The sequence below is a fragment of the Osmia lignaria genome, unplaced genomic scaffold (assembly GCF_051020975.1).
Source record: "Osmia lignaria lignaria isolate PbOS001 unplaced genomic scaffold, iyOsmLign1 scaffold0039, whole genome shotgun sequence".
In the NCBI taxonomy this organism is placed as follows: Eukaryota; Metazoa; Arthropoda; class Insecta; order Hymenoptera; family Megachilidae; genus Osmia; species Osmia lignaria.
Genome location: NW_027478180.1, coordinates 134,118 through 206,206, shown reverse-complemented (window position 1 = coordinate 206,206; position 72,089 = coordinate 134,118). Strand labels below are relative to the sequence as shown.

The window sequence follows — 72,089 nt, the reverse complement described above, 5'->3', positions numbered from 1 at the left end:
TGTTTTGCACGGTGCGTCTGGCGCTTACCAGACGCACCCCTACGTTTTACGAAGGAATAGGAGATCAATGGGATTCACGATTGTGCAGGTAAGCGTTCACCGTCTTGGACATCGTCGGCGTCGCAGATTTCTTCGAGAAGGCCGTCGAGACACAGTTCGTCGAGACGCTTAAGATCTCATTGGTCGTCACGTTATTCATCGCCTTGCAGTTCATACGAACACACGCAGTCTTACTCTGCGTCGAGGTTACGAAGCACGTCAAAACGACCAATATCCCGAAATGATGCATCGAGGCGCTCGCGATCGAGAGGTACGCTCGTACCGCGTCGCTCGCCAATGCGAGAATTATCAAGACGTCCTCCGTCTTCGTCAAGCCACTCTTCGAGGAGAGGAGAGACGCCTGAACGTGTGGACCGAGATCGTCCGAATCAGAACGAAGAGACTGGAAATCAGTCAAAAGCTCAGACAAATATCGAAAATATCACAGCCGATAAGCCGACCGATAAACCGATCGAGGAGAATACTCCGTCGGGATCGTCGGAAGAGGTGCCAAAACAAGTGCCTGAACACGAAATTGAGCTCGAAGAAGAGATTATTAATGTGTTAGGCGTGCGGCTCGAGACAGATAAGAAGCCCGCAGCAGCGGTTCACAAGGACGTAGCGTTACGCTGGTCCGAAATTTTGCGAAAAGGGTTACCGACAGAAGAAGTTAAGAAATTAGTAGAAAAATATCCGGCGCCGGAGAATTGCTCGTTCATTGTCGTTCCGAAGCTAAAGGCGGAAGTCAACGCTGCAATCCAGGAGAATGCAATAAAAAGAGATAAAAGGATTGTCGAGAAACAGGAACGTATCGCGGCCTGTTTGGCAGCAGTCGGCAAAGCAATTGCGATAACCCTCAAAATAGACGATCCAAAAAAGGTGGAATTGTTTGAAAAGTTGAGCGATGGAGGTAGACTGCTAGCATCGATACACAGAGAGGAGTCTCTAGCGCGAAAAGGTCTTATATTGGCTAATTTAAATTCTTCGTTCAAGGCAACCTTATCCAACACGTCGATAGACGAGTGGCTTTTCGGCGTCGATCTCGACGAAAAATTGAAGACAGCCAAAAACTTAGAAAAGGCGTCAAAGGAATTGAAGCCTCTAACAAAACCAATACATACAACAAATTAATGCGCAGAAGAACCCAAAAAACACGAGGGGCCCGCCCCGACAGTCGACGTACGGGAATCGTATGCCGATGTCGGGCGGGCGTCGACCGACATCGTCGAACATCCCCGAGACGAAGAAGAAGCCGTACCGGGAGCTAGCTCACCGGTCGCGGGATCCACTTCGATATCAATACAGGAGGCGTCGATAAATACACCAGGAAACGTAGGTAAACCGGCGGGGCGCTTAAGATTTTTTGTAGAAGCGTGGTCGAAGGTAACGGATGACCCAATGATTAGACAGTGGGTGCAGGGTTATAAAATCCCCTTCGATTCATATCCGACCCAAGAACGCATCCCGGTCGAACCTACGTGGACGAGGAAAGAGGAGTTCTTAATCGATAATCAGATTAAGAAATTATTGGAGAAAGGCGCGATTAAAAAAGTTAAGTCTTCGAAAAAACAGTTCGTGTCAAATATTTTCTTAACCCCAAAACCGGATGGGTCACATCGATTGATACTAAACTTAAAAAAACTCAACGAGTTTAGTACGGCAGCACATTTTAAGATCGAAGACTGGAAAGTTGCTAAAAAATTAATTAATTCGCATGATTTTATGGCCACTCTCGATTTAAAGGACGCATATTATCTGGTGCCTATCGATCAGAGCAGTAGAAAATTTTTGCGATTTCGTTTCCGAGGCGAAACATTCGAGTTTACGTGCTTGCCCTTCGGTTTAAACGTTGCGCCGCTCGTGTTTACAAAAATTTTAAAGCCGGTAGCTGCTTATTTGAGAAAACGGGGTTTCGCGTCAGTTATTTATCTTGACGATATCCTTATCCTCGATAGATCAAGAGAGAGTTGTATTGAAAACATCTAGGTAACAGCTACGCTTTTACAAGAGCTTGGGTTTATAATTAACGCAGAGAAGAGTCTCACAATCCCCACGCAACGCTGTAAATACCTAGGGTTGATTTTCGATTCGACGAGAATGACGATAGAATTACCAGAAGATAAAATTCAAAAAACCATAGAACTGCTCGAAAGGTTTAGTAAAATCTTACGTTGTACGGTGAGGGAATTTGCGGCTCTTGTCGGCACTTTGGTTTCACGGTGTCCAGCATTAAAATACGGGTTGATTCATGTAAGAGCTTTCGAAAAGGAAATATCTCGCGCACTCGAGGACAGTGGAGATAATTTCGATGCCAAAATGAGTATTTCAAAAAATTGGAGTCAGGAGGTCGCGTGGTGGAAGTAGAACATTCGGTTAGCTAGTGCACCCATAAACGAGCCGATATTCGAACTCGAGATTTATTCAGACGCGTCGCGCACAGGTTGGGGATGTTACTGCGAGGGACGACGAAGTCATGGTCATTGGAATGCTATTGACTTAGAGTTACACATAAACGAGTTAGAATTACGAGCAGCGTTCTTCGGGTTAAAATGCTTTGCAAAAGATAAAAGACAGAGTAATATTTTGCTTCGCATTGATAATACGACGGCTATTGCATATATTAATCGAATGCGAGAGTAGTAAGTTTGAGGGCTTAAGTTGCTTAACCAAAATAATCTGGGATTGGTGTGAACACAGAAATATCTGGATATCGGCTGCATATATACGTTCTAGCGAGAATACGGAAGCGGATCACTAATCACGCCGATTACAACCGGAAACGGAATTCGAGCTCTCCGATAGCGCCTTTCGGAAAATAGTAAAAAATTTCGGGCAGCCGCAAGTGGATCTATTTGCATCCCGAGCGAACGCAAAATGTAGACGCTACATTTCATGGCAAAGAGATCCGGACTCGATTGCAATCGACGCGTTCACAGTGGAGTGGAACCGATGGTTCTTTTACGCTTTTCCCCCTTTTTCCGTTATTTTAAGAATGTTGAGAAAAATTGAGAACGAAGGTTCGAGCGGGATAGTCGTCGTTCCATATTGGGAGGCACAACCATGGTTTCCCTTGTTCTTATCGCTGCTGGACGGCGAACCGTTGATTTTTCGACCAAATATTAATCTAATTCATTCCTCCGACAGGGAAGCGCACCCTTTGTGGCGACGCCTTACTCTAATTGCCGGCAGGTTATGCGGGAAGCATTTATCCGAAGAGACGTCCCGTCGGAATCCGTAGATATTCTCATAGCCTCGTTATCAAAGTCATCAATCCGGCAATACGATTCGGGATTAAAAAAACGGTGGACATTCTGCGCGAACAAGGAGATTGATCCGTTTATAGAATCCCCGAATAACGTGTTGGCTTTTCTCACGCAAGAGTTCAGAAAAGAAGCATCGTACGGAACGCTAAATTGCTATAGATCAGCGATTTCGCTGATTACGGGATCCGATCTGGGTCAGAAGGAAAAAATACAGCGGTTCTTTAAAGGGGTAGCAAAGCTGAGACCGACGACGCCCCGTTACGATTCAACTTGGGATCCTAAAGTCGTTCTCAATTTCTTATCCAAGTGGTATCCGAATGAGGATATTAGTTTAGAAAACCTTTCGTTAAAATTAGTGACCCTAATGGCACTAGTTACGGGTCATAGGATGCAGACGTTGACGTTAATTGATTTGCGAAACATTTGTCGCGTTAACGACAACGCGCTGGAAATAAAAATTCCCGACATTATAAAGACATCTGGGATAAATAGGAAACAACCGGTGCTTCGATTACCGTTTTTTGAAAGCGACAAATCTATTTGCGCGGCTTCAGCGTTATTAGCGTACATTGAAAAAACAAAAGGGTTGCGCGAATCGGAAGTAAAGTTATTTATTTCCTTCAAAAAACCGCATAAAGCAGTAACGACTCAAACTCTTAGCAGATGGATTAAGTCGACCTTGAAGGAAAGTGGTGTTGACGTTAACGTATTCTCAGCATATAGCACCCGTCATGCAGCGACGTCGGCCGCTAAACGCAAGGGCGTTAATATTGATGTAATCAGAAAAACGGCGGGATGGTCGGAAAATTCTGAAACCTTTGCGCGTTTTTATGATAGAGAAATCCCTGCGGAGTACAGGCAATTTGCAGAAGCGATATTACAATAGATACTCTAAAAACAGTTCCTGTAAGTGTTAGAATGTATGTATCGGAAGAAAACAGTTCCTATTAAGGCTATATGAGTATTTTATTTAAAAGTTAAAAAAAGAAAAATATAATAATAAGAAATAAAATACGGCTGTCGTAATTCTCACTTTAAACAGCTACAACTATGATCTAGAGAAAGAGGTGCTAAATACAATTAATGATTAAACGAACTTACCTAAGTGAAGTTCAATCATGATTGTATGATGCGCCTCTTCCGAATAGATCAGTCCCTCCCTCCCTGTTATCTCGAGAGAGATACCCGTAAATCGGAATTACGACAGTACGTTAAAAAATGAAGATGGTCGCGAGGGCACGCACGGGCATGGCCACCGCGAGGGCACGCACGGCCATGGCCACCCCGACGTAGCAAGCAATTTTTTTTTTCCTAGCTTTGAAAAATTGTGACGACACTGGGCGAGGGGAGGGGTACTACTACAACTATGATCTATTCGGAAGAGGCGCATCATACAATCATGATTGAACTTCACTTAGGTAAGTTCGTTTAATCATTAATTATATGCTTCATTATTCGCTAAACCAACCGATAATATTTGACATAAACTATAAAATCCACAAGTATTTGTTATTATTAGTCATTTTTCCATTTTTGACATTTTTACAATAATTTCCATTTGGTATTATAGGTAATGTTGTGTATTTATCGCTAGATGCGTCAAAATTTGGACATGCGTCGGCGTAACGATAAATAGTCTTCTTTATATTTTTATTGCACCAATTTTGTTCGGCTTGCAATTCTGTTTGTTCGGCTTGAATGATCATCTATAACATTACTATCGAGATTATCAGTATCGGTAATGTCGGTCGATGTAAATAAATTACTATTACTATTAATTTTGCTTTTGTCATCGACATTTATTGTACAATCATTTTCTAATTTTCTTGCTACTGCTAATTTTATCCTTCCGGCTAAAGAAAATATATGTTTGCTGACAAACTTATCAGCTCTCATAGTGTTAGAATAGGCGCGGTTTATGGCATGGCGAGTTTAGAAATAGGTATTTTTTGTATTAGATAGTTTTCCCTTGCCATATGCTTGCCAGAGGTTTAACAGTACCTGGCAGAGTTTAGAATATTTAAGAAGGCCACGCCATAAATCGCACAGACCCGAAGGGTAACTCTGCCGCGACGACAAAGGGGCACGTTGACTTAAAGGAACCACGTGCGATCTCTGGAAAACCCAGACCAACTTGTATTTTTCCTCCCCCGTACGAAGGGCACATTCCTCTTTCAGGATCTACCACGCCAAGGGCGTACTGGAAGGGAAGAATTGTGCCTATATAATCGACGTCAAGTCGCTCGAAGGCAGATTTTCTTAGATAGAGCACAGTACATACGGAACGTAGACATAGATACACAGAATTTCCTCAAGTGTAACAAATTTCAATCTACACATTGTAACACACACACACAAACACACACCACCATTAATTATGATTAAATAATTCAACATACTATCGACATAATTATTATCGGTCCCAAGCCGATTCAACTTGGGTGGTCCTTCCACAATCCATAGACGGCACTCCGTGCAAATACTCAGGACCTATCATCGTCCTAACACATAGGAAGAGATATGTCTCTCAATGTACGGTTCTTTAAATCGTTAAATTCAGATTCTACTGCCGCAGACGTCGCATTTGTAGAACCATAACCAAAAGTTGTAGGCATAATTTCGGTAAATAACAGAAAGTACTGTAATAAAGTTTTAAATTTGTTCGCAAAATCTATGCAGTAGAATCCATTAATGTCATAGGTTTCTTCCAATTTATTTGATTGAGAGACACAATTGTTATAAATTGAATCAACCCAACGATGTATATTTGTTTCGATACCGTCTGCATCGTTTAACATATCTTCATCATTTTCACATTCAGTAGATGACTGACTTTGATCATTCACTGATATGGATAATGTATCTGTATCTCCTTGATTAAGTAATGTCAAACTGTTTCGTGCTCTCATTGCCAAACTATTAAAATTTTGGTAAGTACTCATGGCGAGAATTAAAATACTACGCGTTACTTTTTCAAATTCATGGAACGATTTTTGTTTTCTTAAAATTGCTATTGAACGCATAAAAAATAATCGTACCAGAAAAACAATTCCACCTAGCAATCATATTCATAAAAAGACATATATCTAATCTTAAAAGACAAGGCGGTTTAAGTATATTTGCACCAATTATTAAAGCGAAACATGTGGATAAATAATCATGCAAAGTAACAGATCTTGTAAATGCTCTTGCAACAGCTCCAAGTAAAGCTTTGTCAAAGTCGGTGACTACATCTTTAGGAGAGGGTAATACCGAATTTTACATAGCACCGGTGCGTAAAAATTCTTGCAACCAAATTACTATAGTATTTGTGTTTTGTGATGTGGAAATTATTTGAAAAATGGGAGCTGTATTTTCAACAATTTGTGCTACTACTTGGTATAAAAATATGTGCAAACATAATTCGCCATTTGGCAATTTGATTTTTTTCATTAAAGGCCCAGTAGCATCAATATATAACGTCATGTGATATTTTTCATACAAGGTAAATTGTTCTCGACTCCAATAATGCACGATTAAAGGATCTAAGCCAATAAATCTAATCGCGCCTTCGTACCGCGGACAATATTTCATTAAGAAAAGATTTTCAAATATGTTAGTGGATGTTACACCTAATAATATATCTTGCCGTGTTTGTTTGGCTTTGCGAAGTATGTACGTCGCACGAATATAAATGTGCAGGCTCGTAATCTGCAACATCCATTAAAACATCAGCCTGTTGTCTTCTCCATATACAAGGAAGAGTTTTACCAACTATTAATTTTTGGGCAATTTTCTTGCGATTCAGACCTTTTAATTGACGTTTTTTCGTATGTTTTATGTTTAAATCGAAATCATGAATTGTACATTCCATTTTTTATATTATTATTCCTTTTTTGTGGTGCATTTATAATTTGTCCGAGAAAATTGCATTTACATTCCGGACATTTACCGGTAACGGTCAAAAAAATTCCATTTTCGGATAATTTGGCACATTTAAACGTAAGTGCGCATGGCAATTTTGTTTCATTATACAATTTCTCATATAGTATGCTTGTCCATGCGTAACGCCGTAACACATGTATATTACGTTTGTCACGACTTTTAAAATTATATTTGACTTCTTCGTCAGAAATTTACGACCATATATCGGTGACATCAATTGTAAAAGAAATCGCATGGCTGTTGTTTAAAGTATCAATCGCTGTTTATTATTTTCTTCAACTTTTGTGTCACGTGCTAAAAGTAAGTCCTTGTAAATATTGTAACGATTTAATTTTAAAATATTGTAAATATATTTAGGACTAATTGAATAATTCAATGCAACAGAAAGTTGTTTGTATAAATTAGAACTAGGAAAAACAATACGACCATCGTTTCCTATTACATCTTTGAAATCTTCCGATTGCAATAATGATACAGTAAAACCTGGATAAATGCAACCAAGATTGGGACCCAGTGGTTGCATTTATCCAAGCGAGGTGTCGAATCTCGGGTTACACGCGACGACCAGCCAAGCGTGAACGTAGGAAGGGATAGACAGTGGCGGAAAGAGAGAGGTCCGATGATGAAAGGAAAGAGCCGAAACGTATCGGCGTGACTAATACTAATTCAACTATAAAACTTTTTTATTTTTGACTTTTTTTTATTAAAACTTTTACTAACGCATTGGTGAAATTTTTCTGATTCAAATGGTACCAAACACGATATAGTTTCAATTATAATTACTTGCTAAAATTGATGTTAAAGGTTGGCGAAAAGCAACAGAGATCGAAATCAAAACCAGTCGCGGTGTCGGCTCTGGTTTCAAAGGTTTCATTTATTCAGGCAAGGTGTCGATTCTGGGCATTTAATGTTGCATTTATCCAAGCGAGGTGTCGATTCTGGGCATTTAATGTTGCATTTATCCAAGCGAGGTGTCGATTCTGGGCATTTAATGTTGCATTTATCCAAGCGAGGTGTCGATTCTGCGTCCGTACACATGTTTTGTATTCAGCCGACATGCCGATTCTGTGTCCGTACATATGTTTTGTATTCAGCCGACATCATTTATATTCAGTCGTGGTGTCAATTCTATGTTGTTTATTCTATTACTATTGTTTATAAATATAATTCAAACTATATCGTGTTTGGTGTCATTTTAATAAGAAAAATCTCACAAATGCATTAGTAAAAGTTTCATTAAGAAAAAGTTAAAAATAAAAAAGTTTGATCGTTCAATTAGTATTAGTCACACCGATATTACGGTCGGATCATATTACACGGTTTCCTCGTCGAGCGGCTCGGTTCGCCTAGGGGGATCCCCCCAAGTGGAAGGGATAGCGATGTTGCATTTATTCAAGCATTCTTTCGTTGCATTTATCCAGGTTTTACTGTATTAGGTTTGAAACAAAAGCCATGGCTGAAGTTTCGTTCATATGTTCGTATGCCCAAACAGGCGACAATGTGTAACACAGCTTGCAAGTCTCTGTTCCTCGGGACCGACGAAAACGCAGCTTATCAAGTGGAGGCACCGTCACCGTCAGCGTGGTTAACTTGCAGGCTGTTACACATAGCTTGCGGCACCCTCACCACTTCCCCCACCGCACTGTCAGCGCGCTTATCCGTACTCAAGTTGACCACCCACTATTTTTATACGTCTCGATGAGCACAAGTCAGTAAGTACTGTTCGTCCGCCAGAAGATGGCAAGTGAAAGGTATTTACGCTCTCACTCTTTACGCCACTATTGGTCGCCACATCGTGCACTCCATGGGGATAATGCACATACACGTGCCCGTTCATCGTGCACTCCATGGGGATAATGCACATACACACATGTGCCCGTTCACCGCACTCACATGACACCGTTCGAACCACTCGCGAGGCCTCGCACGTGGGTACCCCCTTTTTCCGCGCGCACGTGCAATGCGGCACGCCCGGACCGTTCTAAATCGCTTTTGCGAATGCTCGTTGGCGCCTCGCGGCGCCCCCCTCCCTTCTCTAAATTCGTTTAAACTAAACGCTGTCGCCCTCGAGCGACCTATTGTCAAAATAGTTCGCTAGGAGCAGTCAGCGCGATTCGCGCGAACAACCGACTTCGAAATGCACTAAAAAGTATGAAATAATTTCTATTTCATTTATACAAATACCTAATAGCTATTAATAAAACCTATTTACTCGTTAAATAGTATACTAAATACATTTCAACCTTTTCGGAGGAGGCGCAAAATTAAAAACTTTTCTACTCGGAAGATCCTAGTTCAGGGATTGGCAACCGAGATCACGTCGGTTACCGAATGACCCATTTGATTTCAAGTTAACAATGCGAATTAACTACGTGTACATCAAAAGTGCTGTCAACTTCTAATACAATCGTTACAGTTATAAATGTTTTAGCCGTACCTATAACATTCCGTTTCTTATGACATATTATTATTTGTCAAGTGTGCTATACCGCAATCAGATCGTTATTGGCAGGATTGTATATTCGGCTATTTTTAATTTTGCGCCGCCTCCGAAAGCATTGAAATGTATTTAGTATCCTATTTAACGATTAAGTAGATTTTATTAATAGCTGTAGAATACTGGTGTAAATAGAAATAGAAAATATTTTACACTGTTTAGTGCATTTCGAAGTCGGTTTTTTTTGTTAAAAATTATTTTATGTCCATTGCTTTCCTTTGAATTAAAACTCTCTCGCCTCTCCTGCTTCCGATATTCGCTTCCGCGCCATTAGATTGAACTGTTACCTGCCGAACCTCACCTCTATCGCGAAAAACGTGATCATACACGTTACAATTTTATATTTACGCAATCTCCTTGGGAACTAGTCATAGAAGAGACAAACAAGAATAGACTCAAAATGCAATCACAAGGAAACATATCGAGAATGAAACAATTCAAATCGATTAGAATGGACGAAATGGAAAAGTTGATGCGTCTTCCGTTTCATATGGGTCATATTAAACTTCCCAAACTAAATGACTATTGGAACTAGAATACTTTTTTCAAAAACTTTTTTATTTAGCAATATAATGTCCGAAAATCGTTTTCTTCAAATTTGAAGATTGTTTCATTGTAATTTCGAAGCTAATTACACAGTTGACAGATTAGGCAAGATAAGACCTCTTATATAATACATTTTCTTACTGAGAGAATGAAGTTCATTTACGCTCTAACAAAATACCTTTGCATTGATGAATCGATAGTACTTATTGTGGAGAGACCGATTAGTTTTTAGGCAATACATAAAAAATAAAAAACATAAATACCGGATAAAATTACGATTAATTGGGTTTTCATAAATGAAATATTTGGACGTACGAAACTTTAAATCACGATATCTCAAAAATGAAAGCCCATTCTGAATAAACCCACAAGGCCTTTCTAACACTGGCTACGCACTACAACCTCCGCATGGCGGTGTTGCAAAAGCAATTTTCACACCTTGGCACTCCCCTTGTTATTGAAGTATTAGTTCAATATAAAAGTAATTCAAGCTTAATAAAGCATATGTTCAGTATGAAGTGATATGTTCAGTATGATATATTGAAGTTGTGATATTGAATAGAGGATTCCCTCATCCCGAAATAAAACTTTATTGGCCTTCCATGTCCACGTAACTGGAAACTCGAAGTCGTGTCAATTCCGTTCGTCGATTCTGTGAGTGAGTAGAAGGAATGTTGGACTCTGACAATGAGACTTCATAAGAATACGTCTACATATAAAGATACGTCTAAAGAATTTCAAGCACGAATACTTCAAAAAGTAGGAAAAAACGAGAAAAGTCGGTATTGAATCAATTTTAATAACTTGCGTCCTTTAATCCATTTACATCGGGTAAGCGGAATAATACGCATACGCTAGTAGCGTATTCAGAATTGTGACGCAAATGGGTTAATTAAGTAAATTCCTTTTTAGGTATTTTCATTAAGAAATCAAATTATTGTAGCTAATATGGACGCATATTTAAAGGTAAATGTATAATTTTCTAAACGAAAGAGTTTCATACAATAGAACTAGTTTTTAGAAGGAATAGTATCAAATTTAGAAAATAAAATTAGGGCTGTCTCTATGGTCCGCCGACCAAGGGTTAATTGATAACTTAATAACTGAGGATTGCAAACTGTTAAATGGTATTCAGCTTGAAAATAAGCTAACGAGATGTTAGAGAGTACAGTATCTTCAAAATTTCAAGCGTGACTTACGAGAAGGAAGTCTCATTTGGTAAACGATCTGAGTCTGGCTACCTATTAATTCTAACATAATTACTTTTCTGATTGCTGATCGTTCTAATATAATTTCGTGGAACAAAAAGAAACACCGATGAGTAAGTTTGAGTCTATTTTAAAATTAGTTGTCACATTGACGGTGCTTTTAGTTTATAAAAAAGACTCTGAATAAAATATAAAGCCTGTTTCAAGTGAGTTTGGTAATGAAACAATTGGTTAATTATCACTTACATTTTTATAGATAAAAAAGCTGAACTAATTTAGGACATGTGAAGCTAAATTATCCATGACCGCCAGATTGGAAACTAAACCCAATTTAATTGGTAATATGTGTCTGGATGATATACGAACTTCCGCAAGAGTTTGTCATCGATTTTCTGAGTATATACAGATAAGAAAAAGAAAAGTGAATATCATGAAGATTGTCGTCCGAGACTTTCGATAAAGGGTATAGCCGGGTAAGATTGACAAAATGGCCCTTGAACCAAATTAAATTCAGAATGCGTCATTCGATAGCATATCAAAAGAAAATACTGTACACCAATTTTCAACCTTTATCTTAACGAGGGGGGCAGTGAGGGGGGGCAAAAGAAACGCCAAATCGTGCCCCATTTCTCCTATTTAATAACATCGGAAAATTCTGAAAAAATTCTGATACACTATAAACACGGTAGCACATATTAGGGAATTTTTTTAGATTTTTTCATTGCAAATCCTAGTTGTAAAAAATAAAAAACCGAACAAACAATTTGAAGAAACACGATTTGTTATTGAAAATGTAAGAACACTACTTTTATATTACTGTGGTAATAACATATTAGTATAACTATTACTCTTGAATTTTTTCAGATTTTTTGTTGTGGTGCAACGTAGTTAAAAAAATCAAAAACCAATTATTTCGCATTAAAAAGTAACTTCTACTTCGAATTTTTATTTAAGTTAATTCTATTTCGGCAACCTGTATACCAATTGTATGAATGTGAATCCATTTAAAAGTACTTAATATATATTCTGAAAAAACAATACAATCAGGAAATACAAATTCGAAGTAGAAGTTACTTTTTAATGCGAAATAATTGGTTTTTGATTTTTTTAACTACGTTGCACCACAACAAAAAATCTGATAAAATTCGAAAGTAATAGTTATATTAATATGTTATTACCACAGTAATATAAAAGTAGTGTTCTTACATTTTCAATAACAAATCGCGTTTCTTCAGATTGTTTGTTCAGTTTTTCATTTTTTACAACTAAGATTTGCAATGAAAGAATCTGAAAAAATTCCCTAATATGCTCTATCGTGTTTGTAGTGTATCTTAATATTTTCAGAATTTTCAAATGTTATTAAATAGGAGAAATGGGGCACGATCTGGCGTTTCTTTTGCCCCCACCACCACCACTGCCCTCCTCGTGAAGATAAAGGGTTGAAAATTGGTGTATAGTATTTTCTTCTGATATACTATCGAATGACGCATTCTGAATTTAATTTGATTCAAGGGCCATTTTGCCTACCTTATCCGGCTATACCCTTTATCAGTGACAGTCAAAATATCAAGTTCGAAGAGAATTTACTTAATTACCATCGTAATTAACAACATTACGTGTTAATTAACCAGAACATGCTCGAACGAAACTTCAAAGGCACGTCGAGGAAAATTAGAAATTAAGTGGATATGTAATTTCTAGATAAACTTCATTTTCTGAAACTTAGTTTAATGGATGGTCCAGCAGGCATAAATTGAGTTTTGATAACAGCACAATTTACGCACCTAAGCAACTGCCACATATTGGTAGTAAGTTAGTATTCATAGGACATGGCTGACTGTGGTTCGTCAAATTAATAGCTTTCTTTATTCTGAATAATTTTCTATTTGAGAATCCAGCTATTCTCTCTAGCACAAAGTCTATTACGAATTTTCAGCAATTTCCGGTCAGGAATTTGTACTCGGACAATTATGTAAAGATAAGCACCAGACCCTATTCAGATTATCCAAAGTGGTCAACCATCAAATCTTCAAGTAAAATATTTTCAAAATGTTCCACAACGAAGTGTCGTTGGTAAAAATATCGCGTACAAAAAATTGTCGCCAGAACATCGCCGGCGTAAAACAAATTTAGTCGCGACATCAAAATAATTCCGGTAAAATTGTTAGGTTAGGTTAAGTTAGATTATGACAACCGCCAAATAGACGAGTTTTTGCGAGGCATCGCGCATAACTTGGATCTGAAGGTTTAGCTTTTTCACAATGTTACGAAACTCTAGTGTCACCTTTACTACTATATTGTGATTACAGGGCAATTGTGTAATACGTTCTGGTGGTGATGTTTTGTCTGTTATGTTTTTACCGGCGATGTTTTGTCGTGAAACACTTCGTTTGCAAAGAAAAAATGATAAGCTGCATTAAAGTTCCGACTGAAAAGAGCTTTAGAAAAAAGAAAATTTTTACATCGAATGAAACACAGCGGGTGAGGAAACGTTCCCAGTTTGGCATAGTTGTAGTGTTTTAACTAAAAAATGATCGCACAATAGTGCAATACAAACCTACCATTGATTTATGCTTAAATAGTATACTAAATACGTTTCAACTTTTTCGGAGGCGGTACAAAATTAAAAATACCCGGATAAACGATGCTGCCAATAACGATTTGATAGGTTGCTGACGTCTGAACTAGGATCTTCCTAGTAGAAGAAAGTTTTTAATTTTGCGCCACTTCCGAAAAGGTTGGAATGTATTTAGTATACGATTTAACGAGTAAATAGGTTTTATTAATAGCTGTTGGGTATTTGTATAAATGAAGTATGATGATATGGTTTAATAAGGCGAACACAAGGAGTAACATAAAGAAACTGAACTTTATTTAATGGAGGACTCTGCTTCCGATCTCTGGTGATCTTTCCTCGAGAGTGACCATAAAAAAAAAGAACGCGCTAGGCGACGCGAGAAAAACGCGCGAACATAGAATACATATGTAAACAGAGAAAGGAAACTATCATGCATAAAATCAGTAAGCGCCATTATACATTGCCTCTATTCTAACAAAGTAGAAATTATTTCATACTTTTTAGTGCATTTCGAAGTCGGTTGTATTTTTTGTTAAAAATTATTTTTTGTCTAATTAAATTATCTTTTTCAGACGAGGAGAATGTTTTATCAAGAAACTCTACTTCTTCCTCTAAACTATTACTTCGCAAACGTTTCCTTCTCTTCTGACCAAACATTTTCTGACCAAATAACGAATGGATAAAATAAAAAATTGATCACAAAATGAAATAAATGAACACTTACATATGCAATAAAGAAACAGCACGAATCAATGAACGATGCGATTAGACGAAGGCGTACGTACGTGAGCAGTGGCAATAATATGAAGACAATTGATCGAACAATATTGAAATAATGCCGATATTCGGTAGCTATGTTACATAAAACGATAAGTTCCCTATTCTATCAATTGGTGGAACAGTAAAGATGTAGAAAAAAAAATGTGAAGGGCGTCTATAGACACCGTTCGTATTGTTATAGATAGTTTAAATAAACCGCGACTTGATAACACTAGCGACAATGAGCGCCATATATATATATAATGTTTACGCGAGTGCCCTCTCCACGAACGAGAGAATGCGAGAGTCTTCTTCTCGACCGGGCTACCGAATCGTGCGGACGTGTAATAAGCTTTGTGTTTAATAAAATAGTTATACCTCTTATGGTGTGAAGTTTCTCTCTATACACAACACGTATATTTTGATAGAATTGTGAGGACGTCTATACACGCCTTTCGTAATCAAAGGGTTAAGTGCGTCTTCGTTGGGATTGCCCCGTACCGAGGCAGCGCTTCTACGAGCCGATCCGCCGCAGCGAAAGGGTTAAATGGATTTAGTATACTATTTGGCTGAACTTCCGAAAAGCTCCCACACCCGATTTTCTTGATCTTGATATATACAGGGTGTCCCCGGATTAAACGATCAAACTGCACCAGCATGTTCTATGAGTAAAAATAAGAAATAAATATTATATAAACATAGGTCCGCAGATGCTTCATAAAATAGTTATAATAAAAAATCGTGTATCGTTCAGGCGTTAATTCGCGGCATGAACTAATAGAAAAGATTAATAGTGCATTCTCTGAATTAAAGCAAGATAAAGATGAAATTCGGAGAGTGATAAATTCAGTTTTCCTAAGATGTCAAGCTTGCATTCATAACGGTGGACAGCACTTTGAAATGGAAACATAAATTTCTCTTCAATATAATAAAGTATGATAAAAAAGCGTTTGCAGGCCTATGTTTATATAACATTTTTTTCATATTTTTACTCATCGAACATGCTGGTGCAGTTTGATCGTTTAATCCTGGGACACGCTGTATATTATCAAGGACACCCTCCTGAGTAACATTCAATAGGTTTCAGTCGCCGATTATTGTTTATTCAAAAGTTATTAACAAAGAAAGATCGATATCTGGGAAGGCATGCCGGGGAAAGCACGGTCTTTTGGTAAGTACTGTGACGAACCCCACGGCATTTACCCCTAGCACCGTCAGTGCGAACAGTTTAATTAAAAATTTCTAACATACGTCAGCGGTTGTGTGTGCGTCGACAAGCGACCTTCGCTTATCTACTGTTTCTGTCAACAGCACCACATGGCCCGACTACCGTCCATATAACGGGTCAGCTTAAAATCAAAGTTAACTACTATGTTTTGGCGTGAGCAACAATTTTAGTTTATTTTGAAAGTAAACTATCATAGCATGCTCAGCGTCACTGGCTGACTTGACTGCCAGTATTGACTGCTCAATAATTCATTTAACTGTTTATTAACAATGTGATGAACTTATACATATAATAATTGTATCTAATCGACCTAGCATGTCTATCTTGCTAGGTTTTGGAGCAGGGAGTGTCTTGTGCGGTGTTCCTGACGGGAGGTTATATTGAATCGGTAGCCTGTTGGGTGTGATTTTTACGCGAGCGCTAATTGATGGTTTGTTTTCATGTGACGACTGAGATTGACGACGTCTCGAGTCCACGCGGATGATTGGCTATTTCACGGAAGATCCTATTTCAATTTAAGAAAAAAAACTGTTATTCTATAATACATGTTTTTCTGACTTTTGACCCTTACGCCGTAACATAATAATTCCAATAATTTTGACATTGGACATGCGTGACTGGCTGTCTAAAGGCGGCCGGAATATTAATATAGCATAACCTGATCTAGATATATAAGTAACGAAAAATACTATATTCGGATAAAGTTCCGAATGTCCCCGGTGATGACTGTCTTGATCGATGGATCAAGATGAAATTTTGAGGGGGAGGGGGAAGGGGACCCCAAATATAAAGTGGTATCTTCGGTTTCCTATTAGTTTCCAAGATATTAATTAAAAACTTTGGGTACAATACATAGAATTTTTCCTATACATACGTAACTAACACAACCGTCTTCGCTGTAGTAGCTGTCATCAAGTGTCGAACAGCCGTTGATACAGCGGGGATTCCAACCAGACTATCTATAGGGTGTCCTATTCAAAACTTTGGAGATACGACGGCCGTTGTAGTGTTGCCGGCCGCCGGAAATTTATTTAGCCTAACCTAACCTAACGATTTTTGTTGTGTTGGTTGGTCGGTTAGCTTAGTCATCATACGACAAGGAAAGGAAAAAGTTATAAAAAGTTTTAAAAAAATGGATTTTACATGGGACACCCTATAGAAACGGAAGCCGATATTGTGACACCATAGGCTGGTGTTACGACCAGCCACCTAAATGTACGATAATTATAATCGAATTCTTCCCACGACCGGACAAACATCGTGTTACGACCACCCGCCTAAACGATCGATACTCGAACAATCGAATTCTTCATGACCGGACACCTAAACATCATGTTACAACCACCTACTTAAATATTCGATAAGACGCGTTCTCACGGACACCCCACTCTGTTAATCGTCAACCTCACCGGCCCCTTCTCTATCACCAACTACACTATAAAAGGACCTTACCGGACATAAGCAGTTAGTTAGTCGAAATCATATTGTAAAATAAAGTGCCTAACTCTTAAAAGTGCTATTCATTTATTTCTTAAAATCCTGTGAACTTTCTACGTGACATTTTAGCGATCCTGCCAGGATCCATTCAACATCACGAAGAAAAACTTCCAAAGGGGGCTTTCTACGGAACTCCGGACGAAGGGACTACGAGTGCCACTCTGTCGTGATACGTAAGGATCCAACGAACCTAAGACTCAGACTTATCCTCCTTATCCTCTGAGTCCTCAATATCTTCAACAATGACTGCCTCCGAACCTGCCGCACAAGAGAATCTTTTGCAGATGTAGACAGAATTTCAGTATCTTTACGTCAGAAAATTTATTTAAAACTGAAAAATATATTTTTTCTTTAAAATCAAATTTCTCTAAAACTGTATGTATAAGAGCAAAACGGTTTGCGGATTCGTAATCAGCATACAAAACACTACATATAAGGATCGCCTAGTGGAAATCGGAACGTCAAAAAAGAGGATCTCTTGTAGCTAGGACAAACGTGACGAATACACGATAGAGGCTAACCGGTTAACACGTTCGCTGCCACCGTCGAAGCCACCCGTGGGCACCGGCTCTGCTTTGACGTTGTCGCGGTGGTACCTAGACGAATTACCAGTACACACTCACAGCTGCCAAAAAAACATCTACCGATCTTCTCGTTATGCCTAGTGCCGCTGTCGAAGCATAGTCGACCTATAGGGTCTGATGACCTGTGCACCACTCGTCGACACCGTCAACAAAGCGCGGGTAAAACAAAAAGTTGAATCGAATTACTATTGAATTACACTCACTACCACACAAAATCAAAGATAAGTTTTTGACTTATTGTCGAACATTTATTGCAAATGTTTCTATAATCTACTGTTACTTTTTGTTATTGTTCTTTTGTGCTGATAAAAATGTTTTAACTGTAGCGGATTGTCGTACCGTTTTAGGTTCCGGGTCTTTGTGTTTCGAAAAGCTGTACCGTATACGACCGAACTCGAGAGCTGGCAATATAAAATAATTTTTAACAAAAAATACAACCGACTTCGAAATGCACTAAAAAGTATGAAATAATTTCTACTTCATTTTTACAAATACCCAACAGCTATTAATAAAACCTATTTACTCATTAAATAGTATACTAAATACATTTCAACCTTTTCGGAGGCGGCGAAACAACAAGATACAACTTTATTTTATAGTATGATTCCGACTAACTACCTGCTTATGTCCGGTAAAGTCTTTTTATAATGTAGTTGGTGGTGGAGAAGGGGCCGATGATTGACAGGGTGGGGTGTCCGTGAGAACGTGTCTTATCAAATATTTAAATAGGTGGTCGTAATATGATGTTTAGGTGTCCGGTCGTGAGGAGTTCGATTGTTCGAGTATCGATCGTTTAGGCGGGTGCTCGTAACACGATGTTTGTCCGATCGTGGGAAGAATTCTATTAACGTACGTTTAGGCGGCTGGTCGTAACAAGATCATTGATTTCGGCGGCCGTGGATAGCAACGAGCGGATATAAATTAAGGGCTCGCGACTGCCTCGGCCTATTTTGCCTGCTGTTATCCGAGAGAGAGGACGAGGTAAGACCATCGGCCGCTCTTGGCCAGAGAGTACGGCGCATGTTTCTCACAACGCTCGCCGGTGAGAGATCAATCCCCAACTCACACTGCAGATGTGACGGGTAGAGGTGGAGAAATATCGGTAATGTTGACTATCGATATTATCGATAATAAATTCCCGGGCTATCGATATTATCGATAATTTTCCGATATTTTTTGAAAAAAAAGTAAGAATGTAATGAAAATTTAGTAAAATACATATGCAACAAACAAAATACAACATTTTAATATTGTTTAATATCTGTATGTCATTTTATTTTATATTTTTATATATGTCTATGTACATGATACTTTATATTATCATTTTCCAATTATGATTTAAAAATGTTAACATGTCTACGTTTTTGGATTTTAATCTCGATCGTTTTTCAGATATTAATGTTCCAGTGGAACTAAATATTCTTTCACTTTCTGTTGACGTTGCCGGTACACATAAATACTTTAGGCTGCATTCCGTTATTGGAGTAGGTGTAGTACTGTACATCTGAAATAAAATAACTGTATGTGTGAATCATATATATGTATAATAACTTCTATTCTACATACCTTCCAATAGAGTAAAGGGTTCGTATCCGCTGGAACATTTGGCTTTTCTAGGTATTGTCGTTTGTGTATTATTGCATCCGCCGTCGAAGATTTTGCTTTATTAGAAAGTCTTTCTTCCAAGAAAGAAAAAAGGGAATTACAACTTTATACTTTTTTAGAGGTTTCAGGTGATTGCAATTGACCTTCGAGGGGTCTGTTTTTTGCCTGTAGTTGTAACATCTCAACTTCAAGAAAATTTATTGCTTCATTTGCATTAACTGTATTAAAAAATCCGTCTTTCTTAAATCGCGGATCTAAGATAGTTGCTATTCTCGGTATTGATCTCCGTTCATACGGAAGTAATCGTGTTATGACGGATGATAGCAAATTGTCACAAATCAGTTTTCCGTCATCTGTATCTAGTAATGATTTTATATTTGTTAATTGTTGGTGTATTCCACAAGTAATCGGTATGATTTGTGATATTGTGACGTATGTACTTCCCGATATTTGTTTTGTTGTTACATCAAATATTTCCAGAACATTCTCCATATCCTGCAGAAGTGAAATTTCTTCAATTGATAATGGCACAGGAGCCTTTTTTAATTGCAGTAACGACCGTGATAATGGTTCTCTTAAGAAAAGAATTCTTTTTATCATGTTTAGTGTACTATTCCAACGCGTAGGTACTTCCTGTAGTAATTTGTATGGTTCTGTTACTGAATTCTGAATTTTAGTTTATCCATTGCTATGGTGCTACTTTTAAAAAATTTTACTATGTCCCAGCATTTTGTTCTAATATTCTGAGCACAAGTTATTCGCAATGCATCTTGTACCACAAGATTAAGCGTGTGTGCGTAGCATGGGAGATGTTTAAGTTTTAATATTTCAGTAACTTTCATCATATTTGCAGCATTGTCGGTTACAATGCAAATTACTTTTTGCATTGCTTCAACCGCTGTACAGCTGGCTTATGGGAATCTCGTATCCATAGTATATATATCAGTGGTATTCCCTCCTTCGAACGCCGGATCGAGGGAGCTCAGTGTCGATCCATCGATCGACACTCTGGTCCCAAACAACAAGCAGAACGGACACTTTCGCCTACGGCTCTTTTCCTAGAGGAAACCGTCTTAAGATTGCGATCCAGCAAGTCGTGACTAGAGCCCGAGCTTGGACACCTCCGTTTCATTTAGTAGTGGCCTTCTATCTTGGGACTCAGCACCCTCGAAAGATCGCTCTACGCGAGCATATCCGAGACGTCGTTGATTCCTAGGGAAACCTGGTCGAGTCATCCTCGTTTTGCTTGTGCTCTGGCAATTTTACATTGCAATTTGGAGGGCCGTGATCTCGCTCTTGGCAGTCTTAATTTCTTCCTTGAGTACGCCTTGTACAACAGGAAGAACGTTGACGGATTCCGGCAAATCCATGGTTATCGGATACTCTTAAATTTACGTATTTCAATCTGCAAAGGAGTCGAGGGTCGGGACGTAGTGCGCGACTTTCTCATCCTTTGATTGTGAGTGAAATCGTGAAGTCAGTGCCCCTGTCGATTTGAGGTTCGCAGGTGAAACCCTCGCTGGACCAGAAGTATCCTCGGAATCCACCGGCTCGCCGTTCGGCGATTTAAGAGGCGCGTCAAGTTAATATTTCGCAGCACGGTTAATAAATTCGAACGTTCCTTTTTGCCTACGTGCTCCACGATCACGCGACCTTCGTGCGTCGTGATTTCGATGTATGTTTGGTGAAAAGCGTTTGAATCGTAGACGACCGACGGAATTTTGTAACCGTCGTGTGTATATTACTTTTCGCATTCCGAGTAGAGTCACGATTTTGCGTTCTGACCTATTTTCGTGATATTTTCTTATATTTTCTTATATTATATTATATTCAATACTAATTATTCCGCGGTGATTAAAGTGCGTTATTCAACCAGTCATTTTTCCGTATAATAGAAGGCTGAGTTTTTTGAGTCGCGTTAAAGTCGCTCGACTGGTTGAAATATTTTCTTTTGCGTTCCTATTTTTGTATTACATTTCCGATTCGCGCACAAATCCGATCTGCGTGCCTTGTACAAATCATTGACGACCAATCTAGTCAAATCCTTCGTATATTATATCTTGTGATAAGGGCGTCTATTGAACATCTCGTAGATGAGAATTGCGTTCCGTTGATTGTTCAACGCATAAATTGCCATAAGATTTGCGGTGCTTCCACCATTCTGTGATAGGCTCTTTTGCCACACTCCAGTCACTACTTTTTTTTGAATAAATTATTGTTTTGTTACACCGCAAAATTACGTCTCATTACTGACTTCACCGTTCCTTCTGCCTTCGCGAACGCGAACCACTCCTTGAGAATCGTAGGGGAAATCGTACGCTCAAACTACTCGCGTCACATTCTCCTTCGTACAAGTAGAAAAATAAATAACGTTACATTTGGCGCCCAACTAAAGGGCAAAATACGGTGACAAGTAATCTGATAAAAATGGTAAAAGAGACGCGGGCAAAAACGCGGAAACAACAAGATCCGTCAGACGAAGGATTAGATTCGGACGATGGAACGGACGAAACAATTAGCTCCACGGCATTCGGAGGCTCGCGAATTCAGAGATCACCGATTGTGACAGCTACACTACCTGACAAGACAAGCGACAATCCGCCGGCAACTGCTCAATCTAAAACAGGGGAAACGGGCGCGACATTAGATAGTATTTCCAACTTACTTATCGGCCTCACCGAGAAACAAGACAGACAGGAGGCCAAGTTAGCTCAATTAGAGAAAACCTTGTTTGAGCGGATTGATTCTCAGATTAAACAATAGGGGGAAGAGTTATTCCAATCTTTAACTCAGGTTCGAACAGAGGTCCGGGAAGATATCCTAGGTTTCCAAACCAGGTTAGCAGAGTTGAATGTGGCGAGTCAACAAGCCACGACCGCGAATAATACGCAATCGCGACGCATTCCATCAACCGGTTCTCGTGTTAAACCTCGTTCCCCATTAGAAAGACCGTTTCGTGTAAAACCTCAACCTCCATCATTTGAGGGCACCTCAAAAGAACGTCCTCTCAAGTTTGTTCGGGAATTAGAACGTTTTGTTAGAATTTCACGCGTTCAGGAGGATGAAATGCGACTTATTATCGATCAAGCCCTCAAAGGAGTGGCAAGCGATTAGTGGGATTTAGTTTCGGGAGACATTCGTACCGGGGATGATTTTGCGTGCGGATTCCTGTCCCAATTTTGGAGCACGACTGTGCAACGTAAAATCCAAACTAACCTGGAAACGGGTTATTATCGTGATGACTCGGGAACAACAAGAGTCACGTATGCCATGCGTTTAATTGGGGATGCGAGGGACCTCACACCGCGTCGAAGCGATGTAGAAATCGTGCAAATATTGGCTCGACATTTTACCCAAGCAGTCCACGATTCAGTCACCGCGCAGAACATCACAACAGTCGATGCTTTTCTGACACTACTCGACCGATGGGACAATGGAGGAACAGTCAACCGATCGCGTTCCCAACCCTACGAATGGCAACGATTTGATCGAGCGAGACCAATGGCTCAGCAAAACAATGCTCAGCAAAATATCGCTCCAAGAAATCCAATGTATGGAAACAGGGGATATCCCCAACGGGACAACTCCGGACCCAGGGAAGGGCCACGAGACCAGCCAAGACAACCACCAATGGCTCAAGACACACGACCAAGACGGGATCAAACACTAGTAAGGGTCAGAATTTCTGAGGTGGCTCCCGAAATCCAGGAAGTCACCGAACAACCCGATGAAGTCTCAGAAGAATCGGGAAACGAACAATGAGCGTTTCTGTGAACGAACTGGACTCCTCCCCGACGAAAGTTCAAGGAACCTCCTCTAAAACAGAGAAGGGGAAAATCACCACATTGTTCCCAGATCTGCGTGAAGAACTTGCAGCAAGCGACCCCGGCGTGAAGAAAGACCATAAAATCGTCACTGGTCAAAGTCCTGAAGTCAAAATCTTCATTCAGGACATCCCAGTAAATGCACTCGTGGGCACCGGTAGTATGGTCACGGTAATGTCTGAAGCATGGTTCGATCAACATCTGTTCCAGTTAAATAAATGTCCATCATTGCCGATCAGCAGCAGCTTTGTCATAGGAGCAACAGGATCGAAATCGGCTCGCCTCAAAAAGCAGATTCTTGCCACGATCCGATTTAAAAACACCCAATTCCTGGTTCCCATGATCATTGTTCCACACCTAATCCATGATGTCATCCTTGGAATCGACACATTAAGAGCTATAAAATCGAAAATTGACCTTGAAGAAGATCTGTTGAAGGTTATTATCAAAGATAATGAAGAGCAAATCACAATGGCTCTGTGTGATGAAGACGAAGCACCCAACATTGACGTCAATCGACTAGCAACTCCACAAACAATTGCTCAATCTGATGCAACATTAATCAGAGAAAGAATCAGGCAGAAAATCACCTCTTGCAATGTTCCAACAATGCAATAGGAACAATTGGTGGATGTGTTAGCAAAACACCCTGACATCTGGAGAGAGAATCCAGGCCGCGTTGGATGCTACCAACACGAATTAATCGTCAATGAGGATGTACCCTTTATACAACGAACGTATCCAATTCCAATGAAATACCTTGAGCACGCGGACTACGATACTGGACTACGACATCATTCAGCCTTCCAACAGCCCATACATTAATCCGTTGGTGCCGGTTATTAAGAAAAACGGAAGCATCAGACTATGTTTGGATGCGCGCATACTGAATCGAACATTGCTGGGGGATCATGAAATATCAGAGACAATCGACGCGATATTCCAACATTTTCCAAAAATCGCGTATGTGTCAAGCATACACAGCCTTTTTATACCGCGGCCAATGTTATAAGTTTGTAGTCACTCCGTTTGGATTGAAAACAAGCAGCGCGAGTCTCATTCGTGCCCTAAGATTGGTATTGGCAGGAATGGAGTTGTTTATCATAAATTTTATCGATGATATCTTGTGTGTTTCATCCTCCTTTGACGAGCATGTCGAACATCTGGCAAGATTGTGTAAGCGTCTTCATGAACACAATCTCACTATCAACCTCGACAAATGTCAGTTTCTAGCTCGTGAAACCACGTTTCTTGGTCACATATTATCCGCAGATGGAATCCGACAGGACCCACAAAAGCTCTCATGCATTCGAGACTTTCCATCCCCTCGTAATGTTAAACAGCTTCGTGGTTTTCTGGGATTGATTAATTTTTATAGCAAGTTCGCTGAACACCACGCGGATATGATTACACCTCTATTAGGACTATTAAAGAAAGGCGCTCGATGGGAATGGTCACAAAAAATGGAAGAAGCTTTCCAACAAGCAAAGAAAGTATTTTGCGAAACAGTGGTTCTCCAGTTTCCCGATTCAAAACGCGATTATTGCTTGTCGACCGATGCTAGTTTCTCTGCTCTGGGAGCTGTTTTGGCTCAGAAAGATGACCAGAGCAATCTCAGACCGATCTCATTCGCTAGTAGGACTTTAAAAGGTGCTGAATTAGCATATTTTACAACCGAAAAAGAATTACTCGCCATCGTTTGGGCATTAAATAAATTCAAGACCTATTTATACGGGGCACACATCATCTTGACCACCGATCATCATGCTCTGACTTTCTTGATGAGCAGTCGTTTCCTTAACCAACGTCTCACGCGATGGATTCTATCAATACAAGACTATTCTATGGAAGTCCAACATTGTCCTGGAAAGAACAATGTCCCGGCCGATTGTATGAGCAGACTAGATCAATCAGCTCCGGATACAGAGTCACGCCATGAAAAACTAATTCAGATTTTGGTCGCATTGGCCCGGAATCTGTCTAAAGAATGATTAGAATTCTTCAAGGACATACCAGCGTTTCAGGCGAAGAATCCGAAGCTTGCTCAAATCATACGAATGGTCAATGAAAGTTCCGACAAAGTCCTTGAAAAATACCGCATTCCGAATGGAATTTTATTCCATAAAAATCGTACGCAAAAATGGAATTGCGTCGTTCCAAGTAATAAAATATTGTTACTGATTCGAGAGATACATGAAGTCTATGCCCATCCTGGCAGCGACAAGTGTATCAAGTTAATTTCTGAAAGATTCTATTTTCCAAAACTGGCGAGAACCATCCGTAAATACGTCTTCGCGTGTGACCACTGTCAATGGGTAAAAATTCCCACTCATGTAATCCACGCGGATATGCAGACGATTATTCCGCATGCTCCATTAGAATTGGTTTCCCTTGATTTTTATGGACCCTTGCCGACCGCGAGAGGGGGGTATAAATATCTTGCGGTGTTTGAAGATGTATTTTCAAAATTATACCCGCTACGGCGAGCAACAGCTAGCGCGACAATCAATCGGATTGAAAAAGAATTAATCCCAGAATGCGGAAAACCGCATCGAATAATAACAGATCACGGAACGCAATTCACGTCAAAACGGTGGGGGGACGCGTTGAAAGAGTTAGGAATTAGACACACGCTATCGCTAATAAGACACCCCCAAAAGTAACCCCGTAGAAAGAGTGAACCGCGAGATAGGGCGCATGTTTCGAACGTTGATTAAAAACAAACATTTCACCTGGTTAAAATGGGTAAAAACGATCGAGACGTGCTGCAACGAATTGCACCACGACAGTACGGGATTCACTCCGTTTGAATTGATGAAGAAGAAGCCACCCAATCGACCATGGGAAAAATGGTACGCCACTGACCCCATACCAGATGACCAGGGGACTCACCACCATACCAAATTGCGACTCGCTCGTGGCAACCAGTGACTATAGATAGTAGAAGACTGGACATGCCTTTGTTCTCAAAGGCTCGTGAATTTGTGCCTCGAGAACGAGCGCCATTTGCTCTATCCTAATATAAAAATGTGAAACACTTCGCACTAGAGAAGTGTAACACGCGTTGATGAATATTTTTTTTCGGTTACTGTATATGTACACTCGGATAAAATGAAATTTGTCCACCGCTGGACACAATCTGCGACTTTCCGAAATATTAGGGGTGTTGCCATAGTTAATCGAAATGCAAGGAAAATCTGTTGGAAAGACAGGATTTATTTTAGGAGCGGTTACAAGGTGTAGGATACAGTTTTCCTTTTTATTTATTCGTACAAAACTTTTTACAAAGAGCGCCATGCTTATACTTTTCTCGTTCGATAGGCGTCCAGGTATTATCGCCGAACTCTCCATATCGAACGGGCGTCTCGAAAACTAACTCTACTAGGGCGTCCAGGAGATGCTCTGTACTCTCTCGACCGACAGCCGTACTCTCCTGCCGGAGTCCCTAACCTGCTGACCAAGAGCGGCCGATGGTCTTACCTCGTCCTTTCTCTCTGTTAACAGCAGGCGAAGTAGACCGAGGCCGTCGCGAGCCCTTATTTTATATCCGCTCGTTGCTATCCGCGGTCGCCGAAATCAACGATCTCATCGTCAGGAATGAATTTGGCGTTTTCCGCGCTCGCGTTCCACGTCTCCGCTCGCGCCTCGCGTCCCTATCTCCCGCGATACTCTATCGTCGGTTTTCTCGAAATCGTCTGGACGTTTCCAGACTGCGTCACTTTCGCGAAGTTTCTTTTTACCGTTGTTACAGGGATCTGTTTTCTGTTATAAAACCTTTCCATAAAACCTTCAAAAGCACGGGACAGGCATCGAAGGTAGGGTATGCGGGGGGTATGCAAGGACGCGAGCCGATTTTGTTCACCACATGGCAGAAGAAGAGACAGCCGCAAACACTTGAGGATGCCATAAACTGTTACTCTTTTCAGCAGTATATTGTACCCAAGAAACCTGGCAATTCATTCTTAGCAAATTCACTATGGTCAAAGAACGTATTAATTTTTTACAATTAAATAATAATTAATAGTGGACTTCCACACCACCTTTGAGGTTCCACTAATGGCGCGTTAGATTTTTTTATAGTGGATCTTCGCCTGGAGCCCTATTGTACCACTTTATAAATTGTCAGCTCACGTTAGGTCACCTTTGACTGTATTTGTTATTGTGTTTATTATATAAAAACTAAACTATTGTCCGTTCACGACAAGTTGGCGAGTGAAGGTCATGCTCTCACTCTATTCCACCTCTCTAGCTACCACACACACGTTCCTTATTGGCTGAGGCCGGTGATAAAGGTTGACGACGAACATATCGGGACAGAATGAAATAGAATGATTTCACAGCATTGGTGTAACCTCTAGTGTCAGCTATAAAAAGATACAATTTCTTACTTTCTATCTATTGCCGCTAGAGCTCGGCAATTGGGAGGCTACGTCAATGCTGTAAAGTTATCATTCTATTTTATTTTGTCCCGATATGCTCGTCGTCGTCCTTTGTCACTGGCCGCAGCCAATAACGACATAGCGCACGGGAACAGGAGAGGTGGAACAGAGTGAGAAAGTAAATAATCTGCCTCGTCAACTTGTCGTGAACGGACAATACTCTATACTAGTTTGTCACATGCTTATCCAAACTACCAACTATACTAAAAGTAAATACAAAATCACATTCTACGAACAGTTATAAATTGTCAGCTCACGTTAGATCGCTTCTGACTGTATTTGTTGTGATAGATAAGTAGAAAAGCAGACATTCTAAAAATGAAAACAGTCTTTCACATATTTTGCAATTTCCGTACCTTTGCAGTTGGCTTGTGAAATGAACTTTTAGGGCGTCGCAATTCTTGACCGAGCCATATCGTATCCTTATGAATTTTTACTTTCATCATAAAATATGCTATTTTTTTTCGATGTTCGTTGCACGTATTACTGTCAAACCAACCACAAAGCTGAGGTGAATTGTTAACACCTTGTACAAAATACGGAAATATTTTATCAAGAATGCCCTCTTCAGCCCGTAAAGTAGGATACATTTTATCAAAAATAGCATTAAATATACGAAATGCAAAAGAAAATTTCTTACTAGGGGCTATAAGACTTCCAAAATCTGAATCATTATTTGTCTCATAGACACGATGAAATATTAAAATCTGTTCATTTCGTGAAAGAACTGTTGTACTATCTAATAATTCTGCCTTGCATATGTCGCAGTTGGTTTTTCCAATATTTTTCCTAGCGACATATCCTGCAAAATATTCAATAGCACATGACTCTAAGGTGTGGGCAGTTTCAGATACTTCTTGCAAGATATCAGCGATGATAGTATCACTTGCATCCTCTGCTTCTAGGCTTTGACGGGAGACTCCAGAATCTCTGATGATTCTGGAGTCACTGCTGTCACAATTAACAGAAACTGACGAATTTTCGGTACTAGTTGACGCAACATTTTCCCAAGATTGTGGCAAAGTGAAAAGATTACAATCTTCGTCATCTAAACAATTTGCAGATTGCGATGGCTTCATTAAATTTAACATCATATTTTTCTGCAAATTCAATCTAAATGTTTTCGCGGACGGATTTTGTTCATAATTGCCCGCGTTATGCCTGATCATAGAAAATAAATTTTCTATTGGATCTTGTTGTAATCGCGACGTCATTAAATATGACGCACCTTAATCGTGAATGTCACGCCACAATTGTATCGACGCGTTAATTGATAGCTGCAAGCCTCTGAAGCACGGAGGACGTACCTGCCGACCCTTTTGAATGACGAACCAATTTATACATGCTGTTGCCTGTCTTATCAAATTTTCTTTTATTTGAGGATTTCTATTTGATAAGGCACACTTTTGCGGATTAGCATCATGTACGATTCGACTGTTTAAATGATCGAATAAATCATTCAACAGTCGAACAAAACATGCAGTATTCGCAACAGTATCGCTTTGGATTTGCCCTTGTGTGCTGGCCGTTAACAAACTGTTGCTGAAACTGTTCGACTAAACATTTGTAAAGCGAGCCTACAATTCATTCGCTCGAATACATTCGGTCGAATATGCTTCTCTGACAATTTTACGACTGCCCTAGTGCCTTTGTTTCGTTCTAGGTCCCATAGAGATGATATGTCTGACCATGAAACTACAGAATCGTTGATTTTAAGATTATATTGTAATAAATTGTTGCGAATATTTTTAAATATATGCAAATAATCATGAAGAAAATAAATTTTATTTCCTTCATGTATTATATATGATTTATCAAGAGATACTTTTCGATCTACTACCGATCTGTTACCAGAGCCTTGATCGCAAACAATTGCACGTACACGTAAACCAGTGCTACAGGCAGCAGCAATTACCGCCTCAAGCACATTCAACAAGTTTACAGTTGACATGTTGCTGTTACTTATGAAATAAGCAACCGGTTGCTTCCAATTATAAAATAAACCGCAAACCATGAAAACTAAGGCTTGCGTCTCTGGTTTCATCTCAGATCCAAAGGCACCATAATCTTGGAAGCCTTCAATTTTTTTTTTTTTTGGAGTGAAAATCAAAGGACTTCTTTGTCGTCATTTCGTCGAACAGTAACACGCAATTTCGTTCTGAATCATCCATCCACGATACCTTTTTACGTAACTGTGTAAAAAAGGTCGTACAAGTGCCTGGCCACATTTCGATGCTTCCGAACCATCTACTAATTGTTCTAGGACATGGTAAATGGAAACCGAAATTGTCACGAAGTTTTCGGAATAAACTCGGTGACGAATAATGCATCGATAAACAAATCTGTTGCTCGTCCACAGAAAATACAGGATGCGGATACAGTTGCATTAACATAAACGTCTTTACTTTGTTGGAAACTTTGTCCTTTATGTTTCGATCGAAATCTGACTCCGTCATTTTGTACGACTCTAATTTACGTTTTAATACTAATATTTGTCTATTTTTGCTCGCTAGCAGTTTACGCAATTTCTGCGTTGCTAATTTGAGCTGATTAATTTGTTTTTGCTTTCTTGTAGAAAGCAATTCGCGTGAATACTTCCGACTGTTACGCGTAGGCGCAGGCTGTTCATTATTTTCACGCAAATCATATAATACCGGTACAGCATCCTTCTTCAACTTTATTTGCACTACCTTGTCTTCTTCGGCAAAATGTCTTGTACAAATGTACCGCCGTTTTAACTGTCCATCACTTAACCCCGCGAAATCATCATTACCACTATTCACGATCCACTCTATTAATCGATTATTGTCTTTAACTGGAAATGAATGTAATATTTCGGTTGTTTTGTAACACCACAACCGCGATAAACACATTTCCTATATGATGTGCGCGTATCACGAAATGTCATTTTTGAAAATATTAATGTAAGCGGTTAAAAATCTGTAATCTACCCGTTCGCACCGCTTGCTTACGTTCTTTAGACTGAAAACACGTAACGCGATGACACTCGACCCTTAGAAACGAGTACACATAAACTTCGGCGGGCAACATGTATCGGTGAATGCAGATACATCTGCAGTGATTGTTTCGGATAGCTGTAACTGTTAGTGATTGTTTAGGAACACCTCGCTTTCTTTTCATAATATTGAAAAATGTTGCACTGAATTTATAGAAAAGGTGCTCCCCCTCCGTTTACAGAAACAGTAAGCAAGCGGCCGTCGCTCTTGTTGCTATAGACGCATACGTATAGGTAGAATTCATTATAGTAGTAACTCGTGAAAAAAGTAGAAAGTAGTAATTTCGTCAAAAAATATCGCCTTTTTTCAAACACATAATGTATAATATCTATTTTTATTTGCTTTTGTTCATTTCTTAGAATTGCTTAATAAAGGGTATAGCCGGATAAGGGGGTCAAAAGTGCTTTTAGACCAAATTGATCAATGAACATACCAATTAATAGACCAAAAAAAAATCATTTGGGATGAAGTTCCGAATACGACCGGTCGCTGATCAAGATGAAATTTTGAGGGGGAGGGGGGAGGGGGGGGGGACCCCAAATATAAAGTGGTATTTTCGGCTTCCTATTAGTTTCCGAGATATTAATTAAAAACTATCGTATAATACATAGAATTTTTCCTATACAGACATAACTAACACAACCGTCTTCGCTGTAGTAAGCTGATATCGTCAAGTGTCGAACAGCCGTTGACACAGCGGGGATTCCAACCTGACTATCTATAGGGTGTCCGATTTAAAACTTTGGAGATACGACGACTGTTGTAGCGTTGCCGGCCGCCTTCCGGCGGCCGGAAATTTATCTACCCTCACCTAACCTACGTATAAATCAAATGTGTTTAATTTCTTGAGAATTAGTAATAAAATATAAAACAAAGTAATGTAACTAAAAAAATGGATTTTACATGGAACACCCTATAGAAACGGAAGCCGATATCGCTATGGTGTGAACGACTGTTCGACACTTGACGATGACGGTTGCCATAGCGAAAACGGTAGTGTTAGTTGCGTCTGTACAGGAAAAATTCTATGTATTGTACAAAAGTTTTTAATTAATATCTCGGAAACTAATAGGAAGCCGAAGATACCACTTTATATTTGGGGTTCCCTCCCCCCTCCCCCCTTCTTCTCAAAATTTCATCTTGATCGGCGACCGGTTGTATTCGGAACTACAGCCATCATTTGTGCCAAGCATAAACTCAGTTTATGACACGACCGGACCTATTGAGGACGAACCGAAAATTAAATTCTGACTCTATTGTATAAAATAATAAAAGACCATTACCTGGACTAGGAAAACATCTTGACTTAAAAATAGCTTTTCGTCGAGGAACTGTAATAAACTCCTTTTACAAATCCTCGCGCCTGTGTTCCGTTGAACGGTCGGAACATACAGTGGGCAAAAAAAGTAGGTATTCATACACCGTTTAAAACAGAATACCTTATTTAAAATTGGACCAAATGACTTGAAGTTTTTTGAGAAGCTATAAAAATTAATTTACTAAGAAATATGCTTTTGTTGCTTTAAAAGGTTACAATTTGTTGAAATCGTGAAAAAAATAGTGAAGGGTAATTTTTGAACATTCTTATGTGAGCCCATAATGAAAATTTAAAATGTCTTTCGTAGATTTAAATAAATTATGTGTATGCTGAAAATTTCATCGAAATCGGTCAATGCATTTAGAAGTTACAAGTAATTACAATTTTCTACTTTTAAGAACAGAACTAGTCACGTTCTTAAATGAAAAGTCGCGATTTTCGGAAATTTTAATTACTTGTAACTTGATCATCTATTGATCTATTAATTGATATGTTCATTGATCAATTTGGTCTAAAGGCACTTATAGTTATTTTTGTAATTAATTTATTATTGTCACGAAAGTGTTGCAACAATCAACGTAGAATCGACACCTTGGCTGGATATACAATGTGCAATGTTTGGGTCCCAATCTCTCTTGTATTTATCCAACTTTTACTGTACAATAGTATATCTCGATTTAAATCAGCCAAACTTTGTCAGTAGAAGAGATAAATCAACTCTCACCTAATGAATTTATGCAAATGAGGTGGTTTAAATTTAATGTTTAATTGCAACGTTGAATTTTTTCATTTTAACTCCGGCACGATGAATTTAATGTAACCGAAAGTTTACGGGAAAGACAGCGTATTTGAAAAGAGTGGTTGAGGTGTCCTAAACAGTTTATGAATTTGCCAGAAGCATTTGCGAGGTCCGATGGGTCATCGGATAGTGGGTGAAGTGGTCGAGAGTCGACGCAGGCTTCCATTTGGCACAGCAGGGTGGACATCTCCTCGTAGGTGAGCGTGGTATCCCCGATGACTCTCCGTAGGTGGTGTTTTATAGACTTCACCCCTGCTTCCCACAGGCCCCAAACTGTGAAGTGTGGGGAGGGATGTAGCGTCAGTCCGTTCCGTCCGCAGCTAGGGAGGCCGCGGCGTACTAGTAGAAGGTGGAGGCGCTGCTGAACATAGCTCACGGCTCTTGGTCAGCCCCGTGAAAAGCGGTTCCGTTGTCGCTGAGCGTGACTGTGCAACGTCCTTGCCGGCCGACGAATCGGCGGAAAGCCGCCAGAAAGAATGCCGAGGTAAGGTCCGAAACGACTTCCAGATGTATTGCTCGCGTAACCAGACAGATTAAGAGGGCGACGTAGCCCTTGTACGTCTTGCGTCCACGCCCTGGCAAAGTCCTCAGCGTGATCGGCCCTGCGTAGTCGTTGCCCGCGTTGAGGAAAGGCTCTTGGGGTCAAAGGCGTTCTCGTGGTAGAGGGGGCATGAGCTGCATGGCCGAAGTCCCGCTGTAACGTGCACACCGCGTGCACACCTTGACGACCGCCCGGACCAGCGAGCGCCCATAGACGATCCAGACTTGCCTCAAGAGGAGGCTCCTCGTTAGTTGTGGTCTGCCGTGTAGTGTCCGAAGATGAAACACTACTAAGGATGGTCAGCTGAGAGGTCTTCGCAATGATGAAGGGGTGTCTTTCATTGTAGGGTAGCGCAGCGTTGGACAGGCAGCCGCCCACTCGTAGGAGCCCCTGCTCGTCCAGGAAGGGCTTCAGTGCGGTGAGGGTGGAGGTCCTCGACAGATCGGCTCCTCGTCGAAGCTGGTCGATGTCCTTCCGTAGCGCAGAAGCCCGCTCCAAAGCTCGGACTAATTCAGTTTCGCAGGGTCGTTTTCTGGTGCGTAGTCCGAACCTAAAGCAATAAGCAATATTTGACAGCAATCGTGGTAACGAAGAGAACGTCGTTAAAAATTCTTTGCATTCCCTCTGTTTCTACGCGGTTGGCATGGGAACGTTCCGGGTGCGAAGCACTGCCTAATCGTGCAGCAACAGTGTTTACGATACCTCTCCCCTGATCTCGAGTTATTGTATCCTATTTACTACGAAGTTGAGCACGGCAATAGTTTCAAGGAAGGTTACCGATACTATTTGAAAGAAACTAAATATAGCTTCCTTTGTGTGCCTCGCATGGGATCAATTCCATGTGCGTTGCATTGACGAGGTACACAAAGTCGGTGAATAAATGTCAAGATATTTAACCGAAATAAGTTAGAAAATATAATAATTATAGCGTCAAACCGTCTCTTGTGCTCCTCACATGGGAAACTTCCAGGCGCAGAGCACTAATGAGGAAGCACAAGGTCGGAGAGTTAAAAAAGGAAAATCGTGAAAATTATAATGCAAAGTCCCTCCCTTGCGCCTCTCATATGGAAACAATTCCAGGTGCAATGCAGTGATGAAGAAGCGCAAGGTGGGTTAATTTTGAAAAAACGTCGAGATGTAACATTTACAATTAGGTCGTGGAGAGGGTAAAAATTTGTCCCAAGTCCCATAATTTTGGCATCACTGCTGGCAACAAGCAGTCGTTTAATGAGTACCCTGAAGCCGTCTTGAAGGAAGCATTAAAGACCACGCGGAGCTTCGCTGAAGGATCATGTAGCTTGACCACCGCATGATGCGGCATATAGTAGGCGTCTGCTTCCATGTGCTGCAAGGTCTGGTACTCGGACAGGAATTGGGAATACTTGCTGCCCAGGGACTCGTTCGAGGTCAATCGACGCTCACAGCTGAGCAGCAGCTTGAGTGCTGAAGACTGGGAAGGCCTCAACGCGGCGACCGGATCCATCCTGAAAGGTAAGCGGACCCAATAGCGTCTTCTAGAGTTCCGGATGCTTGTGTCCTTGAAGTGTCGTTCACAAAACTCCTTCTCGGGCGACAAGGGGGGCTGGCCTGACAGTTTCTTCAATTCCCAGAAGCATTGGAACAGCTTGCGTTGGAGACTGGCGCGCTGGATACGGGACCCATTAGTACCCAACCGAAGGGCGTTTTTTTGGCCGTAGGGGTGCCCTCGGGCCCTTCTCGAGAGGCATCTTGAAAAAGATTTCCACAGACATCAGTGCCTAAAATTAGGTCCACTCTGGCTGGTACTCCGTAGTCGGGATCTGCGAGCGTAGCGTGCTCCAAGTGCGGCCAATACCCTTGATGCACTCGGTGCGACGGCAGGAACGACGTCAGCTTTTTAAGTACAAGAGCACATACGGGCAGACGAAAGCCCGTGTTAAGATGTGACCGAACGCAAAGGTCGACTTCACTAGTCGCGAGCCCTCTCCCGGTGTCCTGAATCCCGCAAATGTCGACGTGCACCGCTCGCCGTGGCAATCGGAGGGCTTGGGCCACCCAAGCGGAGACCAAAGACGAATTTGCGCCAGTGTCCAAAAGGGCTCGCACGCCTATGATTAATCCAGCTCCTGATTCCACCCTGACCATGGCAGTTGGTACTAGCGCAATAGGTCGAGGAGAGTAATAGGTAAGCATCGCCCTTGCATGAAGGTAAGCTTCTTTAACAACGGAAAACACGTCCTGGTTGACGTAGGAGCGTGCTGAGGCCTCCTTGCATTGCATCAGTTGCCTATGACCCTGGAAGAACGAATCCCAGTATCGTTCCAAGAGGGCTCGGTGCTGCTCCAGCACCGCTCGCGTTATCTTTTCCTTTCCCGATTTGCTGACGTTGGACCGGAAGCGCAGGATCCAACCGGCGAGTTCCTCTTGTTTGCGAAGAAAGTCGTCAAATGATACCGAAGTCATCGCGGCGTTTATTTCCCTTTCAGATCACGAGCGAAGAATCGAAGTCAGAAAGCGGTTGAAGTTCGAATTGCGTGGCGGAGTTAACAAACAGAAGCCCGAACGCGAAGCGCGAGATGCCGGTGCGTGACGTCACTGTTCGGAACCGTTACGGAGTACGTGGCACCTTCCGGACGAATAACGCGTGTATCCGACAATGAAATAAAGAATAAGATGACTTATCTTGTCTTTTTGAAGCGTTCCCTTATTTCCCCAGAGTCCAGAGTTGTCTACTGGCCTTTGCAGCGGCGACAAGTTACCGTTTAGTAGGCGTGCGACCGCGATTGGGTTGCTTGCGAAGAAAAGCAGCTTCACTACTCATTCGCGTCGCGAGAAGGTAGTTCGTTGAGCAGTATCCGGCTCGAAGAACCAATGTTCGAGAGGCTTCGCCCTTTCACCTTTGAGAGGGTTGAAAGGGTTGAGGGGACCGCCTCCAGGTGTGTTGCCGGTCTGCTCTAGAATCTACCAAAAGATTGCGCGAAGGAGTAAAAGAGAACGATTGACTCTTTATCACTTACAATTAGTGGTGGCGGTTCAGCATGGCGATAACGCCCGGGGGGGGGGGGGGGGGGGGGGGGGCACGAAACCGAAAGAATTGTTTTGAGGAAATGAACGGTTCCCGAAATATTAGCAAAAAACTGCTACTGTTTCTGCATCGGGATCTTACGTATGCGCGCACGTCCCTTGTATCGCTAGCCAGACCTTATCTCTGAAAAATGTATCGAAAGAAGTTGTTTAAAATGCTAATTTCTACAACAAGTTGGAGAATCATCGAAATCGGTTAGGACTTAGAAGTTACCACTTCTATATAATTACCTGCAAGAGAATACAAATGTTCGAGTGATTGAGATGGTTACCTGATCTTCGTCACCGTGGGTCCCAGGTAACGAAAAACGAAAACATGCGGATGTCGTAAAAATTATACACTCTCCCTTAGGAAATCTAATAGTTTTCCGAGTGCGATGTTTTATTATTCAGGTATTTTCTGTACGAGTTTCAATGCGAATTCAGTTTTCGGTCTCGTAACCGTATAAGCAGCCGTAATTTTTGTGTGATAAAAGTATAAAAGCGATAGAAGTATATAGTGATAGAAGAATAGTGATAGAATATAAATAGTATACCATAGTACAATATAATATAATATAATCTAAACCAATATAATATAAACCATAGTGATAGAAAAGGAATATACCGTTGTTACGTCGCGAGCGAGAGATACGGCGCGCGACGTACAAAATAAAAAACGAAAATTTTACTTATTATGTTGGCTGATACGCGGTTGAGAACGATATTAGCGCTGCCACCAGTCCTAATCGCTCGAGACGATGTTAGATCCTTCGCGATTAGAACAATAAAAGAGTTGTTAGATTAATTAATAGTTAATCAAGATGTTAATCGGGTTCGTCAATGCTCTAGTCCCATACGGGCCCCTCGTGTGAATTTGTACGAAGGCGTGAAAATAAGGAAAAAGGAAGTATTTGAAAAGTAAATGAATTAAACTAATTAGGTGTAACAGAAATATAATCTCAAAAAGGTAAATGTAACAATAAAAATGGTTGGTTAACAGGAAATGCGAGCTGTTTGAAATGTAACAGAAAATAAATGCATTATTAAGAAAAGTTTAGATTTTACGAAGAACGAAACTATTGATTATAGAATGGTTAGAGGTTGATTAAATGGTTCGATGATTCGAGCGACGATGTCGTGTAAAGAATCTAAGCGCGAATCAAAGGAAAAGAACGGTCCCAGAGGGTAAACTACCAGAGCCTCGGTTTCGTGGGGCCGTCCTCCTTGTGTGTAAAATCGGAATTTTCCAAATAGTTTAAATATTCGATACCTTATGTCTCTATTGTAAACGGAACGATCTAGAGGGAAACTTTCCAGAATACGCGGTCGATAAAATGAAATGGACAACTTACCAGGAATCGATGTAAAATTAGTATATGATAAGACTGTATTTTTCGCTTATTTTTAGCTCTGGTGTCGGCTGGAATCTGGAAGCCGAAGAAGAGATGAGGAAACTGCCACTGCACTACGCGTTCACGATCGGCCTTGATTACGGTATTACGGAACGATTAATTACGAAACGAGCACAAAAGTATTGCAAAGACGACGCGACGCGAAAGGAAAAAAAAACCAAAAAGAAAAGTAATTAATTCAGCGGACGGTTTAAAACGAAAGAGAAAAGGATAGTGATTGAAAAGTGTGAAATTTAACGTATTCGCAAGAGTCTTTAACGCGGAAAACGCGAACCGCAATCTCCCGACACTCTGCCTTTTTCAAGGACTTTACCGGTCAGCTAATTTCTACGATTTTCACACGAAACTATTGCTCGATGCGAACACGGGCTCCCCGCCACGTACCTCACGATTTTTCGACGAAGAGTCATTTGCCTCAGTCAAGCGATCGTGTCTCAGGGTTCGACCCGCGATCAAGGGCCCAAAGTGGGGACATCATTTGGCAAATCGGGGTACGTGACGGAGGGGAAATCCCGCGCGTATTGGGCTAGTTGGCCGCTCTTCCTAGTTCTCTCATCCCTTCTTGATTTCTACTTCTACCTTCGTCTAAGGTTGTTCATTTCTTTCTACCCCTCTAACGCTTCGGTTGATTTCATGCGTCGCAATTCTAAAGTTCTGGAATATTCGAAATCTGTTACGACTTAATTTATTTGAATTTGCTAATGTTAGAATAAAAGGAAGGGTTGAAATAAAGAGTTCGAGTAGACGTTTAAACTATGCGATTTATTCCGCGCGAGAGCAACAAGCGTGTTGTCAGTCCGAAGTCCCGAAAAAGAATGCTCTTTTTGGGCCTGGAGAGTCCTTTTCTCTCCGCGGAAAAATTGAGGACCCTTGATAAATTTATGAGGCCTTGTCGCCATGGTGTCGGGCTCCGTCACCGAAGTGTCCTGGCGACTGTTTTGCAGCCACGTGCATTCCACGTGGGGTCAATGGTTAATTGGCTTTCGAATTTTCCAACACTAATTAAAGAGGCTTTTATAATGACGTTTCCGGTATCGAAAGGGGTCCTCGTTTTATTACAAATATTTGGTTTACTGGTTTAAATGACCATTAGTTGAATATCGTTAATTATTATTCATACGTTAATTGTTCTGTTAATCTCGTTGTTTTGCGGTTTACACGCGATGTAACCGGTGTTCTATAATCGTCGACAAATTGCGGATACATGCGTATCGCATTTAGTTAACATTCATTCCGCTCTTATTAGTTATTAACATTCTTATTCGTATCTCGACGATTTACGTATATTCCAACGTTCTACGTTTAACGTTTAACGGCGATGTTTATGGTCTCGGTCGACCTTTGTCTCGAACATTCGTGAACGATTTCGAACTACAGTGGTTGTCACGCAAACCCTCGCATTCTAATATACGGGTATATTACGGGTAAAAATGTAATTGCGAGGTTTTTGGCCAATTTCTCCCATTTAATGACATTCGAATATTCTAAAAAAAATCAGACATTTCCATTTGTGAGGCACATATTATAGAATTTTTTCAGATTTTTAGATTGAAAACTGAAGCCGTGAAAAATCAAAAACGTCAAAAATGCTGAAAAATCGCGATTTTGTATTGAAGGAGATGAGGTCCTACGATCATGTTTTTTTTATAAGTGTTGTGACCCGCAATCGCATGGGTGCACTCTATATTTTGTTTCTTGACAAGTACAAATTCCTTTACAATGATGATTTTTTTCAATTACAATTTTCGTTGGGCGCCAGTGACTCGGTGTGGCGTTTGAGGAAAAGAAACTCGGGATTTACAGGGGACGGGTTACGCGGCTTATCCTGGTTTTGCCGTAACAATTACTACGCGGAGTACGCAAGAAGGATTATCGCGGGAGGGGAATCTCAAAGGTCGGGAAGGTTCACTGGAAAGTTCTTTACGTTACGCGTCGACGGAGGAACACTGAAAGAAACTGTAAGGGCAGGGAAAGGGTTTTCGCGAAGACGCGAAATACCGGACGCGGAAGGCGTAATACACGAACGAGAAGGCACCGTTATCAAACTTCAGATCTACAATATTTTAGTACGAAAGGGGCTTACCAAAACGCCGGACTTCTCACCCTTGCACTCACGATCGTTGACTCCCAACACCTTAACGAACTCGCTTCCTCCACGCTTTCTATACCGCCTTCCAAAATCGCTTTACAAAACACTATACGCTCTCTAAATCGCTACAGTAAAACCTGGATAAATGCAACGAAAGAATGCTTGGATAAATGCAACATCGATATCCCCTCCACTTGGGGGGATCCCCCTAGGCGAACCGAGCCGCTCGACGAGGAAACCGTGTTGTAATATGATCCGACCGTAATATCGGTGTGACTAATACTAATTAAACGATAAAACTTTTTTATTTTTAACGTTTTCTTAATGAAACTTTTACTAACGCATTTGTGAGATTTTTCTGATTAAAATGGTACCAAACACGATATAGTTTCAATTATAATTACTTGCTAAAATTGATGTTAAAGTTTGGCGAAAAGCAACAGAGATCGAAATCAAAACCAGTCGCGGTGTCGGCTCTGGTTTCAAAGGTTTCATTTATCCAGGCAAGGTGGCGATTCTGGGCATTTAATGTTGCATTTATCCAAGCGAGGTGTCGATTCTGGGCATTTAATGTTGCATTTATCCAAGCGAGGTGTCGATTCTGCGTCCGTACACATGTTTTGTATTCAGCCGACATGCCGATTCTGTGTCCGTACACATGTTCTGTATTCAGCCGACATGCCGATTCTGTGTCCGTACACATCTTTTGTATTCAGCCAACATCATTTATATTCAGTCGTGATGTCAATTCTATGTTGTTTATTCTATTACTATTGTTTATAAATATAATTCAAACTATATCGTGTTTGGTGTCATTTTAATAAGAAAAATCTCACAAATGCGTTAGTAAAAGTTTCATTAAGAAAAAGTTAAAAATAAACAAGTTTTATCGTTTAATTAGTATTAGTCACACCGATATTACGGTCGGATCATATTACACGGTTTCCTCGTCGAGCGGCTCGGTTCGCCTAGGGGGATCCCCCCAGGTGGATCCCCCCATATATCCAGCCAAACTTTTGTTGCATATATCCAGCTTTTACTGTATATTATTGATACTATCATCCTCAATTTTTTTCAGATTTTTTGGTAAGGTGCGCCATAGTTAAAAAAATTAAAAACCGATTTTTTCGCTGTTTTTTGTATGTTAGAGTTACTTATTCGACGAATTTTCGTCTGAAAATCAAATACATGGTATATACACTGTTCAATGTTTTTACATGCAGTGGAATAGAATAGGAATTAAATTAAATAAACCTAATTGATAAAAGTACGTTACGTCCTTTATATTTCAAAAGATTAAAGGTATTTTAAACGGTGTCGTTGGTCTAGCGGTAAAGCGTCTGACTAAATCGCTGGAAGCTTCTGCTCGTAGATTCGAGTCCGCTCAGACTCAATCATTTGTTTTTTGGAAATACATTTTTTTAAACTTCTACCTACATGACAATCGTTAATATACTTGTTTATAAATGTTTTGTTACGTCGCGAGCGAGAGACGGCGCGCGACGTACAAAATTTAATAAAAGAGATTAATTGGAATGTTAATACTCGGTTGAGAACGGTATTATTCGTTGCCACCATTCCTGGACACATATGATGACTGGTTTCCGAATCACCCTCTACGCTCAGAACAATTAAAAGAGAAAGACAGTAAAAATTTGATATTAACTTTACTGTTGAGTCCGTCGATGCTCTGGTCCCATACGGGCCCCTCGTGTGAATTTGTGTGAAGTATGATAGGCATGAAAGTATGATAAGAAATTGTTCGGATGTAGAATTGAACGAAGACTGAATTTGTGTAACAAGTGTATAATTTCAGAAAAATAGTAATTTAAATATAACAATGAAAACGGTTTGGTTATCAAAAGGTACGAGCTATAGAAAAAATATATATATAAAAAAAAAGAGTGAACATAAATTTATGACAGAATATCAGCAAAAACTATTGAATTAAATTTCTCTTTTTATCCACGATTGCAATTCTAACAACGATGAGGTTTTTGACAATTAATTTGAGCGTTATAATGAACGGGACGATCTAGTGGAAAACTTTTAGGACGAGCAGTCTCGTAGATCGCCCGTTTTGCCCCACTATTTCCAGATTCGTCGTATTGGATAGAATCAAACAGGCAACTCACCAAGTATGATGTAACTTAATATATGATAATATTAGGGCTTTCTTATAGACGCTGATGATTGTCTGGAAGTCTGGAAAAGGCGAAGAAGAGTGTTACGATTACGAGACGATACGAAATACAATATACGAAAAACGACGCGACACGGAAAATGGTAGAATATTAATTATAACGGAACGATTTAAAATTGAAAGAGAAAAAGATAGTATATTTAATAGTATGAAAAGTTTTACGTATTCGTATTTGCCGCGGACAAACGCGAATCTCACACTCCCGGCACTCTGCCTTGCTTCGCGAAAGGCTTTACCGGGCAGCTAGTTACGACAATTTTTCGCGACAACTCTATCTTAACACGAACACGGACTCCTCGTCACGTGCCTACGACTTTCCGGCCGCCAGCGTGTACATACGAGCGAAAGCAGTAAATAAGCAGTCGCACCACGCCAGCGCATGCGCTGCCAATATTAGCCGATGTAGTGGTAGTAGCAGTTTTTAGCAAATATCTCACGAACCGTTCATTTCCTCAAAATAATTATTTCGGATTTTTACTCCCCTTGACTCACTCTTTATAACTATACAGGGTGTCCCATAATTCATTTTCACCCTGTGAAGAGGTGGTAGCTGGGGTGATTCTGAACAACTTTTTCCTTTGCGAAAAAGTTGTTTGAAGCTTCGTTTTTGAATTATTAAACAAAAATACTGACCAATCCGAGCGCGTATAGCGCACGGGCTCAGGGACGGTAGCGTTGGCTACGAAAGCGGGGCCTAACGTAGGTCGCGAATGAACGGCTCGGCACCCTGTTGGCATAGCACAATAAAAAAATTGAACTGGTTAAACATTTTTAGTTGTTGAATTCGTTTTTTGTTTTTCTTTTCTTGCATGGTTGCTAATGACCCTATCGGGTTGATGCAACTTTAAAAGTAAAATATATATATATACGATCGCCTAACGGCGACCAGACCCACTTACAGAGATTCGAAATCATGAACATTAGTTAAATTTAATTTTTAAGCCCACCCGTAATATATGTATATATTGTTGCGACGCGACGGCGAGAAATTTCCGCTCTTTCGATACATCAAGAAGCAGTCGATGTATCGAAAGAGCCATCGACTGCCCCGTCCGAAGCTGTCGACGAATCATGACGAGAAGCTATTCCTTGTTTCGAGCGGAAACACATCACCGGATGTTTGAGGTCTCTTAGACAACCGCGCGTCTTTCGAATATTGTAGAAGGTCTCGAGAAGCCGACGCGTACAGATCTATAGTGTTGAACTCTTGTGTATTTGAAATATATAACAGTTTAGATGACTCCTCGTTGTCTATTTGCTATGGAAAGTGCGAGCACCACTCTCCGACCCAACATTGGTGTCAAAAGTGGGATAAGGACTCGATCTTCAGCCGGGGACGAAGTTTCTCTCATGACGTTGGGGACGCTTTTCGAAAACTTGCAGAGGAGCATTTCTACACAGTTTAAGGAGCAGCAATGCGTTTTTGATTCCCGATGGGAAGAGGAGCGCTTTCGCGCAAAAGAGAAGCAGCAGGAAGAGAGAACGGCTCTTCAGCGATGCAGAAGGTATTGGAAGAGCGGATTGGAGCGATGGAAAACAATTATCAGGTGCTATCGTTTAATTTTCAGTTATTTTTGGAAAAGTTTTCGGCCACTGCAGTCCGTGATGGGAATCGCGAGACCGTTCCTGTTAATCCTTCCACTTCCGTTGGTCTCACGATACCCCAGTCTTCGTCACCGGTCTCTCAGTAGGAAATGTCTGGTGTGTCACGGAACGTTTCCGATTTAGATTACGTTCTAAAGCCACCAAAGTTTGGTGGCAAAGCTAACTGGGAGGAGTTTAAACTCTAATTTGAGGCGATTGCAGGGGCGAATCGTTGGGATGAGCCAAGGAAGGCCTTGGCCTTGGTTGCATCACTTGAGGGACCGGCGCGGAGTATTTTGACTTCTCTCTCTGTTGAAAAACAACAGTAACCTGCAGTTTTTGCAAGAAGAGAGGCCACGAGAAGACGCGTTGTTGGATCAAACAAAGAACTGCAAACACCAGTCGGGAGCAGAAAAATGCTCAAGCAAATGTCTGCCAAACAACAAACACGAAGTTGACACCGATCCTTCTACGGAATACCTTACTTAATTGCCTTATGGACAGTGGTGTAAATTGTTCCTTGATGAGGGAAAGTGTTGCGAAACGTACGGGTTGTAACGTGACTCCTTTCGTTACGGTGGTGCGAGGACTGGGCAATAAGAGTGTCTCTACGATTGCAAAAACCACAGCGGTAGTGCAATGTGAGGACGTCTCTCTGGAACTGGACATTTTTATTTTGCCAGACGCGGATGTTCCATATGAGGTTGTCATTGGAAGAAATATACTGCGACATCCAGATTTGAAGATGGTGACCGACATTGACGGTACTAAACTGCAGCGCACGCCAGCATTCACGGAGTCAGGGAAATATCCGGCAGGGAAGCAATGCTGCACAATTGACGACATCGGGAACGATATGGATGGATCGCTGCGTGAACTTTTGGGCAGATACCAACACATGATCGCGAGGGGTAATAATATACGCAGTGTCACCACCAGTAAGATGCGAATTGTAATTCAAGAAAATAAGGTAATAAATTATCGTCCCTATCGTTTGTTGTTTGTTGAGCGAGAGAAAGTTCGCGAGATAATTACCGATTTAATGGAAAATAATATAATACGCGAAAGCACTTCGCCTTATGCAAGCCCAATCCTTTTGGTTAAAAATATACATTGACGACATACTTATACCATCCGAGACGATAGAGGAGGGATTAAGATATTTAGATCTAGTATTGCATGCCCTATCGGAGGCCGGATTTTCTCTCAATATGTATTTGGGGAGAGAGATATCCGCTGATGGTGTACAGCTTAGTAGGGAAAAGGTAAGGGCTCTTGTTGATTCACCGACGCCGACGAATGTAAGGTAAAGCAATTTATAGGATTAGCCAGTTACTTTCGGAAGTTTAGCCCGGAATTTGCCGTGCGGACAGCGTGTATCACTAAACTTACGAAAAACGGTCAACCCTGGTGTTGGGGGTTGGAGCAAGAAAATGCACGACATTTTATTATCGAGACTCTCACCGCGCAACCTTTGCTCACGATATTCGATCCAAAGCAAGAAACTGAGCTCCACACGGATGCGAATGCAATCGGGTACGGTGCTATTCTTTTTCAAAAGATAAATGGGGATTTATGGGTTATTGCGTATTTTAGTCGGCGTACTACACCGGCGGAATCTCGGTATCACTAATACGAGTTAGAGACACTCGCCATTGTAAACGCGTTGAAGTATTTTAGAGTGTATCTATTAGGCATAAATTTTAAAATTGTGACAGACTGTAACACTGTAAAAGCGACTCGGGATAAAAAGGAATTGTTACCACATGTTATCCGTTGGTGGGTTTACTTACAGGATTATTCATTTGACTTAGAATATCGAAAAGGAAAATGCATTGAACGCGTTGATTACCTGAGTCGAAACCCGCCGAAAGATTATCGTGTAAACGTAATATGTGAGGGTTCGTGGCTAGAAATTGCTCAAGGGGATGACGAGGAAACAAAATCCTTAATCCAGAGAGTTTCCGCGGGAAAATCCGTTTCCAGTGACTTTGAAGTGCGGAATGGTGTTTTATGCAGAAAGATATTAAGAGATAGTGGTCGGACTGTATTTCGCAGCTACGTACCTAAGGGCAGTAGAATTGGACTGTTGCGTCTTTATCACGACGAAAAGTGTCACGTTGGCTATGACAAAACGTTTGACCGGGTTGCACAGAGATATTGGTTTCCCCGAATGCGTAATTTCGTGAAAAAATATATTGACCATTGTATTACTTGCACCGTTGCTAATCGTCAGTCAGGACCGAGACAAGGATTTTTGCGATCTATTGAAAAGAAAGCAATCCCTTTCGACACAGTACATTGCGATTGTATTGGACCATTTGAAACATCGAAGGACGGTTACAAACATATACTGATTATTGTAGATGCGTTTACCAAATGCGTACAACACTAAACAGCCCAGAAACCAGGTTTTTCTCCAGAATATTAATCCTTGGTCGCGGAACAAATTTCACCTACAAACCCCTAGTGAAGTTCGTTGAAAATAACGGTGTTCAGTTACATTTTATTGCAACGGAAGCCTCTCAGGCTAATGGTCAGGCTGAATGATACGTTTCTACGATCACTAATTTTCTTACAGTTGAAATCTCAAAGAATACAGATTAGCCAAGCATGATATCAAAAATTCAACTTTCGTTTAATACGACTGTGCAAAAGTCTACAGGGTTCTCACTAAACCGGTTACTGTCTGGAATAGAAAGAAACGCGGGTAACGCGGTACTTGCTGAAAGGAAATTGCTTGATAATAATGAGCGCGTTGACATCCTAAGAAATAGAGAACTTACATCTGCACGCCTTGGGAAGAATGCCAAAACACCGTGTGGTTGAGTGAGTTCAATGATCTCGACCAAACCACTCGATACCTTTGAAATGTACAAAGTGCGGAAGATTAAGACACACCAGTGACAAGTGCTACGCTCGAAATTTTCAAGTGGCCAACCAGGGAAAACTTCCACCACCAAGAGTGAACAACCTCAATTTTCAAGAAAACAAAGTGACAGAAACAACATCCGAATCAACTGCACCACCGGAAAATTACTACAAATTTGCTGCAGAGTTCCAGGAATGTCGAGAATCGGAAGACTACTCGTGGACACAGGAGCAGGAATCAACATCCTCAAGCGATCAGTAGCCGAAAGAATAGAGCCGACAGAAACCAAAACATTCTTTATGGGTAACGACAAACATACTACTCACGAGACAACTATAATTCAGATACAACAAATACCTCATACCTTTCACATAGTCCCTGATTCATTTCCTTTAATAGAAGACGGCATAATGGGCGTACCATTCTTAGAAAAATATAAATACGAAATCAATAACGAATCATTAAAAATTAACGACAAAATTATACCATTTCAGAAAACTACTCTTCACACACTGTCTCCGGGAAAAACAACAAAACGAACACAATATCTAGACGGAAAACCTGTTCAAATATGCTACATCAACACTGGTAAGCAAGACCATCAGATTACAAACGAAATAGAACCAGATGATAAAATCGATCAAATTAACAAATTTGCAAAAATTATTAGAACTAAACATATTGATCCAAGTTTACGAGACCCTTTAGAGAAAATCCTTATCAACTATCTTGACGTTTTTAATTTAGAAACTGACTTACTTCCTTGTGCATCCCTTACGGAACACACTATTACGTTAAAATCTGAAAAACCTATTAATATTAGAAGTTATAGACCACCTGAATGCCATAAGCAAGAAATCGAACGACAAATTAATGACATGCTAGTTAAAAAAATCATTGAACCATCAGACTCTCCTTATAACGCGTCGGTTTGGGTAGTTCCGAAGAAATTGGATGCTTCAGGTAAACGTAAATGGAGAATAGTAATCGACTTCCGTAAACTCAATGAATTGACAGACCAAGACGCATACCCATTACCTAATATAGATGAAATTTTGGACCATAGGCAAAGCGAAATTTTTTAGCGCGTTAGATCTTTCTTCAGGATTCCATCAAATCCCTATGAATAATAATTCTAAAAAGTATACAGCCTTTTCTACACCACAAGGACATTTCCATTACAATAGAATGCCATTCGGTCTCAAAAATGCTCCAGCAACGTTTCAAAGAATGATGGACACGGCGCTTCGCGGTTTAATAGGAAAACATTGTTTTGTTTACTTAGACGATAGACGCTAGCTGAGAATTAAACCTTTCAACTACTTTCAAGTTCTTAACAAAACATGTAAGTGGCTCCACCAGGCCCAACGAAAAAACTGCTGTAATACCGACGTCCCGAATCGGAGAGGTCACGTGCCGTGTCTACCCCCATAAATGTTCGCGGTTTATCTCCATCATTGGGAGGGTTCCCACTCGGAACAAGCACGGGAGCGATATGACACGACGCGGCTTTCCTTTGAAGATTTGCATGGCATTCGTATCGGTGAGACAACGCTAATGAAGCGACAAAATTTTTTTATTATTCATTTTTTTTTCAATAACAATTTCATTAACATATTGATGAGATTTTCATAATTAAAATGAGACCAAACACGATATTGTTATAATAATTTTAACTAATCTGAATATGTAATCTTAAAATAATTTACTTTCAGTGACTGCTCGCTTCACAGAAAAATTTCATGTATTAATAACATTTTTATTTAAAAAACATAATGTATAAATAAAAAAATGCCCTTGTTGCAATAGTGTTGTTTCGTGAACATATGTAGGCATTTAATTTTTAACTCTTATGTCAATTCCGAATCCATCTTCTCCTTTTATCTACTGTCTGTGTCTATTCCAGAATTACAGAAAGAGGAATGGAGAAAACTGCACGTGATTTTTATTGGAATATTCATTGTAAATGGTCCTTTGTAGTAGATTATTTATCAAAGGAACGCAATAAATGTGGAACACGGTGAAGGTGGAATGCGACGTTATATTGTACGGCTTGACTTGCGCGAGTAGTAAAGATCAATGTATAATCAGCCATCTATTCAACAACACTCACACGCAATAATAGCATCGCTCATAATCAAACAAATGACGATTTAATGTTACTACCGGATCTACTGATGCCACCCTCTGCCTAAACAGCTAAAGAGAAAACCATTTTCTAGGTAATCAAAATCTATTTTGATAGAGTTCGAAAGCTCGAGATTCTATATAGCGCGAATCTTCATAAATATAACGAGAAACCTTTAGCATTTATGTAATACTTTGACTATTAATAAAAATTATTAAGGATAAGAACAATCAATTTTCAAATTTACGTTTTCATTTTACTACTCTATGTTTAATTTATCTGTGTAGTTACTTTATTCAATCATAACTAAATATACAGGGTGTCCCAGAACTGGGGTAGGAACGGAAGAGGGATGATTGGTGAGGTCATTCTAAACAACTTTTTCCTTTGCCAAAATGTTGGTTAAGGCTTCGTTTTCGAGTTATTAACGAAAAACACTGGCCAATCAGAGCGCGCCGTTAGCGCGGGCCGAACCACGAGAGTGTTGGGTATGTTCCGCGCGGTCGTGATCAAGTGCCTCGGCACTACGTCGGTATGATGGGATTCGTTGAGTAGAAGTTGCATCGGATAATGAATAAAAAAAAGAAAAGAATAATTGTATCGAATTATTGATTACTCATGAACAACGAATCCTATTACACCGACGTGGTGCCGATGCACTTGATCACGACCGTGCGGAACATACCCAACACTCTCGTGGTTCGGCCCGCGCTAACGGCGCGCTCTGATTGACCAGTGTTTTTCGATAATAACTCGAAAACGAAGCCTTAACCAACATTTTGGCAAAGGAAAAAGTTGTTTAGAATGACCTCACCAATCATCCCTCTTCCGTTCCTACCCCAGTTCTGGGACACCCTGTAGATATTATAAAATTTCGTAATGAATTATTGAAGGAGATATTGCTTGCCCGTGTATTTTGTAGACCCAGAGGAAATTTGTAAATGACTTGTGACCCTTTCACGAGGGTGCACTCTATAATACAGAACTTTACAAGTTTCTACAATACGTCGTTGGGCGCCAGCCACTCGCTGTTGCGATCGAAAAGGAAAAGGGAAAATCGGGGGTTATACAGCGGATCGGATACGAGGCTGGACCGTGATCACCGTTACACGGTCTACGCGGGGGAGGTCGCAAGGAGGATCGTTTAGGGAAGGGAAATCTTAGGGTTGGGAAGGTTCTCAGGAAGTTCACTACGTTACGCGTTGATGGGAAACTGAGGAGGGAACTCTTAAGGGAATGGGAGGGGTTGTCGCAGAAACGCGGAATACCGAACGCGGACGACGAGGTAGCCGTTGCTGGAATTCAAACACTACAATTTTTGAAGGGGCTTACCACTCGTCGCAAGACTCACACACACAATTTCCTCGGTATCGCTTCGCTTTCCTCAACAATCTCTATAATCGCTCTCTAAATCTCTATATGCTGTCTCTTTGTACGCTAGGTGCTAATTGCTTGCTCGTCGCCGCAGTAGCGACGACGAGCCCGTCGGAAGAGATATGGGGAGGGAATGGGGTACGTGAATTTGGGCCTTCTCTCAGGTTTAGGATCGATCTATAATCGATGAGCCGATAACCGGGATCGATCTATAATCGATGAGCCGATAACCGGGATCGATGGGGCTGACGGAGGCTCGATGATGGTGGCTGCGGGCTGGTGATCCTCGGGCTCGACGACGGATGGCTTTTTGGGTTCCTTTTCGGGCCGTTGTATGGGTTCGTTGTATGGACTCGTTGGACGTTTGACGTCAATCCGTCACTGGCCTCCTTTCCCTAGGAGGGTAGTGCGGTCGTCGTCCGGCCTCGAGGCGTTTCCTTGGGGTGGTAAGTAGGGATGGGCAATATGTTTCGATTAATTAAATATCGATAGTTTTTTCCTAATAATCGATTATTTTTGTCGATGTTTCTACAAATCAATTAATGGATTATCGATACTTTTTTACATAACATCGATATGATAACGCGACGCGCACTATTCAATGAGCGTATAATTTTCGAGAAATGTTGTATGCTCATTGGGTATAAGTCGTGTTCCGAAATTCATTACCAGCACTGAAAATCTGTAATACGTAACTAGATTCCAGCTCTGGCAGTAAATTTCGGAACACGACTAAATAAGAATGCCATACGCATTTGTGTTATTATATTCTTGTAACTCTTATTAATTGTTCTTCATTCTTATTCTGTGATCTTAGATTAAAAAAATTATCTTATCCAAATGCTCCATCTATAATTTTCTTTATCATCTCAATCCTTTTGCATCTGTTCTGCTATTGCAGGTACAGTGACTTTTTATAATGTACGCATAATATTTTGATGTTTATGCTACTTATGCATATCTATTCTTAGAATATCCCATTCCCTATAGATTTAATAAAAACATTTTTTCTAGTCACAAAGTCAACTCTGTTGCACTTATAGCTCAAGAACCCGCAAAATACTGTTACTACTTGGGGGAAATTCATTAATATTCATCGAAGTTAACATTGAATGTACGATTCTGATTTAACTATATTTTTTAGTAAAACTTAAATAAGAAAGTAGTGTAATATTTTTTGTTTACCTGTATATGCATTTTCTAGGCTACACTCTAGGAAATGTGCTCAGGGTGATGTTTCTAAAATCAGCCGTAGTAAAAAAGAATTCGATACTTCGATATTTTTTAAAAAGCATCGATGTTCAATTATCGATTTTTTAACTAATCGATTATTTTAACATCGATATTTTTGTCGAACATCGCCCATCCCTAGTGGCAAGTGGCAGCGTTGTTGGTGGCTCTCCGTCGCCTCCACCGGCCCCGTACCGGCGGATGGGAAAAGGAGGATAAGGCGAGAAAAGGGGTATATTGTGGGGACGGGTGCGTGGGAGTGAAAGGTGGGAGAGCTTGGCGATTGTAACGGAGGGGGGCACATGTAGCACCACGTTACAGACTACAGCATTGCCTCGAAATAAACAAGTGGCTCGGAATCGAACAGTTGATTATTTCGAAACAGGTATGCTATTCTGCTTGACTTTGTTCTCGAAACGGGACGATAAAGAACACGAGAAACGAGTGAGAGATCCGAGGTAGCGGCAAATCATAAAGTGATCGGCCGAGTAGCGATGTTATTTTTTGAACAAGGATAGAATATAGCATGCCCTCTCATTCTCGCACTATGCGTTTCCGAAGGCATGTAGAATCACATGAACGAAACATTTACTCCAATTTACTAATTGCGTGTTACACTCCCTCTTATTTCTTTTGACGATTATTGTAATATTAGTGCACATCTGTGTACGAATGTTATATAATTATTGCTGTTCCAGTCACAGTAAAAGCCGGATTCCGGCCGCCTATAGGCGGCCGGCCACGCAAGTCCAATGTCAAGATAAAATAATTTTTAACAATAAATTGTAATAGCGCTAAAAAGTGTAAAATAATTTACACATATTTCGTTTATACAACTGCGTAACAGTTACTAATAAAACCTCTTGCTGGATTAACAAAATGCGCTAAAAAGTATAAAATAATTTCTATTTCATTTATACCAATACCCCACAGCTATTAATAAAATCTATTTAATACGTAAATAGTATATTAAATACATTTCAACCTTTTCGACGGTGCAAAGTTAAACATACCCGAATACATATACGATGCTGCCAATAACGAAATTGATTGTGATATGGCAAAGCGAGGGTCGCTTGCCAACGCATACACAGCCACGAACGTGTATACAGGCGAAATTCAATGCAATAGTAATTAATAAATCATAAGAGAAAATGCGGAACGTTATAGATCCGGCTGAAAGTAATTGTAACGATTGTATTAGAAGTTGGCAGCACTTTTAATGTAAATCTAGTTAATCCGCAATGGATTTGTTGATTCCCGTTGAATATTGTTAATTTGAAATTATCAAATGGGTCATTCGGTAACCGGTGTGTCATAGATTGCCAATCCCTGAACTAGGATCTTCCGAGTAGAAGAAAAGTTTTTAATTTTGCGCCGCCTCCAAAAAGGTTGAAATGTATTTAGTATACTATTTACGGATTAAATAGATTTTATTAATAGCAGTGGAGTATTGGTATAAATGAAATAGAAATTATTTCATACTTTTTAGCGCATTTTGTTAATGCAGCAAGAGGTTTTATTAGTAATTGTTACGCAGTTGCATAAACGACTTTCTACAACTTCTGTTCGATTGTAACTGAGCAAGAATCTGTGACTTCCAAAGGGAAAGAGTTGGTGGGGCACATTCCAGCATCGCACAAATTGTTCTGTATGTTTACATTCTTTTAATCATTAACGAACTTCTCGCGCGTTAGAAGTGAAACTTCTTAGGTTCTAGCGTTTGTTGACGATTTTATTATTTCAAGATTAGGAAATGAAATTTCATTGAGGGAACTCTCTCTCAATTAAATGAAATATCTTTTTTATTAATCAGTTTCTAATCACGGTACTTATGAAAACTGTACACGCGGCGCATGCGCGTAAGCGCATCTATGATGTATGCGATGGAGAGAGTAGAAATGATTCTCCCTCTCTTTCTTCTCAAATGTCGGTTGGAGTCGGAGAAGGAGAACCGTTTCAATTCTCGTCTCGATCAGGCGTATGCGTGTAAAGTGCGTATGACACATTGACAGAGAGAGTAGAAATGATTCGCCCACTCTTTCTTTTCAACTGTCGGTTGAAATCAGAGAAGGGGAAGTGTTTCACTTTTCGTTTGATCCAGGCCAATTTGCTCTACCGCGCCTAAAGAAGTTTCACTTCAAAAACGGCGTACAGTCAATGGTAGAAATATTCATACCCTCTTAATTGTAGTCAACAAATGTACAAAGTATAAGTACAACCCCTGGCAATAAGTTTTCGATCAAACGCAATGTGTCGCGATGTACTTTGGCAATGCGATTTGCCATCGCAGTAAAAGAGTTGATGATTATTTAATTCGAAAAATAATGTAATTTAAATTAAAATAATACAGTGGGCATTAAACAATCTTGATTTGAGCCCAATGGAGAATTTATTGGCAATTTTGAAGAAGTAAATGTATATAAGAAAACCTATAAACGATAAAATAATTTTGACAAAAAACAAATCCGACTTCGAAATGCAATAAAAAATATGAAATAATTTCTAATTCATTTATACAAATATTCCATAGCTATTAATAATATCTACTTAATCGTTAAATAGGATACCAAATACATTTCAAAGTTTTCGGAGGCGGCGCAAAATTAAAAACTTTTCCTCTACTAGGAAGTTCCTAACTCGGGCGTGTTTTCTCGTTTCCCAGTGACAATTATCTGCTTTCAGCGTAGCAGGTTAATTTAGGAACGAATGCGAAAGTTTCATTTAAATTGTTTTCAAATTTTTTATCATTAACGTAGCATCCAATTCAAACGTTTATTAATTATTCCACTTCAAACATTTTTATTTGTTGTTTAGAATGCTTAGAATTTCCTTTTTTACATTATGACAGGCGACAAGAGATTAGGTTCCGTATTCATTTTAAACGACTAAAAATGTTCTACCAGTTCAGTTCCTTTATTGTGCTATGCCAACGGGGTGCCAAGCCGTTCGTTCGCGACCTACGTCAGGCCCGGTTTTCGTACCCGACACTGCAGTCCCTGGGACTGCGCGTTATACGCATTCGGATTGGTCGGTGTTTTTTGTTATTAAATCGAAAACCAAGCATTAACCAACATTTTGGCAAAGGGAAAAGTTGTTTAGAATCACCTCAGCAATCATCCCTCTTCGGATGTCGAGGTAGTCGCGTGACACCCTGTATATCCTACTAAATATGAAAGGTTTCATCGCGAACGATACATTCCTTGCAGAGTAACGTGAAGGAGTAGATTTTCTGCTATAACAGTAGTTCTTAACAAATTCCATAAATTTTTGCAAGTGGGATCATCGCGGATATACCTCCTACTAAATATGAAAGGTTTCATCGCAATCGGTACATTCCCTGCAGCATAAATGCCAGAAGATATAAATGAAGTTTTACGTTTTTTGCAATAAAAGTCGTTAGGAATGAAAAAATACAACATTTTTTTTGCGGGACCAATCGGGAGATATACTCTACAAGATGCAAAAGGTTTCGTTTCGACTGGTCCATCCGTCTCGGCGTAATCGGTGTATATAAAAAAAAAAAAAAAAAAAAATACATACACATCGAATTGAGTATTCTCCTCCTTTTCGAAGTCGGATAAAAATGAGCTTCGTGAAGCAAATAAGGTATCGTGAGACGAAATCATAGTGATAATTATTTTAGAAAAGCGTTGCCGGCCGCCTCACGATTTAAATATGTGCCTTGACCTAACCTACGAGTTGGGAAGTATATAAAATCACCGGTTAATTTGATAGATATTCAATAATTTATCACATTTACCAAATTTAGTGGTGATTATATATAATAACCGGCAATTATATAATCACCAGATTAATCACATTTACCGTAACAACAGCGTTTCACTACATTGACCACCACTCTCTAGGTATTCTGTATAATGATCGGACATTTTATAGATTGACCGAAACTTGTTACGGATATTTTGCACAATCTACATAATGCCCGGTCATTTTACAAAATGCCCACGTTAAACACATTGCCCGTTACAAACGGTTTCATCGCGATTGGTTCATTCCTTGCAGAGTAACACCAAGAAATAAGCTTTTAGCTATAACAATTGTTATTAACAATAATAAACTCCATACATTTTTGAAAGCGAGCTCATCGCGGAAATATCTTCAATTAGATTGGAAAGCTTTCATCGCGATCGATACATTCCTTACAGAGTAGCGCTAAAGAATAGGAGTTTGCAATAACAATAGTTATTATATATGTACAGGTAGGTCTCGATTAGTGCGAGTAATAAATCCCAGAAATTGTTCGCATTATTTGAATTCGTACTATTCGAATATTTGAAATATAGGAATTGGTTCTTAGTTAAAGAAATTATGATGGAATTACTATGATGGAGTTAAAGAAATTGAAGTGGAATTACGATTAAAATTTTGAAATACAGTAATGCTTCGAAATAAGCAAGTGGCTCGGGACCGAACAGTTGCTTATTTCGAAGCAGGTACCTATTCGGCTTGACTTTGTTCTTGAAACGGGACGATAGAAAACGCGAGAAACGAGTGAGAGATCCGAGGTAGCGGCAAATCATAAAGTGATCGGCCGAGCAGCGATGTTATTTTTTGGACAAGGATAGAATATAACATGCCCTCTCATTCTCGCACTATGCTTTATTTCGAAGCAAATATACCAGACTGAGAAAGCATTATATATATTCCATCCTTCTTCTACTAACCGATGTCACTGCTCAGTCGAGCGTGAAATTTATTACCCTAAACATCGGCTTCGCGCTTTGATGGACCTCTCACTCGTTTCTCGTACCTCTCACTTTGCGGGCGACTTCAAACAAAGAAGAGGGGATAGCGACTTGCTTATTTCGAAGCAGAGACCACTTGCTTATTTCGAAGCATTACTGTATACCTTTCATACGTATATTATTAAATTATAATAGCATAAACATGTTTATTATTTTTTAAAGTATTTTAACAGTGTTGATTGCACTTTCTTTTGCTTTTTCATATCTCCGTATATGTGATGATAAACCTGCAGTATTTTATCCAAGTCTTTGTTTACTTGCATGCTTCGATCCATGTCTGGATCGAAAAAAGCCTCGCAAACCTCGCATTAACTGAATTTTTGTTCGCTTTAATGCGACCTGGTATCATTTTAAAATTCGCACTATACCGAATATCGCACTATGTGAACTAGCATTAATCGAGACTTACCTGTATACTGGTTTTTGGTCAACGCGATATGTTTCATTTAAATTGTTTTTAAATTTTTATTAATTATTCTATTTCAAACATTTTTATATCTTGTTTAGAATGTTTAGAATTTCCTTTTTTACATTACGACAGGCGACAAGAAATTAGATTCCGTATTCATTTTAAACAACAACTAAAAATGTTTAACCAGTTCAATTTTTTTATTGTGCTATGCCAATGGGGTGCCGAGCCGTTCGTTCGCGACCTACGTCAAGCCTCGCTTTCGTAGCCGACGCTGCCGTCCCTGAGCCCGCGCGCTATACGCGCTCGGATTGGTCAGTGTTTTTGCTTAATAATTCAATAAGGAAGCTTCAAACCACTTTTTCGCAAAGGAAAAAGTTGTTCAGAATTACCCCACCTACCACCACCTCAGAGGGTGAAAATACGTTACAGGACACCCTGTAGAAACAGTAGAGACAGGCGATTGCATTCTGACGCATACACCGCCAGAGTAGGCGGTAGAATACACGTAGGCATACGTAGAATTCAATGTAGTAGTAACAATAGTTTTTCACGAATATCTCGGAAACTAAAGCTTTCAGTTGATTATGCATAATAAAAAAGTTCTTCAGCATCATGCCCCCGACAACATATTAAAGGGTTATTGAAATCAACCTATGTTGAGATTAGAAACGTCCTGTTTTTTGCAATAATAATCCTTGGCAATGAAAAAATGCAAAATATTTTTTTACGGGACCAATGAGGAGTTATACTCTGCAAGACGCACACAGTTTCGCTACGATTGGTCCATCCGTCTCGGAGTAATCGGCGAACATACGCCGAACGTACATGAAATAGTAGATTTTTTCGCAATAAAAACCGGTCGGAATAAAAAATGCGAAATGTTTTTTTAACGGGACCAATCGGAAGACATATCCTACAAGATTCAAAAGATTTCATTCCGATTGGTCCATTCATCTCGGAGTAATCGGTGAACAAAGCCAGGAAAAAAAAGAAAATAATAAAAATTAATAAAAAAATATACTGATCGAATTGAGTATCCTCCTCCTTTTCGAAGTCGGATAACAAGAAGCTACGTGTTTGAACGAATAATATAAATCGACCACGTTCGCTACCACCGTCGAAGCATTGCCGACATAGAATGTGATGACTCGTATGTCACCCGTCGGCTGTGCTTTGACGCTGCCGCGGTGGTACATAGACGAGTTACCACACATACTCACAGCTGCCAAAAAAACATCTACCAATCTTCTCGTTATGCCCAGTACCGCTGCCAAAGCATAGTTGACCTAGGATCTAATGACCTGTGCGCCACTCGTCGTCACCGTAAACAAAGCACGGGTAACACAAAAAGTAGAGTTGAATTACTATCGAATTACACTCACTGCCACGAAATCAAAGATCAGTTTTTGACTTATTGTCGAACATTTATTGCAAATGTTTCTATAATCTACTATTATTTTTTGTTATTGTTCTTTTGTGCTGATAGAAATGTTTTAAAAAAGAATATTTTCGTTTATGGCAAGTACAAGAGACATTCAATATTAAGAAACGGAAATTTCCAAACTAGTACAATTGTACTTGCTCTACCATATACTTCTTTCTCGCACGATCACCCACAAATTCCCGCTTGAGACTGACTGTATCAGCATTACGCAAGCGTATCCAAGCTGAATTTCAAGACCCACCTATCGCTCGCTCCTACCACCACTTTACAGAGCTGGTAACTGATTGGCTGCTGAAACGAGTTCTGTTTTGTAATCCCTATCCCTATCCTTATCCCTACTTCCCTACTAATATATAAAATTGAAAATGCTAATGGTTAGTTCCTCTTTCATGTTTAAACAGCAAAATAGATTTTAATGAAATTTGCACTATTGGACAGCTTATTCTTTCAAGATGGAAATAGGCTATGTCATATTGCGATTCGTTATGTTTTTGACTAACAAAGAATCATTAAAGAATTGGTTTGGTAATACTCAGTATTGCCACCAAGACCCCTCGGGGTCTTCAACAAATTGTAATTTTTTAAAACGACAAAAACACATATCTTACGATTAGTAAATTAATTGGTATAGCTTCTCGAGAAACCTCAAGTCATTTGGTCCAATTTTAAAAAGAGTACAGTTTTATCTCGAAATATGCAATACGCTCGGGTCTGGCCAGTTGCTTATTACGGATCAGGTATGCTATTCGGCTCAACTTTGTTCTCGAAACGGGACGATAGAGAACGCGAGAAACGAGTGAGAGATCCGAGGTAGCGGCAAATCATAAAGTGATCGGCCGAGCAGCGATGTTATTTTTTGAACAAGAATAGAATATAGCATGCCCTCTCATTCTCGCACTATTTCGCTTAATTCGAGGCAAATATACCAGAATAAGAAAGCGTTATATATATTCTATCCTTTTTTTACTAACCGATGTCACTGCTCACGAGGGGAACTATCCATGTGCTCACTTATTAATAAAACTTTACCACCTTGTAGAGCTCGTCGATCTGAACACGCGTATACCCCATTTTGGGAGCAGACGGCTAATTGTTTAAAAGATATTAACAATTAAAGTTAGTTACTTCTTATGTTGAGAAGTATGACAAACTCACATATACAAGAGATTAGCTCCGCGGTAAAACGCTTGAGTCGCATTCTAAAGGTTCATGGTATAAACCCATGGCTCCCAAATTTATTTTTTTTAATTATAATTTGTCTCTTTTTGAATAACTATTACAGCTACGCTATAATCATTACAATTATCAATAATTAATTAGATACGCTGCAGTTTTTATAGAATTTAATTGTAAGTTATTAGCATAAAAAAAGAACAACGCATTCAAAACATAAATCCTTCGATTAAGGGGGGAGTTTCATTTTTTTGGTGAAAAAAAAATCGATTTTTTTCTTTTTACGTAATCTTGTAGTTTGAAGTCTTGAAAATACTTCTACAAAGTTTTAATTCTAAACTAATTAAATTGTGAAAGTTATAAACCATAAACCGACTTGGCGCGCAGGTATACATATTTTGAAGCGCGTAGCAATTGTTTGTGTTCCGTGACGAACACACGGGGCTCTGTACCATAAAGTTTACATTCTTTTCTCCTTTTTTTATTTTCCACGACACTACGAATTGACCAACCATTGTGGTGAAACACAAAATAGTAACGAAAGTTTTAATTCTATTGTCTGGCGATTAGCCCCCAAACATCTACACTGTGGCTTCAAAACAGTAGAAATATAGCAGCCAGCATTTTTAATGAAGGCTTTTCTGTTATTTTAAAAGTAATGATAACCATCGAAATTGAAATTGATGAGTAGACGAAAATTTTTTACAATGCCCGTGGTGAAAAGCGACTGGAGCGATCGGCGCGACGGAGCCATGAAATCACAAAAGAAGCTCGTACACAACGGATGCAACAACAGGACGGAGACGAATTCTACGAGCAAGAAGAAGGAATACTCTATGGCCCTGGTATAGCAGATTAGCTGTAAGTACTTGATATATCTTCATAAATTCAACTTGAAACTTTAAACGCGTTTTTCTCGAAACAGGTTTTTTACAACTGGCGGTCATGATTTCTAAAAAACTATTCAATCGATTGACTTGAAATTTTAACTGTATGTTCAGAAGACATCCCTTTATCGTCTGAACTAGAAAAAAAGTGATACGTTGTATATATTTCTTTTTATCGCAAGAAAAGTTACCAATTTTAAGAGTAAAGTCGATCATTCAAGTTTGACAAGCTGCCATTTTCTCAAAAACAATTCTTTTTTCTTACTTCTAGTTCAAACGATAACTACATGTATACAGAACAAAATACCATTGGATTTTTTGGTTTCAGATAATCGTAACAGCTGATATCGTGCACGCCAGCAAATGAGGCACCCCACGCGGCATCCAAGTTCACGAGGAACACAATGCAATATTTTTAATAATAAAAATATTTTTAAGTACAAAAATATATTGCCAAAAGATGCACCAAAGATGAAATTAAAATACCGCATAGTTTTGGTAAAAAAAATTCCCAAAAAAGTCGTTTTTTTCCACCGAAAAAATGAAACTTCCCCCTTAAGCAGGAGATATCAATGTGGGAGTGGGACAGTTGCGATGCGATGGCCGTTGCAATGCAGTTATGACGGTTGACGGTTACCACGCGATGCTGCTAGAAGCATTGACTGATCCCGAAAATTCCAGAAACAAAAGAAAAACAAATAAAAGCGCGGAGGCATCGTGCCTGGGAACATTCGTTGCCGGACCGCGAGCGCGAGCGGATGTTGCCATGATTTTGTAATTTTCTATTTCATTTCTAACCTTTTATTAAAGTCTTTATGTTAAAGTGTCGACCATTTGCCCGTCCCAATCCTACATTAATGTCTAAAATAAGTATATAAAATTTCAGGAAGATCGATCGATTAGTTTTTGAGATATTTTGCTCAGACTTTAAAACTGACGAACTCAACAGTATCACATCGAAAGTCGCACTATTTTGTTTTGTTGCAATTTTTTTTGATAGCATTTGTTGTCGGTTGTTATTTGTTTGTTGTAGAGTAACACTGACAATTATTTATTATTGAGAATTTGACGCTTTAACGACGTGTTTTAGTCATAGTCGATATGTTTAGTCGACAGCAACAGTTAAAACACTCTGAGATGCAAGTATACAACAGTTCGTATCTTTGAAACTATTTGTCAAATTGACTTCAAACTTCCAGAGGATATTTTTCTAAACGCCAGTTTTCAGAAATTATCATTTTTGAAAAATCGATTTTTTGAAAATGCTGGACGTATACCCCTTTAATAAGTGAGCGTTACATTTGGGTAGTTCCCCCTGTCAGTCGAGCGTGACAATTTAATACCCAAAACATCGGCTTCTCGCTTTCACAGACCTCTCACTCATTTATCGGACCTCTCACCTTGCGGGAGACATCAAACGAAAAAGTGTGGGGGGGGGGGGGATAGAAATTTGCTTATTTCGAGCCGGGAAACTGTTGCTTATGACGGATCAATACTGTATTCTGTTTTAAAGAGTGTGCGGTGACTTATGGACGACAGTGTAAATTGAACGAGTCGGTTGGAGAAATAAATACAGATACGTCACTAACAATCACGAATGTAAGAGAAATACCGTTCACAGGAAATTCTGGTTGGAGTTTCTCTCCTATAGGTTTTCCAGTATGTGTGTGTCTGTCTATCTTTCTGTGGAGCAAAAACGGTAAGAAATAAACGGAAACGGTTTTCGCTATTATATTTCTCATGGTCTGAAACCGTGCGTTTAAGGGTTTTGGACTTCTGATTCTGACTGGAAGTGACACAAAATCGGAAGTAAAGACCTGACTATGTCAGATCTCAAAACAAAAAACCAACTTTAAGAAAAACAAACTTCGTCTTAGAATTAAAAAAAATACCAGTTATGAAATCAGCATTGAAAGACCACCTTTCACAAAATCTATTTTTGAACATCCGGACTCACCATTTTTGATCGGAAGTGAAAATATCAACCATGTCAAATCTCAGAGAAACTTTTCACTCTTGCCGAGCAATAGAAAAGAATTTGTTTAGTTTATTCACCAAATGAGGATACACCATTTGGATATTTTATTCTTGTAAAATATGTAAAAAGAAATGTAAACATACATATGAAAAGTGTAGGAAATAATGTAACATGGCCTGCAGAATGTACGCGAACTATGCGCGATGACTCGCAGCGTCTCTGGTCATACCATAAAACCCTCGCGCTAAAAGCTAGGCCCACGCTGGTTGGTCGGCTTTAGCTTCAATCTTAGGTATAAATACGAGACATTTTTCTAGAAAAGTCAGTCGAAGGTCCTTAGTATATTTATACAAACTTATTAAATTCAACTTCCATCCCCATCTCATTAAACTCCGAAGGTACCAGCCGCGCAGCATCACGATCAGTAATAGGAAAATCATTCGAACTCCCAGTCGACCTCAAACTCCACATATACAAAACCAGCATTAGATCAGTCCTTCTGTACGACGCCCAGGTATAGTTTCTAGCAGCCCTCTTCTACATTAAAATAATACGACTTTTAGAATAAAGCCTTGAAAATCATCTACAATCTTCCCTCAGACTACTCGACCGAGGAACTACACAAAACAGCCAAAATACCGAAAATTAGTACTGTCATCCAACAACTCCTAGACAATTGCACCACAGATGGCCACAATAATCCCGTAGTCGCTTTAACTTCATCATACCACAAACGCACAATTTCCTACACGACCAAAATATGTTTCCCTCTCACATAGGCTAAAGCACCACCTCCCAAAACCTAACACAAATGCTTTCTTACCAATCTATTGTTTAAAGCAACCAAACTGCTCTACCTTTTTTCTGTTGCAAGGTTTTGTGAAAATTTTCCTCGCATAAGCAACCATCTGTAGGACGACTCACTTCTAGCAACAAACCATCAACGCCAACATCCATCAGAGGTTATAAGGAGATATATCCAGGCGACTCTCCTCAAAAAAGACCAGGATCAACACAGGCACCCCGCCTTCAAAAAAAAAAGAAAAAAAAGGAAAGTCGGTTGGTAGTCAATCGTCAAACCTGGCATTGGTCTGCGAAGACGACTCTGGTTGCGTTGTTTGGTACTCAAGCACTGATAGGCTTGATTGAACTCCAACAAAGACACGGTAGACCTTTACCCTTTTCCAACACTGAGAAAACCGAATTGAACGGTACCTCAGCGTCAACCTCTAGTCGAAGGAAGACGTTTTAGAACGGCACCCCGATGGCATCCCTTGGTAACTATCGATACCTCATCAACCCCACCGATTTCGCTCATTTTTTAATATGTAGTTGGGATGATGATTCTAAGCAACCTTTTCCTATACATATAACCGCCGCTCGAATTTAGTTTTCGAGATATTTACAAAAGAAAGTTGCTACTATTACAGGGAATTCTGCGTATACCTACACATCCGTAGTGGTGTGTGCATCAGTATGGGGTGGCTGATTTATGTAAACACAGCATGATACCTGTCAAGCAGTATACATGTAAAGAAACGCTATTTCTTTAATTTAAATCTTACCGCGCCTCACGCGGTTGTAGAGTGATTGCCCGACACATTAAAGGGAGCCACTAATAGAAATAGATAGATAGAAACCAATAGAAAAAGATAGACAGATTATTATTACGTAAAAGAGCACATGTGTAGAAAGGTAAAATAGTGATACAAAACTTCATAAAGGAAAACAATTAAAGTGGAAAAGTGATATAGATAAAACTTTAAATGTCGTTTCCTTGTCCACTGGTAAGATTGTATATAGTGTAATTAACCGTTGTAATATAATAAGAAAAAAAAACCTTTTCCTTGTTTACACAGAAACAATTTACTTATGGTTTATTTTGTGAAAATCCTCAATAACAAAGAGACATCTTATATATACAACGGGTGCAACTTAAAAATCCAATATTAATTTAACCTAACCTAACCGAACCTAATCTAATACAAAATTAAATTAGTGAATTAGATTAGGTTAGGTTAGGTTAGATTAATGTTCCGGCCACTGTAAGACGACTGGCCACGCAAGCCAAGATTCAAAATCATTGAAATCAGTCAAGTTTGATTTTTTAGTTCACTCGTTATACCTCTTGGGTTTCGGCTGCTGCAATTTGCTTATAGAAAGAGGAGATAAGTGATGGTCCCGTACTGACCCACACACCTCCATGGACGTGTATGTATATACAGAATTCATTGGAATAATAGCAACCTTCGTTTGCAAATATCTCGAAATCTAAGGCCAAGCGGCGGTTATATGTATAGGAAAAAGTTGCTTAGAATCATTATTCCAACAACATATTAAAAAATGAGCGAAATCAGCGGGGTTGATGAGATAATTGTACCCAAAGAACTACTAATCGATAAGCCCAAATTATATTTTACCGAGAAAACGGCCTATGGAAGGGATGTGGTGGTCCAGGATGTTTTAATCATGTAATATGTGTTTTGAATTCGTCTCGATGTCCTCTGAATATGGTAAACAAAAAAAATACATGGTCCTATTTGTAAAACCCAAGGTGACCTCGACTTCGCCATGAAAACAAAATGTTTTTGAAATTTTTTTTACTGATATCTATTGTGCACTTCATACCCTGTAACTCTTGTTCTAAACTTTTTTTTGTCAGATGGCTGCAAGTGGGTGAAAGATCGTGAGTAACGTTACAGGTAACACCCTGTATAGGTAGTTTTTTGCATTTTTTTTGTTTTTATTTCCGTTTGATAAAGATTTTTATAATGCAAATAATTTCTGTTTTATCTCACATTAATTTTAAAACAAAGAAAAAATATTTGTACGCATCAAAAAATATTTATAATATGTATATTCTATTTGTTGCGTCTTGAGTTTATGTATTTTTAATGTTTTTCTATTTATTTGGTGGTACATGATCACCTATACCGTTATACATGACCGTTATTCTAATTGCTTTTCCAAATCAGTCCGACACTTGCAGGCGTCAATACTTTCGGTATGAAGAATATAAATAGAAAAACATTCTTACACTATGAATACATAAACTCAAGATGCAACAAATAGAATATATTATAAATATTTCTTGATGTGTACAAATATTTTTTCTTTGATTTAAAATTAATATGGGATAAAAAAAAATTATTTGCATTATAAAAATCTTTCTCAAACGAGAAAAACTACCTTTATCGGGGATTCGAATACGGGACTTACCGCCTTGTAATCAACTACCTTAACCACTCATCCATAGATCCTCTGTCTTACGATTAATTGGGTTTTCATAAATGAAATATTTGGACGTACGAAACTTTAAATCACGATATTTCGAAAATGAAACCCCATTCTGAATAAACCCACAAGGCTTTTTTAACACTGGCTACGCACTACAACCTCCACATGGTGGTGTTGCAAAAGCAGTTTCCACACCTTGGCACTCCCCTTGTTATTAAAACATTTGTTCAATATAAAAGTCATTCAAGCTTAATAAAGCATATGTTCAGTATGAAGTGATCATTATTCAATAATTCCTCCCAAACGTCGAAATATGATATATTGAAGTTGTGATTCATTAATAGAGGATTCCCTCATCTCGAAATAAAACTTTATTGATCTTCCGTGTCCACGTAACTGGAAACTCGAGGTCGTATTAATTCCGTTCGCCGACTCTGCGAGTGAGCAGAAGGAATGTTGGACTCTGACAATGAGACTTCATAAGAATACGTCTAAAGAATTTCAAGCACGAATACTTCAGAAAGAAGGAAAAAACGAGAACAGTTGGTATTGAATCAATTTTAACATCTTGCGCCCTTTCACCCATTTACATCCGTAAGCGGAATAAAATACGCATATGCTAGTAGCGTTGTTGAATTCCAAGTTGGGGAATTAAAACCACACGCTGGTACTGACTACAGAAATCTGACAGGATGGTTTGGGATACAAGTATATATAGGGTAAGAGTGACCACTCTTCACTCTTGAAAGAGTCAGCGGATGGGCAAAGTAAGTACAAGGGGCAGGATGAGTAACTGGGTAGAAGAAGCTAGATGAATTAGGACTATGAGTGATCAAGGTACAAGGGATAGGATGAGTAACTGAGTACAGGAGGCGAGATGAGCTGGAACTATGACTAGGATGTATTTGTGTTGGAATATCTTTGTTGACGGTGAGTTGGTTGATTCCTTTTTAGGTATTTTAATTAAGAAATCAAATTATTGTAGGTAATATGGACGCAAACTTAAAGGTAAATGTATAATTTTCTAAACGAAAGAGTTTCATATAATAGAACTAGTTTTTGATTTTAAAGGGTTTAGTGTCAAATTTAGAAAATAAAATTAGGGCTCTCTCCATGGTCCGCCGACCGAAGGTTAATTGATAACTTAATAACTGAGGTTTGCAAAGTGTTAAATGTTATTCAGCTTGAAAATAAGTTAACGAGATATTAGAGTATCCTCAAAATATTCAAGCGTGACTTACGAGAAGGAAGTCTCATTTGGTAAACGACCCGAGTCTGGCTACATACTCATTCAAACATAATTACTTTTCTGATTCCTGATCGTTCTAATATAATTCTGTGGAACAAAAAGAAACACCGATGAGGAAGACTGAGTCTATTTTAAAATTAGTCGTCACATTATCAGTGCTTTTAGTTTATAAAAAAGACTCTGAATTCACTGTCCTCTCGATTCGTTGTTTACTTTCAGCCTGACGGATGTTTTGTTGCTTCGGTGGAACATAAATAAATTATAAAACCTGTTTCAAGTGAGTTTGGTAGTGAAACAACTGGTTAATTATCGCTTACATACTTACATTATCACTTACATTTTTAGTATAATGAGATAAAAAAGCTGAACTAATTTAGGACATGTGAGGCTAAATTAACCATGACCGCCGAATTGGAAACTAAATTCAGTTTAGTTGGTAACATGTCTCTGGATGATATACGAACTTCCGCAAGAATTTGTCATCGATTTTCTGAGTATATACGAATAAGAAAAAAAAAAGTGAATATCATGAAGATTGTCGTCCGAGACTTTCGATAAATTTATCAGTGGCAGTCAAAATATCAAGTTCAAAGAGAATTTACTCAATTACCATCGTATTTAACAACATTACGTGTTAATTAACCGGAACATGCTCGAACGAAACTTCAAAGGCACGTCGAGGAAAATTGGAAATTAAGTGGATACGTAATTTCTAGATAAACTTCATTTGCTGAAACTTAGTTTAATGGATGGTCTAGCAGGCACAAATTGAGTTTTGATAACAGCACAATTTACGCACCTAAGCAACTGCCACATATTGGCAGTAAGTTAGTATTCATAGGACATAGCTGACTGTGATCCTGTATTATTCCGAACATAGGCGAATTCTCAGCGTTGCTTCGGCAAATTATTAGCCTTCTTTATCCTGAATAATTTTCTATTCGAGAATCCAGCTATTCTCTCTAACACAAAGTCTATTACGAATTTTCAGCAATTTTCGGTCAGGAATTTGCACTCGAACAGTTATGTAAAGGTAAAAAGCAGACCCTATTCAGATTATCCAAAATGGTCAACCATCAAATCTTCAAGTAAAATATTTGCAAAAGGTTCCACAACAAAGTGTCGCCGGTAAAAATATCGGGAACAAAGCATCATCGCCAGAACATCGTCGGCGTAAAACAAATTTAGTCGCGACATCAAAATAATTCCGGTAAAATTGTTAGGTTAGGTTAAGTTAGGTTATGACAACCGCCAAATAGACGAATTTTTGCGAAGCATCGAGCATAACTTGGATCTGAAGGTTTAGCTTTTTCACAATGTTACGAACTTCTAGTGCCACCTTTACTACTATATTGTGATTACAGGACAATTGTGTAATACGTTTGATTACTTCGACGGCGATGTTCTGGTGGTGATGTTTTGTCGTGGAACACTTCGTTTGCAAAGAAAAAATGATAAGCTGCATTAAAGTTCCGACTGAAAAGAGCTTTAGAAAAAGAAAATATTTGCGCCAAATGAAACACAACGGGCGAGGAAACGTTCCCAGTGTGGCATAGTTTTAGTGTTTAACTGAAAAATGATCGCACAATAGTGCAATACAAACCTACCACTGATTTATACTCTCCGGATCAAGTATCACTCTCCTATCATATCGTTTATGTGAATATTCAGGGTATTTGAACCCTTTGCAGACGATCCACGCCTACATATATCCGTCCAAGCATAATTTTCATAGTAATTTATAATTTCGTACATATTGCATTATATTCTTGTTACAAGACACAATAAAGATTTATAATACATGCTTCGAAGGATGGAATTATTACTTTTTTTACTTTAAATTAATAATACTCTTGCAAGCTTCAAAATACTCCGTTCCCAAAGAGTTAATTTTTCTTTGCAACTTGAAAAATGCTCTTTTAAATGGATATCTAAAATTGCTTTAGCTATTTCCTGATATAAATTGAAAAATATTATTAGTTTTTTCTGTCTGTATTATCCTCCAATTGTTACAAGCTTTAAAAGGATGAACGTTCCTACTAACAGAATATCAACTAATGTCCAACAAAACTTTTGAACAGGTGGATTAATGGAAGTAGGTTTTTGTGGTTCGTAAAAGGTGGAAAATTTTGCGTAAAGCCGCACAAGAAAGAATGAAGCTTGTAGTGAATATAAATATTATTAACCGACTTCGAAAAAGGAGGAGGTTACTCAATTTGACGAGTATTTTTTTTTTTATGTATGTTCGCCGATTATTCGGAGACGGATGGACCAATTGGAACGAAACATGTCGCTGTCTCCCGATTGGTCCCGCTAAAAAAAAAAATTTGCACATTTTCATTACTAATGACTTTTTGTTGGAGAAAGCGTTTCCCCGCGCTCTACCTTCTCCTTACTCTCTCCCTCGCCCTTTGCTGAGCTAATGCGAGGTCCTAGCGTCGTTTTGGTTATTACGCCGCGAACGGTCCTAGAGAGAGAAGCTTGTTTCTGACTGATATACATAAGTAGAAGAGAAGCTTTGTTTAAGTACAAAATAAGTCGTAGTAGATAAAAACTATATTAAATATATATATATATTATTAATCTCAGAACTGTGTGCTATTATTCCACCTACACACCAGAAATCAAAGCGCTGCGCCAACACTTTTATTGTAATAAAGGTAATGTCTTATTTATATTTTTCGGTGTTTACTATACAAAGAATGTATCGATCGCGATGAAGCTTTTCATATTTAGTAGGAGATATATCCGCGATGATCCCTGTAATATATGGATCAGGCGGGCTGAGCAGGGATCGAACGTGATAGCATGGTGGGGAGAGACAAGTGGGCAGTAATTGTATGGACGCCACGAGCGAGGGGCTAATAAAGAGTTTTAGACTACGAATCGGAGGATCTATTAACCATCTAAATTCGATCAATATACATTTTTTGATTATTAGCTAACCAATAAAATCGCAAGACCACCTTACGGTATCCTACTGCTCGTTCCACTAAAAAGTATGAAATAAGATAATTTTTAACAAAAAATACAACCGACTTCGAGATGCGCTAAAAAGTGTAAAATAATTTATATTTCGTTCATACAACTACGTGACAATTATTAATAAAATCTCTTGTTGCATTAACAAAATTCGCTAAAAAGTATAAAATAATTTCTATTTCATTTATTTATACCAATACTCCACAGCTATTAATAAAAACTATCTAATCGTTAAATAGTGTACTAAATACGTTTCAACCTTTTCGGAGGCGGCGCAAAATTAAAAATACCCGAATAAACGATGCTGCCAATATCGATTTGATTTATGACGAACTTGGTAGTTAATAAGTCGTAAGAAAAGATACGGAACGTTATAGATACGGCTGAAAACATTTGTAATTGTAACGGTTATATCAGAAATTGGCATCACTTCTGATGTACAATAGTTAATGTTGAAAAAGTTTTTAATTTTGAACCGCCTCCGAGAAGCTTTAACCCTTTCGCTATGGACAGTGACTATAGGCACCCAACGCCTGACACTCGCCATGTACAGAGGGTGACTATAGTCACCCGTGAATTTTCACATTCACAGATTATATCTGTTATTTCTATGGTTACCAATCGCATGCGTATTGCACTTGTTTTACGCTACGAGATTTCAGATTGACAATATGAACATCAGTATAAATAAAGCGTTAATAATTTACCTCACGTCACTAGACGTTAAAAGATACGTTCTCTCGGCAGTCAAATTTAAGTCCGTCTTCGTTGGGATTGCCCCGTACCAAGGCAGCGCTTCTACGAAACAATCAGCCGTAGCGAAAGGGTTAAATGTATGCAATATACTATTTGGCTGAACTTCCGAAAAGCTCCCACATCCGATTTTCTTGACCTTGATATACATATATCATCACGGACACCCTCCTGAGTAATATTCAATAGGTTTAAGTCGCCGATTACACTGTACAACAGCCAAATGATTTCGTAATCGCCACTATGAAATTCTTATAGATTTTTGCGAGCTGAATACGAATCTGAAATCCGTTTCTCTCTACGTCGTACAGTTATTGAGAAAATTAATGTTTAAAAAAAATGCAAATCAACTTTGGAGATGTTTTGTGCTTTTACCATACCAGCTATTCAGTTACTTTTGACACGAGAAAAATCTGTGAACATTTAAATATGTTTAAATAATGATCAAAGTGAGAAAGACACCAAAAACGCACCGATTTTTGCTGATACTTTTCAATTTATTTCAAAAACTAAGGGACTAGGCGAAAATCTAACCATCATACGTGATAGAGCAAACATTTCTGCTACAGAAAGCATCAAGCGAACTTACAAAATCACTTTCGTTTTCATTTTATAAGGGAAACAGTTCGGCAAAACACGCGTCGCTGCCAGCGGTATACAATGTTGGCGCCGCGGCGGCATTCAATTATTCCGTTACACCAAGACAGTAGGTAGGGTGATTACTGCGCTGAATGCAGCCAAAACACGGCTTTCATCACCTTCAGTAAGACTTTGCCTTTTTGTGCGATTTTCGTTTCGAACGCTACCTGTATCTTCAAATATCTGACAAATTTTTTTTCCCTAAAAAGTTGTCAATTTAGTGTAAATGTTACCGCTAAAGTGCAAAAACCGTTAATGTGCAGATTAACTGATTTGCTCCGTTAATGTGCGGAATCAAGAGCTTTCCGCACATTACCTAGGTAATATGCACATTAACGGCTTCCGTATCGTTAAAGTGCGAAAGTTTGTTTCTCTCATTTCCTTACCTCACTTCTTCTCCTCTGTCCCACCGCTTTTAATTTGGTTTCGTTAGTGTTTTGCCGTCGCCGCTTGTTTTTATTTTTCATAATTTGCGTCGGCTGCTAGTGCGTGGCAAAAAAGTTATTAACATTTAAAGTATCCAATTTGTCCCACCTGCTGGGGGGCTGTGCTCCCCAGACCTCCCGTAAAAGCTACACTAACTAATACCGATACCCATTTTTGTTATAATGTAATTTAATATAATCGTTTTATTTAAATATGTTACTTTGAAAATTGTGTTTATTATTTCCTTATATTAAAAATGGGTATCAGTATTAATTAGTGTTATTAGGTAGTTAGTATTTAAGGTCAGCAAAAAGAATTTAATATGTTGTTCAACTCGTGGGGGATGTTTTCACAGAGGCCGTAATTTTGTAGATTTACCATTGATTCTATCAACTAATTTGTTAATTGTTTGATTGTATTAACTGGATTCTTTAGATATCAAGAAATAAGTAATTAACATTATATTAATTTAAGCGTATAGAAACGTTGCTGTTGTTCCAACAAAGATCTTACTTTCACTTTAACGAGTGCCTAGTA

At 39.4% G+C, this 72,089-nt stretch overlaps 1 protein-coding gene and 1 long non-coding RNA gene across 5 annotated transcripts; both read left to right on the top strand.

Annotated features, from left to right (window-relative positions):
• The first annotated feature begins 336 nt into the window (after window positions 1–336).
• LOC143306884 (uncharacterized) lies at window positions 337–4,452 on the top strand. Its single transcript, XM_076693124.1, has 2 exons — window positions 337–1,371; window positions 3,184–4,452. Exon 1 carries the CDS (start codon window positions 337–339, stop codon window positions 1,168–1,170), a length of 834 nt encoding a protein of 277 aa, XP_076549239.1. The 3' UTR covers window positions 1,171–1,371; window positions 3,184–4,452.
• Window positions 4,453–14,672: 10,220 nt separating this feature from the next.
• On the top strand, window positions 14,673–36,638 carry LOC143306878 (uncharacterized). Of its 4 annotated transcripts, none has more exons than XR_013064171.1 (5): window positions 14,673–15,985; window positions 33,222–33,322; window positions 33,391–35,157; window positions 35,277–35,830; window positions 36,132–36,638. It is a non-coding gene; the product is annotated as an uncharacterized LOC143306878 (long non-coding RNA). The 4 variants fall into 4 exon arrangements; XR_013064172.1 differs by having other exon boundaries at window positions 33,222–33,609; window positions 34,013–35,157; XR_013064169.1 differs by having other exon boundaries at window positions 33,222–35,157.
• The last annotated feature ends 35,451 nt before the right edge of the window (window positions 36,639–72,089 follow it).

Coding starts and splice junctions, on each gene's coding strand:
- LOC143306884 (XM_076693124.1), top strand. CDS start 337: ATGCGAGAATTATCAAGACGTCCTCCGTCTTCGTCAAGCCACTCTTCG.